Here is a 61,706-nt window from a genome sequence, read left to right on the forward strand (position 1 = left end):
CAGTATTGTTCAAAAGTTTAGTCACTTAGAAATGTCCTTGTTTTTGAAAGAAAAGCAAATTCTTGGTCTTAAAATAACATCAAATTAATCAGAAATACAGTGTAGACATTGTTAATGTTGTAAATGACTATTGTAGCTGTAAACGGCTGATTTGTTGTTGATTTTTTTCTAAAAATGGAATATCTACATAGGTGTACAGAGGCCCGTCATCAGCAACCACCACTCCTGTGTTCCAATGGCATGTTGTTAGCTAATCCAAGTTGATCATTTTAAAATGCTAATTGATCATTATAAACCATTTTGCAATTATGTTAGCATGGCTGAAAACTGTTACGCTAATTTGATGAAGCATTTAAACTGGCCGCCTTTGGACTAGTTGAGTATCTGGAGCATCAGTATTTGTGGGTTCGATTACAGGCTCAAAATGGTCAGAAACAAAGTTCTTTCTTCTGAAACTCGACAGTCTATTCTTCTTCTGAGAAATGAAGGCTATTCCATTCCAGAAATTGCCAAGAAATTGAAGATCTTGTAAGTTGAAAAATGTAGCCATACAATGGAAAAAAATATTGTATTAAAGCTAGAATCCTTAATTTTTGTAGGCACACGGGTGTTGGAAAATTAACATGTCAGGTCACACAGCTAAATATTTAGGCGCATATGCAAGAAGAATGGTTGCACTGTAGAGCCCTGTACATCTGGCTATAGCCCCAATCCTATAACAGCATCAGTCTATAGCCTAAACACTAGTAGTATTTTCTGCTTGGTTGGAATATGAGCTCCTCCTGGCAGGAAAAGACTCCTGAACCTAGGTCCCGCTGTGAAGGCCAGGACAACCAGAATTCTCTCTGTGCTCCTCCACTTACATGATGGGTATCTATTGTAGAGGTCGACCGATTATGCTTTTTCAATGCCGATACCTATTATTGGAGGACCAAAAAAAATGCGGATACCGATTAATCGGCCGATTAAAAAAATAAATAATAATATATATATATTTGTAATAATAATATATATATATATATATATATATGTAATAATGACAATAACAATACTGAATGAAAACGTATTTTAACTTAATATAATACATCAATAAAATCAATTTAGCAGCAAATAAATAGTGATACATGTTCAATTTGGTTTAAACAATGCAAGAACAAAGTGATGGAGAAGAAAGTAAAAGTGCAATATGTGCCATGTAAAAAAGCTAATGTTAAAGTTCCTTGCTCAGAACATGAGAACATATGAAAGCTGGTGGTTCCTTTTAACATGAGTCTTCAATATTCCCAGGTAAGAAGTTTTAGTTTGTAGTTGTTATAGGAATTATAGGACTATTTCTCTCTGTACGATTTGTATGTCACGTACCTTTGACTATTGGATGTTCTTATAGGCCCTTTAGTATTTCCAGTGTAACAGTATAGCTTCCGTCCCTCTCCTCGCCCCTCACTGGGCGTGAACCAGGAACACATCGACAACAGCCACCCTCAAAGCAGCTTTACCCACGCAGAGCAAGGGGAACAACCAACCACTCCAAGTCTCAGAGCGAGTGACGTTTGAAATGCTATTAGCGCGCACCCCACTAACTAGCTAGCCATTTCACATCGGTTACACCAGCCTAATTCGGGATTTGATAGGCTTGAAGTCATAAACAGCTCAATGCTTGAAGCACAGCGATGAGCTGCTGGCAAAATGAACGAAAGTGCTGTTTGAAAGAATGCTTACGAGCATGCTGGTGCCTATCACCGCTCAGTCAGACTGCTCTATCAAATCAGACTTAATTATAACATAATAACACACAGAAATACGAGCCTTAGGTCAAATTGTAGAATCCGGAAGCTATCATCTCGAAAACAAGACGTTTATTCTTTCAAGTGAAATACGGAACCGTTCCGTATTTTATCTAACGGGTGGCATCCCTAAGTCTAAATATTCCTGTTACATTGCACAACATTCAATGTTATGTCATAATTATGTAAAATTCTGGCAAATTGGGCAGCCCAAACTGTTGCATATACACTGACACTGTGTGCAATGAACGCAAGAGAAGTGACACAATTTCATCTGGTTAATATTTAGCTTGCTAACCTGGGTTTCTTTTAGCTAAATATGCAGGCTTAAAAAATATATTTCTGTGTATTGATTTTAAGAAATGCATTGATGTTTATGGTTAGGTACAGTCGTGCAACGATTGTGCTTTTTCCGCAAATGCCCTTTTGTTAAATCAGCCCCCGTTTGTCAAAGTTGGATGTCTTTGTTTGGAAGAAATAGTCTTCACAGTTCTCAACGAGTCATGTTAGGCTATATTTTAACAAAATGTGCATGTTTAACCTCTCTGGGATATGAGGGATGCTAGCGTCCCACCTGGCCAAAAGCCAGGGAAAATGCAGAGCGCCAAATTCAAATAAATTACTATAAAAATCTAACTTTCATAAAATCACACATGCAAGACAGCAAATTAAATCTACACTTGTGAATCCAGCCAACATGTCAGATTTCAATAAGGCTTTCCGGTGAAAGTAAACAATGATATTATCTGAGGATAGCACCTCCGTAAACAAAGAGAACATATTTTTTAAATGTAAATAATCGATAAAATTGAAGATGGGATGATCTGTTCAATACTGGAGGAAAACGAACTGAAGCTAGCTTTCTGGTCACGCGCCTCTATCTAACAGTCCACTTCAAGTGACCCTCGTTCAAGATGGCTGCACTTCATTACACAAAGGAATAACCTCAAACAATTTCTAAAGACTTGACATCCAGTGGATTCCCAATAAATCCCATTGAAAAATCTGAATGGTTTGTCCTCTGTTTCGCCTGCAAAATAAGTTCTATTATGCTCACAGACATGATTCAAACAGTTTTAGAAATTTCAGTGTTTTCTATCCAAATATACTAATAATATGCATATCTTATCTTCTGAGGATGAGTAGCAGGCAGTTGAATTTGGGCATGCATTTCATCTGGACTTGAAAATACTGCCCCCTGTCACCAAGAAGTTAAAAATATATACTTGTGTATTCTATATACTTGTGTATTTACTCAGGTGTCAATTGACACTTTGCTAAGTCCCACCCCCCTTGGTTACCTCAGACAACATTTTCCCTGGAAGCCTCATTCCCCATTCAACTACTGGCAAAATTCCCCTCACAATGATCTCAAACTGTTGTTAATACACAATATAATTAAACGGACTACCTGTTGCTAATCAGGAGACTCTTGGGTATGTTGTGGTGGACTGTCATTACAATTGCTTTAAGGGAACATGGTTAAATCCTTGTAGTGTAGCTAGCACCTGAATGTCTAATAACTGTCGGCATGCAGCCGACAAACACTTTTGGAGCTAACTAGTGTTCTCATTGTATCCTGATTTCAACAGCAGATGAGTGTTATTCATAACATGGCTAACTTAGTTAGCTTACATTTTGGGGGGGAAAGTTAGGTGGTCAATAAGGGAAAGGGGGATACCTAGTCAGTTATGCATTCAACTGAAATGTCTTCCACATTTAACCCCCCTCTGAACCCCTCTTTGTCTTATCGACGTGGATGTCGATTACCGTAATTTCCGGACTATAAGCCGCTACTTTATTCCCACACTTTGAACCTTGTGGTTTATACAATGACGCGGCTAATTTATGGATTTTTCCTGCTTTCACAAGATTCATGCCACCAAAAAACTGAGCACTGTCACATAATGTGATGTAAATTGAGCATGCTCAAACTTCCCATCATTCTGATTACGGTAGTAATTTTGTCACCCTCATCATGGCAAAGACACGGAGAAATGCATATGATGCAGCTTTCAAGTTGAAGGCGATCGATCTGGCTGTTGGAAAAGGAAATAGAGCTGCTGCATGGGAGCTTGGCCTTAATGAGTCGATAAGACGTTGGAAACAGCAGCGTGAGGAACTGACTCAGTGCAGAAAGACAACAAAAGTTTTCAGAGGGAAGAAAAGCAGATGGCCCAAAGTATTTGCAGCCACTCGACATCAGTGTAAATCGTGCATTTAAGGTGGCGCTCCTTGTTCAGTGGGAGGCTTGGATGACAAGTGGGGAGAAATCCCTCACTAAAACGGGCCGCAGGCGAAGAGCATCTTATGGTCATGTCTGCCAGTGGGTCCTGACAGCGTGGAGCATTGTCAAAAAATCCACTATCATCAACGGGTTTTGAAAGGCTGGACTGCTGCTTGTTGAAGGGGCAGCATGAGCTCAGCAGGTTATTTGCCTCCGGATGAAAGTGACGAGAGCGACAATGAAAACGATCCAACATCGGATGAAGCAATTCTGAGGCTATTCAACTCCGACACCGCAGGAGATGACTTCAGTGGTTTCAGTGCACAGGAGGAGGAAGATAGTGACCAATGACTTTCTTGGTAGGCTACTGTTTTAATTTGTGTTACAAGCCGTGTTTCGTTTAAAGGTTGTGTAAAGTTCATTTGTTTCAATGTACCGGTAGGCACCTGCGGCTTATTGACACGTGCAGCTTATTTATGTACAAAATACATATTTGTTTAATAATTCAGTGGGTGCGGTTTATATTCAGGTGCGCTTAATAGTCCAGCAATTACGGTATCTATAATTGTGTGTTCTTTTAGTTAGGCTGTTCTGTACGATTCAAATTTGCATGTTTTTATTTGTCTCTTTATTTCCGTGGAACACTAAGCTAATTTGTTTAAACGGTTTATTTCATGTTTATGATGAGATCCTTTGTCTAACAGGCTGTCTAAGCTAATCCTCAAATCGCCTATTTGCTTAAGGTCGCAGTTGTTCTCAACTGGCCTACCTGTTTAAATAAAGGTGATTTAAAAAAAAGGTTTTTTTAATAAGGGCGGGTTAACCCAATTGTGCAGGTTAAATCAGTGTTTGGTTTTGGTCCTGGGTTTTTGCCACATATTTGTTTGTCACTATTGATTCTCTGGGTGTTATTTTTGTGTTGCTTTCAGATGTGTGGTGCCCCCTGCAACCCGGTCAATGGTGTGACCTTCAGGGCTCTTATATTTTCTTGAGTTTTCTCATGACATTCCTGGATTACTCATTATAGTAATAGTCCGACTTTAATCAACAAATATGATACAGTTAACGGTACACGACGGCGTCCATATCTGTCTGTGTTGGCAGAATCACTACACATCCCATGGACAGGCCCAGGCAATCAGAATTCGTTTTTCCCCATAAAAGGGCAATATTAGAGACTGAGATACTCCTCAGCAACACCCCTCCCCTTCCCCAGACGATCCCGCAGGTGAAGCCGGATGTTTAATTCCTGGGCTGGCGTGGTTACACGTTCTGTGGTTGAGGCCGGTTGGACGTACTGCCAAATTCTCTAAAAATTAAGTTGCAGGCAGTTTATGGAAGATAAATTAATTACATTTTATGGCAACTACTCTGGTGGACATTATTGCAGTCAGCATGCCAATTACACACTCCCTCAACATCTGTGGCATTGTGTTTTGTGACACAACTGCACATTTTAAAGTGGCCTGTTATTGTCTCCAGCACAAGGTGCACCTATGTAATGACTGCTGTTTTATCAGCTTCTTGATATGCCACCTGTGGATTGATTATCTTGGTAAATGAAAAAATTGCTCATTGACAGGGATGTAAACACATTTGTGCACAACATTTTTAGAGAATTAAGCTTTGTGTGTGGAAAATGTCTGCGTTTTATTTCAGTTTCATGAGCTTTGCATGTTGCATTTGTAGTTTTAACATAACAAAGCGACCCTAGAATAATTAGCCTAAACAATAAATAGTGTTCCATGTCAGCAATTGCATTAACAAATGCATTCAACTGGTTTTAGTCTTTGCTGTAATAAAGGCTTTACAAAAAACAATGTTATAACACTGGTATGCTTATCATTTATTTGGTTTTTGCATTCATTGTTTACATTCTTTGATCGCCAGTAGGTTCCACAACTAATCACATTTTTTACACAATTTATTCCCCTTTCTGTCCTGAGCAACCAGTAAACATTCCCCTGTTTCAAGTTTATTTGTCACGTCCTCTGCATCTAATATGCTGTTAGTGTTCTGAGTTTGTCATAAACAATTTGATGTGATAGACTAAGTCAGGCCCCATTGGTCACGTGCATGGATTGTGATGCATACACATGCCGCGTAAAGAGAGCAAGTTTTGAGGGAATAGGGAATGTTTTTCTCCTGAACAAATTAGGGATTTCGATAACAGAACTTTTCAGTCAGAAATGGCTGTAATTATGTTACAGCTTCAGCAACACGGACAGAGCGATGAACACTTGATGTTCTGTGGTGGCCACTGCAGCAGGGAGGAAAGCCCTAGTTAAATAGCAATGACATCCTTTGCCACTTATCTTACAACATATCTCAAACCAGTCAAACTATTCAACCAAACAATAAATTAATACATTAAGTTTCTTACCAGCAAATTTCTAAGTTACACATTTATTGTAAAACCAGTAAAGGAGTTTTGAAGCTGAGGGTTCAGTATTTATGAAGTTTGGTAATTAATACGAAAACTAGCATAGTTCAGCTAGTTTAGCCAGGGAAAAAGAGTTTGGGCCTGGTGCACATGTGCAACAGCTGGGCGCACGTATGCGCACTAGGCTAATTCAGGAGACTGAAGGGGAAACATTTGATTTAAACAATTCAGAAACAAATGGATGACTTATATTAAGGAGAGCAACTTCACAAACAACCCTGAAATCAGATGTAATTTTCAACAGTAAAACTAAGCTTAAAATTGTATTTGTGTGAACCTGAAGCCAGAAAATTGTGAATTCCCCTCTGGACACGGTGGACTCCTCACCGCTTTAAGTGCCTGAATTGAGTCGGCTGGGAGAAGCAGCTGTGCCACAGAGCTGGAAGCCAGCCAGCACCGGTCACTGCAGAACCAGCCACGGAAACAGCAGAACAGGGCTGTCCCTGCCTGATCCTCGCTGCCAGGCGATTGGCTGTACCGAGTGGTCATGTGACCGGGTGCTGGCTGGATGTGCTTTCAGCATCGGACACAGTTGAGAAGGAGATGGGATGGACACTGTCACTGCTATCGAAATGGGGTAAGGTTTTGCTTTTTCAATTATTGAATATACCCCCACTTCTCCTTTCTACAACGGACAAAAATTGAGACGTTTTTAAAAATTCTGTCAATGGGGATTAGGGGCAGGCAGGGAGCTCCTGGGGGAATAATGGTGTGTTTGTGTGAATAGCGAGGCGTAGCCGCTAAGCCTTTTGGAGGGAGAGACTTCTGCTTAGCCTAGCTACCGGTTATGCTCCAACAAAGCAGACGTGTCATTGTGACTGTGCGATGCTGTCTTTCTTTGGACGCTGTAGGGTTGCTATGGGGTCAGTCTGACAGTGGCTGTGTCGTCTTTGTCTGTGTTGACGTCGTCATTGGTTAATCCCTGGTTGTATTGTGCTGTGAAGGGCTGGGTTAGTTGGGTTGTGTGTGTGAGCTCACACCACTGTCTGCCTACTTTTTCTTTGTGGTGTCAAGGGAAGGGCATTTGTCGCTCAGCAGCTGACTGCTGGGGTTTTTCTGGTTTAGCTATCTGCTGAGGGGGGGGGGGGGGTCTCCATCCATAGTGTGTTTCTCTCTCTCACAGACACACACCCTTTCACAGATTCACAAAAATCCTCATCCATCCAGTGCAGTGCTACGTTCACTGCCAGTGTTAGACGAAAGGTAAATGTGAGCGCCTGCCTGGTTGTTTTATCGTGTCACGATGGAATCCTCATTTTCGATAGAGGAAGATGTTAATTTAGAGAATTGGACACGAGGAGGATTTGTCATTTTCATTATACATTTTAATGCACCAGGAAGCATCAACCTGCAAAATGGATACCCAGAATTAGCCAATTTAAGGGGAGGATGTATTTTGAGAACATTGATGCAATATTCATGAGGTAGAAAGAGGATGCAGTCCCCTTCTTTCTCAGCCCCTGCTCTGTTCTTTTCAATCATTTGTTCATTCCCCCCTTCGTGTTTCTTCTCGCTCGCGCCCCCTTCAAACCCTTTTGTAGGCAAAATTTGACAGGTTTAGCATATATGGTGCCAGTAGCGGTTTGCTTTGTTCAATGTTGTGTTGCTTTGTTTTCTCTATCTAGAGATATTACTGACTGATTTTTAGTGGGCTGAGTTCTGTGGGTGTATAGCTACATGATGCAGAGGGAGAGGACATGGTAAGATTCTAGATTATTTTAATTTTTTTAAACTTGCAAGCTTTGTGTGTATTGTACTGTTACAGCATACACATTGTATCCGTTGAATTTAATTGTACTAAAAAAAATGTTTTGATTTCATCCATGACCTAGCCTACGTTTACTGCACACTAGCGAATGACCGAGGAAGAGTGATCAATGTTGTCTACTAGCCTAATTAAAATAACAGCGCATTAGTCTAATATCTGGAGGAAATACATTTTGTGAAATATAGGTTAAAACTGTACAGTAAGGGGCAGGAGAAGTAGCCTAATACGGAAATGGTGTGGTGATGACAGGGAGCTCATGCAGATGGGTCTAACTGATATGATTCTGAACTGATGTGGATGTTGACGCAATTGATAATGCAATTATGAAACTGATATAAGCCTATGGAGTTGTGTAATTTTTAATACAATTTGTGTAATTGTAGCCTACCTTCCTGCCAGATATCTATAACAGCCATATTCACTATAATACTAGAGTATTTGTTGATAGTACACTATGGCACAGTACAATGATCATTGTAGCATTGCAACCTCATTCTGTATCCCATCCTTCCTCATAGTCAGCAGTTGTAGACGCTGGCTGTTAAATGATGGTGATGATAAGCTCTCTTTTATGGCGTAGGCTAGAATTGAATCTCCAAAATGGCTGCCAATTGAACTACTTCAGTCTGCATCTGCCAACAGGGGCTTGTCTTTTGGCTCACCTTCTGCAGTTCTCCACTGTATTGTAAATGCATGAAGTGGCAGGGTATCCATACAAACTTTTTTTTTTAAATACACATCCCCGAACCAATTTCGGTTACCCCTTTGCATCAATAGATATAGAACCCTGATATGTGTTCATTAGCCAGTGCATTGACAGAACTCACAGGGTGATTCTGGAACGCTGTCTTGTGTTTTTCTCTACCCGTCCTGTGTATAGGATACAGCCTAGTGAGGGCATTATTGACATTTTGGGACAGACTCGCTGCCCAATCAACCCAGCCTAGTTGACTCACTGAATTCGATTGGCGCCTCATTGAATCTTTGGCAAACAAATGTTGCTCTAGTCTAGGGAACCAGGACATTGTGTCAAACAAACCAATATCATGGTTCTGAATTACTAATATTGCACTGTGAAGTTGATTGTTTAGTCAATGTCGACCAGGGGATATAAGCCACTGTTAAGGTTAGTTAGTTAGGGCTGAATGCTTCTGCCGGAGTCTGTTCTAGTGGTAGCATTGCTAAAGAGTTCCAAAGAGTAAGCGTTCATGCCAAGGCCTTTGCTGATATTTAACATGTCACTCACTGATCATTTGGTATCCAAAGCATTTTTTATACATTTTCCACCTCAATGATCCAGTTACTACTCATCCCCCGCTTGCTTGCCTCCTACCCTCTACATGATGGATGATCTAAAAATAAAAACTTTTCCTCAGCAAGACAAACGAGTCTCCCCCCTCTGTCATGTAGAGTTGTCTTCATAGGGCTGTAGGGGGCTCTGTGGGGCGTGAGTAATGGTGTTCCCTTAGCTGGCCGACTACATCTTCGGTCCTCTAGATCCTCTCTTCTCAGCTGCTCTCAGAGAAACCCAAGTTAACACATTAGTAAACCACAGCCTGCCCTACTCATAGTAGATGCAATGCACAGTCTCTGTGGTATGGTCCTTGCAAACGTTGTTGGTTGCAGTAGATGGCAGAGATTTTTAGTTGCATTAACAAGGAGTATAGTGTAAACCGTGCTCATTTTGGCCTAGGCTTAAATTGTACAGATGTGGTCAGTGAACATGTGTGATATGGATTATCAGTGTTGGAGGATGAGGTTAATATTGAAAATATAATTCTAATCTATTGGACTTTGTGGTGTTTAGACAATGCCATGTGCATTGAGATTTCAGTGGATGGATATCAGTGGTAGTTGGCCATGAACCATTTGACAGGTGGTATGGCAAGAGATGGTATGGCACTGTTGTTCTCTGGCTGTAGCTTCACAGTGGTGGACTGGATGTCTGTCAGCTGGAGACTTGGAAAAATTGGACCTTGCATTTAATCCTCTTTTTTTGTCTTTGTTCTTGCATCTAAACAAAATGAATGTTTCTCAATATTTTTTGCTAAAATGTAGGCTAATAACTACGCTATTATTGAACGGTTATCGTAATTATGATGATCACTTCTTCCATCAACCGTTTGTCTGATAAAAATCCTTGTTAAAAAATTAAATGCAGTTAAGCTAGTCCAACCACTGACACGGCTTGTAAAATCTGCCCAGGCATGAATTAACAAGCCTAATGTTTTTAAAACCTTTTTGAATTGCTCTTAACCCAAAGCCATGTAAGGCATTTGCAACTCTTATTCTCCAGATCTTATTCTCAACTGTTTTTCATAAAATCTTGTGTACTGCTTTTTGTTTTAATGTGACTTGCTTTGGCCCTCGCAACTGGCCTCGTCTTAAGTCCTGCCGCTCTGATTGAAAAAGGTTTTAATTCTTAGAACCTTTGCTGAACTGTAATTTTCCAATGTAATGGTCGAGAATATGATGCTATAAATGTATCAAGGCTTTTTAATGCCCATTTTAGTCAAAGGGTATGTATACCTTCCGAATGCACTGTATTACAGACTCTTTCTATGAAGAGCTGGATATTAACTGACCATAATGTAGCCTAGCTTAATTATATCCATCAATCAAATGTAGGCTTCCAGATTAATTGTGATTGAGGCGGTATGTCTGTTTTTATGGGCAATTTTCCAGTGCAAGTAGGAGTTGATTCAACCTTATTAACCATTGTTAATGTGTTGTTTTCCTTAGGTCAAGAGGTAGTCCAAGATGGCTGCAGCGTCTTATGATCAGCTGCTGAAGCAAGTGGAGGCACTGAAGATGGAGAACTCCAACCTTCGACAAGAGCTTGAGGACAACTCCAACCACTTGAACAAACTGGAGACTGAAGCCTCAAATATGAAGGTAATCAGACCTCTTCTATGGTACACTAAGAACCCTGTGTCGAAGGTCGTGTTCAATATGTCGCATTTGGTCGAAGGTCGTTAATTATGGCACATGTAGCAAAACATTTAGCTATGTAAACTGACTTTTCTTATTTGAGAGGTACAGACAAAGCATTTCTGATTCATGTCTACTGAACACAAGCCAGCTTTTCCTCTTCACTCAAATGCTTGTACCAACTCAGTGACCTTAGTGTCCACTATAGGTCGACTGATTATGATTTTTCAACGCCGATACGGATACCAATTATTGGAGGACCAAAAAAGCCGATGCCGATAATTTTTTTTAAAGAAGGGGGGAAAAGTATTTGTAATAATTACAATTACAACAATACTGAATGAACACTTATTTTAACTTAATATAATACCTCAATTAAATAAATTTAGCCTCAAATAAATGATACATGTTCAATTTGGTTTAAATAATGCAAGAACAAAGTGATGGAGAAGAAAGTAAAAGTGCAATATGTGCAATGTAAAAAAGCTAATGTTTAAGTTCCTTGCTCAGAACATGAGAACATATGAAAGTTGGTGGTTCCTTTTAACATGAGTCTTCAATTTTCCCAGGTAAGAAGTTTTAGTTTGTAGTTATAGGAATTATAGGACTATTTCTCTCTCTGTACGATTTGTAATTCACATACCTTTGACTATTGGATGTTCTTATAGGCACTTTAGTATTGCTAGTGTAACAGTATAGCTTCCGTCCCTCTCCTCACCCCTACCTGGGCTCGAACCAGGAACACATCGACAACAGCCACCCTCAAAGCAGCGTCACCCATGCAGAGCAAGGGGAACAACCACTCCAAGTCTCAGAGCGAGTGACGTTTGAAACGCTATTAGCGCGCACCCCGCTAACTAGCTAGCCATTTCACATCGGTTACACCAGCCTAATCTTGGGATTTGATAGGCTTGAAGTCATAAACAGCTCAATGCTTGAAGCACAGCGAAGAGCTGCTGGCAAAATGCACGAAGTGCTGTTTGAAAGAATGCTTACGAGCCTGCTGGTACTTCCCACCGCTCAAGTCAGACTGCTCTATCAAATCAGAGACTTAATTATAACATAGTAACACACAGAAATACGAGCCTTAGTTTCCGGATTCTACCATATTAATGACCTATCATCTCAAAAACAAGACGTTTATTCTTTCAGTGAAATACGGAACCGTTCCGTATTTTATCTAACGGGTGGCATCCCTAAGTCTAAATATTCCTCTTACATTGCACAACTTTCAATGTTTTGTCATAATTACGTAAAATTCTGGCAAATTGGGCAGCCCAAACTGTTGCATATATACTGACTCTGCGTGCAATGGGGCGGCAGGGTAGCCTAGTGGTTAGTGTTGGACTAGTAACCGAAAGGTTGCAAGTTCAAATCCCCGAGCTGACAAGGTACAAATCTGTCGTTCTGCCCCTGAACAGGCAGTTAACCCACTGTTCCTAGGCCGTCATTGAAAATAAGAATTTGTTCTTAACTGACTTGCCTAGTAAAATAAAGGTAAAATTAAAGTGACACAATTTTGCTTGGTTAATATTGCCTGCTAACCTGGATTTCTTTTAGCTAAATATGCAAGTTTAAAAATATATAATTCTGTGTATTGATTTTAAGAAATGCATTGATGTTTATGGTTAGGTACACATTGGAGCAACGACAGTCCTGTTTCCCCAATACCCACCGCATCGATTATATGCAACGCAGGACACACTAGATAACTACACATGGTTGATGATATTACTAGTTTAACTAGTGATTATGATTGATTGTTTTTTATAAGAAGTTTAATGCTAGCTAGCAACTTACCGTGACTTCTTACTGCATTTATGTTTACAATTTGTGTAACAGGCAGTCTCCTCGCGGAGAGCAATGTAATCAGGTGGTTAGAGTATTGGACTAGTTAACTGTAAGGTTGAGAGATTGAATCGCCGAGCTGACAAGGTACAAATCTGTCATTCTGCCCCTGAACAAGGCAGTTAACCCACTGTTCCTAGGCCGTCATTGAAAATAAGAATGTTATCTTAACTGACTTGCCTAGTTAAATAAAGGCATAAAAAAAATTGCCAAATCGGTGTCCAAAAATACTGATTGTTATGACAACTTAATCGGCCCTAATTAATCAGTCAACCTCTAGTGTCCACCCTGAGATTGGAAGGGTGTGATTTCAATCCCTGGCTGAGTCCTACCAAATACTATAAAAATGGGCATTCCACATTAAGGAGAGAGATCTGGGGTAAGGCGTCCTGTCCATGGGGTGTACTTGTACATTAAGCTTTCTTCACGCAACAGTCGTTACTGTGTTTGTCCCAGTTATTGCTTCACTCAGTAGGCTACATCAATCACAACAGTGGGATATTTCCCTAGGCAAAATCTTAGAACATAGTCTGTCTTCCAGCTTTGAACAACCAATGTGCCTGAAGTAAGGTGTTAGGGTTGAGTGCTCCGCTGAATTTTAGGAAGTCATTTAGACTCTCTAATCCGCTCACTCTCAATATAGGCCTAGCTATCGAGGAAGACACCATGATGTATCATGTATAGAAATGTTAGCTAGTATCCAAGACAGAAATAAATGTATCCTCCTCATCCTGTCAACATTCTCTCAAAACCCCTTCACAGGCCTCTCGCTCTCCCGACACATTCCCCTGTATTGCCACTCAAATTAGCCCTTCTGCTTCAACCTCCCTATCTGCATCCCAGAGTCGGTCTGTCTCTGAAAACGTTATTTGGCTGTCATCCTCTTTCCCTCAATTCCTCTCTAAGCCTATTGGAAAATGGGGGGGTTGAGGGAGGCCCCTTGGATCCTCTCCGCCAATACATTTTCATCGGAATTGAGGAAACGAGGACTGAGGAAGGAGTGATTTGGCGGTTAGTAACATTTTCAGACACCAGGACTCTGTTCACGAGAAGAGCTGTCATCCTGGGCTAGGCTGCTGAATCTCCCTTTCTCACACACACACACACACACACACACACACACACACACACACACACACACACACACACACACACACACACACACACACACACACACACACACACACACACACACACACACACACTCTCGTTGAATGTACCAGCCTGCTAGGTGCCGTTGCTTTAATTGGATGATGTGACCTGGCAGGCTGAGGCTTCAGGAGGTGATTTAAACTCCTCAGGCTTTTCTATTCTCACAGGAACATTTGGGTTCTCAACTATCTCTGTCAATGTCTTCTACCCCGCAATGCACCCTTGTGTAGTGAGTGGTGCCACCTCACATTAGGGAGCACTACTTTCTTAAATGTACGAGTGGCAGTGAATGTAGTGGACTACTCATTAGACCACAAACTAAGGACAAGAGACTGCAAATCCTTCCCTCAATCACAATTCAACCCTAGGGGTTGATACTCTGATCTTTTAAAATACCTAGGGTGTATGGGCTAGGGGTTAATACACTGATCTATTAAAAGGCCTAGTTGCTTTTGTAGAGTGTTTCCTGGTAATGAGGGAATGAGTGTCACCGTGGAAGGACTCACAGCGTGTTGGGACTGGGTGAGGTATATGTTTGGTGCAGGCTTAGTCAGTATTAGTTATTAGTAATTTCTGGGAAGCATCTTAATGTGAGCAACACTGACACATACTTTATGTGAGACTGTACTGACTTTCCAGTAGCATTGGAGCTGGTTGAGGTTTCTCTCCCACTTTTGGGCATTTCAAATGAGGGGTTCTGCTCTGCCCTTGTCTGAGGAGAGTCCTACTCTGTGAATAGCCTAACACTGATTATGCATCCTTTATCTCAGTATGTTTGGAGCTGGGTTTGAGGTTAGCCTGATTCTCACTTTTGGGGGCGTCTGACTGCTCTACTCTTAGACTGGCACATTCAGCACTGCTGCTAAGCTATCTATTAACAATGCACCCCATCAGCTCCGCTCTGCCTCTGCATCCGCTCTGGCTCAAATTGAAAACCTGCCAACTCATTCAGTTTAGTAAGCCACGGGCTAGGCTACCTGCTACTCTGCAGTCTGATATTTCATGTTGGAGGGAGGTGGCTGTTGCACACCCCTTTGTGCTGCTGCAGATACAGAACCAGCCTGGGTTTAGCTTAGGGATTTATCTGGCACTAGCTTAAGGAGAGCAACGGGGTGAGAATGATTTTAAAAAATAGATATATAAAAAAAAATGAATATCATTTCTGCCTTTGCAGCAACGACGCCATCCATTGTGTTGACCTGTATTGTTGAGAAATCCTTCCTGGACTGTGAACTATAGTGTTGGAAGTTAGGTTCCTGCATCCTGCAATGCTTACTTAATAGAGTTTAGCTTAATGCTTATTGTAAGTGGGCTGTTTTGTTGGTTAATGGTAGCCTAAGTAAGAATAAACTCTAAAGTACTGTAATGCAATGTTTCTATATAGTCTAAATAGGGGGAAGGGCTATCATTTGCAACCAAGTGAGAATTATTAGGCCTATCTTGTGGGAAAATGGTCTGTTAGTATTCCTTACAGGGGAGAACCCCTGTTGAGATCATAAAAGATTAATCATAAATAATGAGATTATTTAGGGGGTAAATAATGATATTTATGACTAATGGATGAAATTTAAAGACAGTCTGCCTTTTCCCTTTGTGCTAATCATTTTCATATTCATCAGAAACCCTATCTCCCTCTGGCACTTTGAGATCGATGTCGGCTGCTTGCTCCCTCTCGCTCCCTCTCGCTCCCTCTCGCTCCCTCTCGCTCCCTCTCGCTCCCTCTCGCTCCCTCTCGCTCCCTCTCGCTCCCTCTCGCTCCCTCTCGCTCGCTCTCGCTCCTCTCGCTCGCTCTCGCTCCCTCTCGCTCGCTCTCGCTCGCTCTGCTCTCAGACGCTCCATTCCCTCTGCACTTTGGGGAAAGCTGTCTTTTTTTAGCGTCTCTCTCCCTTCCTCTCCCTTCCTCTCATTGTATCTGATGAATGCGCCTCTCTCAGTTCCGACATCCAGACATTTCCTCTCTCCTCGGGGCTCAGGGTCTGTGTCCCAAATTGCACAATGTTTCCCTTTTATAGTGCACTACTTTTGACTATGACCCATAGGGTGCACTATATAGGGAATGGGGTGCCATTTGGGACACAAACAGGCTGTCACAGGCTCACAGCTGCAGGGAGACCAGAGGAGAGCATGAACAACGGCCTCTCCATCAATGAGCACTGAGCATGCTTCCTCTCTCCTACACACCAAGCCAATTACACACAGCACAACAAGAGCTCAATTTCAGTTCAATAATTATGTTTACGAGCACGCGCACTCACACACGCACAGACACATCGAATTGTACTTGCATCTTATGTAACCCAGTTCTAACATAAACCATACAGCTTTAGATGAGCACTAAACCTCTATAAATCCTCAGTCATTCCATCCTGTATGTGGAAAGGGATGCTATAAAGTGACATTTTGCATTTGATATCTCATGTTTCTGGCAGAAAGTTTCTTCATAAGTTACTAGTGAAATTGAAATGTCCTTTTGTGGGATCAATACTAGTGGCTCATTCCACAACATAATAGTGTAATAGTGCCACTGGGTTAGTTGAAACATTCTTAGTTCTCAGAACAGACAGGTTATGATTTAAGCTTTCTACTTTACGCACATCTTGGTACTTTTATTGTGAAAAGTTCAGACCTGGCTACTTGCATAAGTGTAAAATATTTGGGGCCCTGAATCTCCTAGGTTTTTTAGGAATCCACTTTGTTTAGCAGAAAAGTTTAATCAAGGAGTTTCAGACATGGAAATTAGGGTTTCCAATCAATGAATAGCTTTTGAACAAAACAAAACACCCCCCTTTCCTATATTTTTTACCATGCTTTTTTTCTATTTTGAGAAGTCTTTCTGGTGGATTATCATCCTAAAACTACCCAACAGGAATCTGTGGTGGTCTGGGTCTCTCGTTAAGTACAGCCTAGTTAGTAAGGTTACTTCACACATTAGTGTTCTAATTTAAACCCTCCAGGCCTGCCTTCCCTTGACATCAATGCTTGTTTTTTCCTTATTACACACCACATGCTTAACAACAACAATATTGCATTCTCAAGGACAGTCTACCTTTTTCCAGTAAGAGTGCAATACAAAAGCCGGACATAGCATGGTTCAGGGCCTCATGGGAGCCCAGCTCAGATGAAACCAGAGCCTAATGAGAATGAGAGACTGGCTGGGTGGGTTTTGGCTCTGCAGATGGGTACTTTTACAGCATTGATTTGAGTTACTAGGACTATTGGATGACTATTTTAAAGCCTGTGTGTGTGTGTAAGGTATGCAGGACACTCAAACACTGCAGGGTTGCACAGGTTTTCTAGCCCGTCTCTCTGTTGGATTTGTTTATTAGGGAAGAGTGTGTCCATTTTCCCATTTCAGATTGGGCAAACGCATCCAGAATTCTGAGACTTGGACAGCAGTTGACTAAAAATATAATTTAACGAGAGTTGACAACTTGACTTGGTATGGATGTGGCAGCTTCAAAGTTTCCTTTTTTATTTGGTTATCCAACTAATTGAAGTAAGTTCAGACTTGATTGCATGTCCTCAATTTAATTTACTCTCAATGGCCCCATGGTTATTTGTTTTTTATAGGTCTTTTTATAGGCCAGATCAATCTATATGGATTCTCCTCTTGGTCTTGAATTTACGGTCAGCTAGTAGTCTACGTTATAAATGAGCTGTATTCTATTCACATTAGCATCAACATGTCCGTCACCCCCAATGGTTGAATAGAGGAGTGGTTCTGCTAGGAACTTCTGTGAATAGAATGAGGGGCTCTTTATCATATGATCCCAGCCTGATAATGCAGCCGTTGTGTGGTGTGTCTAGACGTCACACATGCTTTACAGAGCAAGGGAGAGAGGGAGCGCATCGCACAGTCAGGGCTGTGTGTTTTTGTTTCCTGCCGTCCAGCCCTTCCGTCTGACCCCCTTTCAGCCTGCTCATCGATGCATGGGCCAGGGTCAGAGGTCACAGGGTAGAGGTTGGCGGACACTGTGACCGTCCGGGTCATGCGTTGGTTACGTTGTGAGTTACCCTTCAATCTAAGGGGAAGCAGCTGTATGGACATAGCCTCTTGATGGCCCCTGGTCTCTGACTGACTGAGACGGGACAGGCAGGGTGGAAGGAAAACCCTGTTCTGTTTTCTGAGCTGGAGCCGTGTTGTCGCCGGACATCGCTTTGATGCTTTGCTCTCCTCTCGGACTCACTGGAGGACAGGAGAATACTCTTTCTATTCCACTTGAAAAATAAAATAAGTTAACGAACTGTTCAACCTGGAAATACTTTTTATCTAACTTTTGATTTAATGACCCACAGTTAATATAAAGTCCAGATTGGTTGAAGGATTCTGCCTGCTGTGGAGACTACCACTGCTGCTACAGCTGTAGTACTGTACTCTAGGATTCCTGAGCTATATGGACATGATCGTATCCAGCCTATCGTTCGCTATGCTGTATCCTTCTGATTATAGGCCTAGTTTTAACGCTGGATTTATTATTCTCCTCTGGAAGTATGCCTTTCCACCATTCACTCTGTCACCGTTGTAGGTTCATTATGGTAAGTATTAGTCCTCCTGCAGCAAGCCAGTTTCAATAGGCTAATCAAGTTCATGATCTTTTTCCAGTCATGTTTTGTAGAGCTGAGCGGTTAACTGATTATGGACGGGACACGTAGTTAAACAAACCCTTAGAGGGATCAAGATCTAAGTTCTTCATAATGTGTTGTATATTATTTCAAGTAGGTTCAGAGTTCTATTTGGAGATAGGACATTACACCATTAAAGTGACCAGACTTTTTGCATTTGTGGATGTAGGCCTACAGCTAACAATGTATTGCTACTGTATGTCTTTGGGTTGGTTGTCTGTGAAAAGGCTACAGATTAAGATGCATATACGACTATGCAGAGACCTTCACTGAAAGGATGGGATAAGATGTCCATAGGAGGAGAAAAAGTGCTCAAGGATAGCAATGTCATTGGTTGACTGAAGAGTAGAGTTCACTGAGAACAATATCAAGTCTAAAGAAAAGGGTCTCTCCCTTCAAGGTAAAGTCACTGATGCCCTCAAGGGGCCAGTTCTTAGAAAGCCATTAGTGGCATGCTCATTAGGAACAGAGAAACTTAGGGTCCAACCTACAATACAGTACTGGATTTAATTTCTCCCCAATTTCGTGGTATCCATTTGGTCGTTAGTTTGTCCCATTGCGGCAACTCCCGTACAGACTCGGGAGAGGTGAAGGCCGAGAGCCGTGCGTCCTCCGAAACACGACTCAGCCAAGCTGCACTGCTTCTTGACACAATGCCCGCTTAATCCGGAAGCCAGCCTCACCAATGTGTCAGAAAACATTGTACACCTGGCAACCGTGTCACCATACATGCGCCCGGCCCGCCACAAGGAGTCGCGAGAGCGCGATGGGACAAGTACATCCCGGCCAGCCAAACCCTTCCCTAACCCGGACGACGCAGGGCCAATTGTGCTCCACCCCATGGGTCTCCCGGTCGCGGCCGGCTGCGAGAGAGCCTGGATTCGAACCGGGATTTCTAGTGGCTCAGCTAGCACTGTGATGTGCCTTAGACTACTGCGCCACTCGGAGGCCTATAGCTCCATTCTTGTGTATTTTATTCCTCTTGCGTTACCATTTTTTATTATGGTTTATAAACCGCATCATTGTGAAAGGCTCATAAGCAAGCATTTCACGGTAAAGTCTGAACCAGTTGTATTCGGCTCATGTGACAAATTAAATTTGATCGTTTTTTGATGTTACATCAAAGCCAGTGGTTGGATGTTTTTCCTCTCACTGTTCTACCCTGTCCATCAGGCAGCATGACCAACCACCGGTTCCTTGTCTCTGGGATGGGATAGTGGTGGGGGGGTTGGGGCAAACGTTCTATTTTGCACTGCAGTGGGCCAGTAGGTTTGGCTAGACTTTTTTTACAGGTGTGAATGGACTTTAACTTTGTTTTTGTGGCTTAAATGTTTTTGTTTTTAAACTAAAAGAACATTGCTGTTCTTTCCTTTGGAAGTGTGTGTGTGCACCTAGATATTGTTCAGTGCTCTTATTTGCGGTTGTGTGTTTACAAACAATATATTATAACCGATTGTTTTTCCTGTATTTCAGGAGGTGCTGAAACACATACAGGGAAGCATTGAAGAAGACTCTACCGATTCATCCGGACAAATCGATCTCCTAGAAAGACTGAAAGGTACGCATCACACATGGGGTGACAGAATTAGCTGGTTGAAATGTGTTCTATTAAATAACCTAAATTCTGATATTCCTTCCTCCGGTAGAAATTAGCCTGGATCCTAACACTTACCCAGGGGTGAAGCTGAGATCTCAGCCGTCTTCCATGCAGGGTTCAGGCTCTGGGCGTTCAGGGGACAGCAGCCCCAGCCCCATGGGTTCCTTGGGCTCCCTCCCCAAGAGAGGGCTGTCCAATGGGGGCAGAGACAGCGCTGGCTACCTGGAGGAGCTGGAGAAGGAGAAGTGAGCTCCTGCTTGCATTACTTTGTATTTTCACATTAGTTTGTCTTTGAGTAATGCAGGTTATACTTAGTCTCCATCCCAAAGGACACCCTATTCACTACATAGTGCAGTACCAGAGCCCTTTTCAGGCTATATAGCAAATAGGGTACCATGTGGGGGGCATTCACTGTGATTTACTGCTGCAATATTAATTGATGAGTGGTTTGCCTCTCTCCCGGCCAAATCACATTGAGTGCAATGGTGCAGTGTGAGGGCTTCAATCACACAGTACATCATGCTAACATTGTTAGGTTGCAAAGTGTATTCCTGGCATTAGTCACAGACAGGATGCATTAGGCGCTCATATTCAGGACACCTACCCTGTTTTATTCTGGTATGCTGTATATGTGTTTTTGTCTAGGGTCTTTGATCAGTTTACTTGGTCTGACTTCGGTCAGTTTTGAATTATATAAAAAAAAAACCTTTGTCTCTGATTGGTGCGGTTGTGTCTGTCTTGTCAGGTCCTTATTGATGGCGGAGCTGGAGAAAGAGGAGAAGAAGAAGGATCAGTATTACGCACAGCTGCAGAACCTCACCAAGAGGATCGACAGCCTACCACTGACTGAGAATGTAAGTGTTTATTTGTCGTTCAGCATTATGCAGGGCGTTGGGATGGAGTATAGTGACTTATAGATACTCCCAAAATATCATAACTGACTATGCAGATATCCTCTCTGCATTATTAAACATTTCGCCATGCCTGATGTCTGTTGATCCTGTTTGCGGTTGCAGCAGTTCTCCCTGCAGACGGATATGACCCGTAGGCAACTGGAGTACGAGGCGAGGCAGATCAGAGCTGCCATGGAGAAACAGCTGGGAACCTGCCAGGATATGGAGAAGAGGGCACAGGTCAGGGATGAGAGGAATTTGGGGCGGCAAGTAGCCTAGTGGTTAGAGTGTTGGGCCAGTAACAGAAAGGTTGCTGTATCGAATCCCTGAGCCGACAAGGTAAAAATATGTCGTTCTGCCCCTGTATAATAAGGCAGTTAGCCCAGTGTTCCCCGGTAGGCCGTCATTGTAAATAATATATTTTTCTTAACTGACTTGCCTAGTTAAATAAAGGTTAAAATGATGAATGCATACAGTGAAATGAAAGGGAGAGCAGGTAGAGAATTACATGTATAGGATGAGTCATTGATTAGGAAACATGCATACAGTAAGAACAGAATGGCCAGTAAGGATATTAAAGTAGGATGGATATGTAGGCAGTTGAGGTAGAACATTTAGTAAATTGACTTAGTTGTTAGAATTTTGTAATTCTAACTGGCGACCCTACACATTGACTCTACCGGTGCCCCCTGTATATAGTCTCGCTATTGTTGTTTTACTGCTGTTATTTAACTACTTGTTACTTTCATCTCTTGTCCGTATTTTTTAAAACTGCGTTGTTGGTTGGGGGCTCGTAAGTAGGAATTTCACTGTAAGGTCTACCTACACCTGTTGTATTCGGCACATGTGACTAATAAAATTTGATTTGGTAATTGTAATATCCGGTTATCATCCTCTGAGTGATTGCTTCCTGTAAATGTCCTGCTGTGTTTCAGGTGAGGGTGACTCGTATTCAGCAGATAGAGAAGGACATACTGAAGATCCAACAGCATGTCCAGTCTTCACCTGCAGAACCAGAGGTATGTGATACTCACCCCAGCCTCAGGTGTAATACACTAGAATGTACCTCTAGGCCTTGTTCTAGCTAGAATACAAAGAAAGTATTGCCGGAAACAATAGTGGTACCGAATTTCGCACTGTAAATATATTTAGGGCTGGTTTCCCGGACACATTATTCCTATTTAAAATGACTAATGTCCTTTGATTTGTCTGGGACTAAGCATAATCTGTATCTGGGAAACCAGCCCTAAATGTATTTACAGTGAATTCTGGCAATACTTTTTCTGTATTCTGGCTAATGCCTGGCCTGTGTGGACATCTCCATTTCAACAGGCATTCTGTGGGAACAGTCTGTTGGCTTTGAGTCATGTAAAGAACCAAAAGCTGCTTACATCGGAGTGTCGTGCCATGTCAGTCAGCCATCCCATTTGCTGATATCCATTGAATTCTCGTTGTACTGGGTGCGCATTTCTATGCAATGGGGATTGATGCTTAGCCTCCATCCCTGCGTTACAGAGATGTCACATGGACAAGTGTACAATAATGCTTTGTTACTGATCCGATATGGTGATTTATCTGAACTGAACACACTGTCCTCTCTCATCCAATCATTTTGCAGTGTTCTGCTCCTCTAAACAAGAGCGTCATTTATTTACAGCGGCTCCTAAGAACACTACAATGCTGGAAGCAACTCTTGTTCCTTCCAGGTTTATAACTTCTGACCCTGATTCTGGGGGGTGAAATCAACCATAGGCGTTCTCCTGTCCTCTCTCCTTGTGTTAAATATGAAAAAGAGAGCTATTGAATGAATGACAAATTACTTTTTTTTTTTGTAAAATCGCCAGTTGGAAACCCATCCTGTATGGGATTAATTGACACACATTACAATAGTTCACTGATAATTTAGTGATAATTCTTCTTCCGGTGTTCTCTGCAGTGCTTTGCATAAAGAGGGGGGGGGGAATATATCAATACATAATAGTAAATAATATAATCAAAACTAATTATATCCCTGGAGCAGTAAACATATACATGCATACATACAGTCGTGGCCAAGTTTTTAGAATGACACAAATATTAATTTTCACAAAGTCTGCTGCCTCAGTTTGTATGATGGCAATTTGTATATACTCCAGAATGTTAGGAAGAGTGATCAGATGAATTGCAACGTCCCTCTTTGCCATGCAAATGAACTGAATCCCCCAAAAACATCCACTGCATTTCAGCCCTGCCACAAAAGGACCAGCTGAAATCATGTCAGTGATTCTCTCTTAAACCTCTGGCCTAGGGGGCGGTATTTTGACGTCTGGATGAAAAGCTTGCCTAAAGTAAACTGCCTGCTACTCAGGCCCAGAAGCTAGGATATGCATGTAATTGGTAGATTTGGATAGAAAACACTAAATGTCTAAAACGGTTAAAATAATGTCTGTGAATATAACAGAACTGAAATGGCAGGTGAAACCCTGAGGACAACCCCCCCCAAAAAACACAATTTCAGCATATCAAATCAAATCAAATTTTATTTGTCACATACACATGGTTAGCAGATGTTAATGCGAGTGTAGCGAAATGCTTGTGCTTCTAGTTCCGACAATGCAGTGATAACCAACAAGTAATCTAACTAACAATTCCAAAACTACTGTCTTATACACAGTGTAAGGGGATAAGGAACATGTACATAAGGATATATGAATGAGTGATGGTACAGAGCAGCATACAGTAGATGGTATCGAGTACAGTATATACATATGAGATGAGTGTGTAGACAAAGTAAACAAAGTGGCATAGTTAAAGTGGCTAGTGATACATGTGTTACATAAGGATGCAGTCGATGATGTAGAGTACAGTATATACATATGCATATGGGATGAATAATGTAGGGTAAGTAACATTATATAAGGTAGCATTGTTTAAAGTGGCTAGTGATATATTTACATTTCCCATCAATTCCCATTATTAAAATGGCTGGAGTTGGGTCAGTGTCAATGACAGTGTGTTGGCAGCAGCCACTCAGTGTTAGTGGTGGCTGTTTAACAGTCTGATGGCCTTGAGATAGAAGCTGTTTTTCAGTCTCTCGGTCCCAGCTTTGATGCACCTGTACTGACCTCGCCTTCTGGATGATAGCGGGGTGAACAGGCAGTGGTTCGGGTGGTTGATGTCCTTTATGATCTTTATGGCCTTCCTGTAACAACGGGTGGTGTAGGTGTCCTGGAGGGCAGGTAGTTTGCCCCCGGTGATGCGTTGTGCAGTCCTCACTACCCTCTGGAGAGCCTTACGGTTGAGGGCGGAGCAGTTGCCGTACCAGGCGGTGATACAGCCCGCCGGGATGCTCTCGATTGTGCATCTGTAGAAGTTTGTGAGTGCTTTTGGTGACAAGCCAAATTTCTTCACTGATTTCAATGGCTGGCACTTTTATTATAGGGCGAAATCCTCCCCGATTGCAGTTCCTAGGGCTTCCACAAGATGTCAACAGTCTTTAGAAAGAGTTTCATGCTGGTTTTTGGGAAAATGAGAGAAGTTGTAATTTTTCTAGGCGGCTCCCATTTTAGCTGTAGTTTTTCCTAGCGTGTGGAGAAAAGCTTCTTTGTTATTTATCTCCGGTAAAGACAATAACGATTCTCAGTCTTAAATTTTATACTTTATTTCCTGTATTAGGGTACCTAAGGTTTGATTATAAACGTTGATTGACTTGTTTGGATAAGTTTGTTGGTAATGTTTGGGATTCATTTTGTATGCATTTTGAAGGAGGGAAGCTGGGTGGATTATTGACTGAAGTGCGCCAGCTAATTTATCTATTTTTACCAGGTAAGTTGATTGAGAACACTTCTTATTTGCAGCTATGACCTGGGGAATAGTTACAGGGGAGAGGGGAATGAATGAGCCAACTGTAAACTGGGGATTATTAGGTGACCGTGATGGTTCGAGGGCCAGTTTGGGAATTTAGCCAGGACACCGGGGTTAAACACCCCTACTCTTACAATAAATGCCATAGGCTCTTTAACCTCTTGCTCCTACACGACACGCAGGCGTCCCATCTAGACATCTGGAAATGCAAATGCGCTACGCTAAATGCTAATAGCTCTCGTTAAAACTCAAACGTTCATTAAAATACACATGCAGGGTACTGAATTAAAGCTACACTCGTTGTGAATCCAGGCAACAAGTCAGATTTTTAAAATGTTTTTCGGCGAAAGCATGAGAAGCTATTATCAGATAGCATGTAACACCCCAAAAGACCCGCAGGGGACGTAAACAAAATAATTAGCATAGTCATCGCTACACAAACCGCACAAATAAAATATAAAACATTCATTACCTTTGACCATCTTCTTTGTTGGCACTCTTAGATGTCCCATAAACATCACTATTGGGTCTTTTTTTCCGATTAAATCGGTCCATATATAGCCTAGATATCGATCTATGAAGACTGTGATCAAGGAAAAAAATAGCGTTTTATAACGTAACGTCATTTTTTTAAATAAAAAAAAGTTGACGATAAACTTTCATAAAACACTTCGAAATACTTTTGTAATGCAACTTTAGGTATTAGTAAACGTTAATAAGTGATCAAATTGATCACGAGGCGATGTATATTCTATAGCTGTACGTCTGGAAATAATGTCCAGGTAAATCTCAACCAAAATATCCGGTCGGAGACCGGAAGAACTGCGCTGCCTTGTGTCTGTTTGACCAAGAAACAAATCGTAGGCAAATGACAAGACTGTTGACATCGTGTGGAAGCTGTAGGTATTGCAACCTCGGCCCCATTTAATGTGGTTCACGTTTAACAATGGGTTGAAGTGGCGCATGGATATATTTTCCCATTTTCAGTGATCAGATTTTCCTGCACTTTTCGATGAAACACACGTTCTGTTATAGTCACAGCCGTGATTTAACCAGTTTTATAAACATCTGTTTTTCTATCCACACATACGAATCATATGCATATACTATATTCCTGGCATGAGTAGCAGGGCGCTGAAATGTTGCGCGATTTTTAACAGAATGTTCGAAAAAGTAGGGGGTAGGACTAACAGGTTAATGACCTCAGAGTCAGGACACCTGTTTAACGTCCCATCCGAAAGATGGCACCCTACACAGGGCAGTGTCCCCAATCACTGCCCTGGGACATTGGGATATTTATTTTTTTAGACCAGAGGAAAGAGTGCCTCCTACTGGCCCTCCAACACCACTTCCAGCAGAATCTGGTCTCCCATCCAGGGACTGACCAGGACCAACCCTGCTTAGCTTCAGAAGCAAACCAGCAGTGGTATGCAGGGTGAAAGGAAATTATCGTCAAAAGACCTTTTGGAGTGTCAACAGAAGATCTTCAAAGGTAAGGCATATATATCACTATTTCTGACTTTCGTGTTTCAACTGACTGGTTGAAATATGATTTGTCATGCATTTGAATGCGGGGCGCTGTCCTCAGATAATCGCATGGTTTGCTTTTGCTGTAGAGCCTTTTTGAAATCTGACACATTGGCTGGATTAACAAGAAGTTGAGCTTTATTTTGATGTATAACACATATTTTGAAGAATGTTAAATATTTGAATTTCGGAATCTTTTATTTGGCGCTCTGCAATTTCACCGGATGTTGGCCATTTGGGACGCTACCGTCCAACGTATCCGTGAGAGGTTAACACGGGTGTGAGTGTTGACGGCAAGGCTGGAGATCACTCTGTCATGCTGCTTGAGTTTGAATAACAGACTGGAAGCTTCAAAAGGAGGCTGGTGCTTGGAATCATTGTTCTTCCTCTCTCAACGATGGTTACCTGCAAGGAAACGCTTGCCATCATTGCTTTGCACAAATAGGGCTTCACAGGCAAGGATAAGGATATTGCTGCACCTAAATCAACCATTTATCGGATCATCAAGAACTTCAAGGAGCGTGGTTTAATTGTTGTGAAGGCTTTAGGGTGCCCAAGAAAGTCCAGCAAGCGCCAGGACTGTCTCCTAAAGTTGATTCAGCAGCAGGATCGGGGCACCCCCAGTACAGAGCTTGTTCGGGATTTTCAGCAGGCAGTTGTGAGTGCATCTGCACGCACAGTGAGGCGAAGACTTTTGGAGAATGTCCTGGTGTCAAGAAGGGCAGTAAAGAAACCACTTCAGGAAAAACATCAGGAACAGACTGATATTATTAAAAGGTACAGGGATTGGACTGCTGAGGACTGGGGTAAAGTCATTTTCTTTGAATCCCCTTTCCGATTGTTTGGGGCCTTCGGAAAAAAGCTTGTCCGGAGAAGACTAGGTGAGCGCTACCATCAGTCCTGTGTCATGCCAACAGTAAAGCATCCTGAGACCATTCATGTGTGTGGTTGCTTCTCAGCCAAGGGAGTGGGCTCACTCACAATTTTGCCCAAGAACACAGCCATGAATAAAGAATGGTACTAACACATCCTCCTAGAGCAACTTCTCCCAACCATCCAGGAACAGTTTGGTGATGAACAATGCCTTTTCCACCTTGCCATAAGGCCAAAGTGATAACTAAGTTGCTCGGGGAACAAAACATTGATATTTTGGGTCCATGGCCAGGAAACTCCCCAGACCTTAATCCCATTGAGAACTTGTGGTCAATCCTCAAGAGGCGGGTGGACGAAAACCCTACAAATTCGGACAAACTCCAAGCATTGATTATGCAATAATGGGCTGCCATCAGTCAGGAAGTGGCCCAGAAGTTAATTGACAGCATGTCAGGGCGGATTGCAGAGGTCTTGAAAAAGGGTCAACACTGCAACTCTTTGCATCAATCAACTAACTTCATGTAATTGTCAAAATAAGCCTTTGACACTTATGAAATGCTTGTAATTATACTTAAGTATTCCATAGTAACATCTGACAAAAATATCTAAAGACACTGAAGCAGCAAACTTCATTTCCACTAACATTTGTCATTCTCAAAACTTTTGACCAGAGCCTGTAATTGAACCCACAAATACTGATGCTCCAGATACTCAACTGGTCTAAAGAATTCATTTTTTTTATTGCTTCTTAAATCAGAATAACAGTTTTCAGCTCTGCTAACATAATTGCAAAATAGTTTTCTAATGATCAATTAGCCTTTTTAAAATGATTAACTTGGATTAGCTAACACACAACATGCTATTGGAACACAGGAGTAATGGTTGCTGATAATGGGCCTCTGTACGCCTATGTAGATATAACATTTTTCCAGCTACAATAGTCATTTACAACATTGACAATGTCTACACGGATCAATTTGATATTTTAATGGACAGAAAATGTGATTTTCTTTTAAACAAGTAAAATGTCTGTGACCCCAAACTTTTGAACGATAGTGTGTGCATGTATACATGGTGGCTTGTGAAAGTATTCACCCCCCCTTGGCATCTTTCCTATTTTGTTGCCTTACAAACGGGAATTCAAATTAATATTCTGGGGGTTTGTATCCTTAGAATTACACACTATGCCTACCACTGAAGCTTCATCCAAGCTACTCAATACTGCCCCCAGTCCCAAAGAAGTTAACTTCTTGCGTCGAGCCGATCCGGGATCATGACTACAGCTTCAAGCCCATTAACATAAGGCAACGGTAACTTCATGAAAATCGCAAATTAAATGAAATCAATATGCTAGCTCTCAAGCTTAGCCTTTTGTTAACAACACTGTCATCTCAGATTTTCAAAAATATGCTTCTCAACCATAGCAAACTAGCATTTAGCATTAGCAGGCAACATTTTCACAAAAACCAGCAAAAACATTCAATAAATCATTTACCTTTGAAGAACTTCAGATGTTTTCAATGAGGAGAATCTCAGTTAGATAGCAAATGTTCAGTTTTCCTGAAAGATTATTTGTGCAGGAGAAATCAGTCCGTTTTCTGCGTCATGTTTGGCTACCAAAAAAAAAAAAAACGAAAATTCATTCATCCAAACGCCAAACTTTCTTCCACATTAACTCCATAATATCGACTGAAACATGGTAAACGTTGTTTAGAATCAATCCTCAAGGTGTTTTTCACATATCTCTTCATGATATATCATTCCTGGAAGTCTCCTCTGTCTCAATAACATGGATGAATGCGAGCAGCTTGGAGATTACGCAGCAATTTCAACAAAGGACTCCGGGCGGACCCCTGGTAAATGTAGTCTCTTATGGCCAATCTTCCAATGATATGCCTACAAATACTTCACAATGCTGCAGACAACTTGGAGAAACGATAGAAAGGGCAGGCTAATTCGTGGCGCTTTCACAGCCATATAAGGAGACAATTTTTTTGTATTTATTTTTTTAAATTTAATTTTACCTTTATTTAACCAGGCAGGTCAGTTAAGAACACATTCTTATTTTCAATGACGGCCTGGGAACAGTGGGTTAACTGCCTGTTCAGGGGCAGAACGACAGATTTGTACCTTGTCAGCTCGGGGGTTTGTACTCGCAACCTTCCGGTTACTAGTCCAACGCTCTAACCATTAGGCTACGCTGCCTAGTGCTCATTTCCTGTTTGAAGTTTCATCTTGGTTTCGCCTGTTGCATCAGTTCTGGGGCACTCACTGATAATATCTTTTCAGTTTTGGAAACGTCAGTTTTCTTTCCAAAGCTGCCAATTATATGCATAGTCAAGCATCTTTTCGTGACAAAATATTGCGCTTAAAACGGGCACGTTTTTTAAAAATCCAATAATGACATAACCTCTTCAACCTATAGGGGCGCTAACTTCTTATGGATGGGGGGCAGTATTGAGTAGCTTGGATGAATAAGTAGTAAACTGCCTGCTACTCAGGCCCAGAAGCGAAGATATTCATATTATCCAAGTTAAGTAGATTTGGATAGAAAAACTTCAACGTTTCTAAAACTGTTAGACATCATTCAGTGAGTATAACAGAACTCATATGGCAGGCAAAAACCTGAGAAAAAATCCAACCAGGAAGTGGGAAATCTGAGGTTTGTATGTTTTCAAGTCTGCCTATACAATATACAGTGGAAATGTGGTCTGATTGCACTTCCTAAGGCTTCCACTAGATGTCAAGTCTTTAGGACCTTGTTTCAGGCTTCTACTGTGAAGGGGGAGAGAATAAGAGCTGTTTGAGTCAGGTGTCTGGCAGAATGCCATGAGCTCTGGTTGGAATATTATTGAAGGTTTATGTTAACATCCTAAAGATTGATTCTATACAACTCATGAATTTGGATTTGTGAACTGAACGTGCGAACAAAAAGGAGGTATTTGGACATAAATTATGGACTTTATCGAACAAAACAAACATTTATTGTGGAACTGTGATTTCTGAGGGTGCATTCTGATGATCATCAAAAGTAAGTGAATATTTGTAATGCAGTTCTGACTTCTGTTGACTCCACAACATGGCGGGTATTAGAGGTCGATTAATTATGATTTTTCAATGCCGATGCTGATTATTGAAGGACCAAAAAAGCCGTTACCGATAAATCTTAATCCGATGAGTTTTAATTGTATTTATTTATTTATTTATATGTATATACAGTGGGGCAAAAAGTATTTAGTCAGCCACCAATTGTGCAAGTTCTCACACTTAACAAGATGAGAGGCCTGTAATTTTCATCATAGGTACACTTCAACTATGACAGACAAAATGAGGGGAAAAGAAATCCAGAAAATCACATTGTAGGATTTTTAATGAATTTATTTGCAAATTATGGTGGAAAATAAGTATTTGGTCACCTTCAAACAAGGAAGATTTCTGGCTCTCACAGACCTGTAACTTCTTCTTTAAGAGGCTCCTCTGTCCTCCAGCCGTTACCTGTATTAATGGTACTGGTTTGAACTTGTTATCAGTATAAAAGACACCTGTCCACAACCTCAAACAGTCACACTCCAAACTCCACTATGGCGAAGACCAAAGAGTTGTCAAAGGACACCAGAAACAAAATTGTAGACCTGCACCAGGCTGGGAAGACTGAATCTGCAAATCCGGCATAAAAAAGCCAGTCTACGGTTTGCAACTGAACACGGGGACAAAGATCGTACTTTTTGGAGAAATGTTGTTTTGGTCTGATGAAACACAAATAGAACTGTTTGGCCATAATGACCATTGTCATGTTTGGAGGAACACGACAATGGGAATGTGATGAAAGAAATCCTTCTCTCTACTATTATTCTGACATTTCACTTTCTTAAAATAAAGTTGTGAAACTAACTGACCTAAAACGGGTACTTTTTACTAGGATTAAATGCCATGAATTGTTCAACTTTGAGTTAATGTTTTTGGCTTAGGTGTATGTGAACTTCTGACTTCAACTGTATACTGAGATCATGTGAAACTTAGATTGCACACAGGTGGACTTTGTGACTTTTGAAGGTAATTGGTTGCCCCAGATCTTATTTAGGGGCTCCATAGCAAAGTGGGTGAATACATAGGCACGCACCACTTTTCTGTTTTTTGAAGCAAGTACTTTTTCATTTCACTTCACCAATTTGAACTATTTTGTCCATTTTATATGAAATCCAAATAAAAATATTTAAATTACAGGTTGTAACGCAACAAATTAGGCAAAATGCCAAGGGGGATTAATACTTTTGAATGGCACTGTGCATTCATACATACATGTACAGAAGGCATTTGAACACAGTCTGGCACAAAGAGAAGAGAGTGTGTGACAGACCTGCACACAATCTATATACTAGTCTTATTTTCCATCCAATTTTAATTGAATGAAGGGGGACCTGTTCGACTGCAGCACACACATTAGCTGACCTGATGACTGAGCATGTGTGCAGTCAGTCAACCAGTGACCTACCTTCTGCTCCTGTTGGATGCACAGCCGAGAAGCCATAAGGCCTTGGTATGTGTGTTCATGCGTCAGTGTGCATGAATACTGTATTCAAGCCAGTGCACTCATGCCTGCATCATGTGAGATGTTTGTTTGGTGGCCCATACAGTATTCGTGCTCGTGTGTTTTTGTCTGTTGGTAATTGTGTGTACACTACTTGTCTCGTGCCCTGCATGTGTGCTGGCTTACATGCTTTTCCCCCTCTACATGAGTGGATAAATCATTGGACACATTTAATTCCCCCCTCTTCGACTGTCCTGCAAGCTGAGCTACAGCTTATGTAGGTCAGGGATGAGGAAGCCTGATGCTCCTGCAGCTGCCCTAGCTAGCCTAGTGACTGAATGCTCTATCCATCAGGGTTTCACATTTTGGGGAATATTCAGAGGTGGAAACTTTCTGTGGGAATTAACAGAAATATATGCAAATTAATATTAATTCCATTTAAATGTAAATGTTTTTTTGCATTGGATATATTACCATATCATATGGAGACAAACAAAAACCTTTAGCCTTATCATAAGTAGACATGGTTGCAAATGATTAAATCCTAATAGAAATAACAAAAAACAATTTAGTTATGAATAGAACTTTAATTAAATTAGTTGACTCTTCACATGGGATGATTTCGATGAACAAACGGAATATGGAATGATCGCATCTCCCCAAAAGTGTGTGTATGTATATATGTATGTATCACTTTCCAACCTGGTTGAGGATGGCTAGTTGTCAGGCTCAAAAAGCCTCATTTGCCCAGATGGCCACCAATTTTTTTAACCCTTATATTGGTCAGCCTCGTGTGTGTGTGTGTTCCCAGACAAGGACCAGTTTTTTTTCACCTTTATTTAAGGCTAGTTGAGAACAAGTTCTCATTTATAACTGCAACCTGGCCAAGATGAAGCATAGCGGTGTGAACAGACAGCAACACAGTTACACATGGAGTAAACAATAAACAAGTTAATAACCAGTATAAAAAAGTCAATATACATTGTGTGCAAAAGGCATGAGGAGGTAGGGGAATAATTACAATTTAGCAGTGATAAATGATCAGATGGTAATGTGCAGTTAGAGATACTGGTGTGCAAAATAAATAAATAAAAACCGTATGGGGAGGTAGGTAGGGGTGGGGGGGTAATTTGGGTGGGCTATTTACCGATGGTCTATGTACAGCTGCAGCGATCGGTTAGCTGCTCACATAGCAGATGTTTAATGTTGGTGAGGGAGATAAGTCTCCAACAACAAACGATTTTTGCAATTCGTTCCAGTCATAGGCAGTTGAGAACTGGAAGGAAAGGCGGCCAAATGAGGTGTTAGCTTTGGGGATGATCAGTGAGATACTGATTGTTGGTGGGTTTTCAAGGTAACAGGGGAAACCGCCTCAGATCCACAAAGTCCCTTCTACCAGGTGGCTGATGCGATGTTAGCACGACTGCCATATTGCATCTCCATCTCAAAGCCATTGCTTGGGACTGCCTAGAACCTTGCCCTCATCCAGGCCAAGGTGGCGAGACACTGTAGTGATGCAGCCAGCAAATGAGTAGATATAGCATATCTGGTGGGAGGGGTGTATGCTGGGTGAAGAACATTCAGAAATCTCTTCCAATACACATTGCCTGTGAGTATCAAAGGTGAAGCAGCTGCATACAGAGCTTGAGCAAGATGTTCATCAGCAGTTCTCTACGTTCCTCCATTGAGTCAAAAAAAACCTGATTCCAGGAGGACCATGAGCTTTGTCTGATTCATCACTTTCACCACAAATGGAAGTAGGGGGATTTTTGTCAGAGGTCGCTTGTTGTGAGTGCTGAGGGAACTTTATCCACTTGGCCAGAAGATTCTGCATCTTTGTTGGATTCTTCGCGTATGATTTTGTACAGTATTAGCAAATGTACACAGTTTTTCCTTCTACATTCGCTGCAGTGAAATGTCTCCCCACATCAGATAGTGCCCGTGGCATTTTCCTGTAAAGATGAGAAAAAAAATCTCAATTACATATCGTGTACAGATAAATAGTTAAGCAGTTAGATTAAACAATCCTTTGTAAGATACATGTTTTAAAATGAAACATGTATGGAAACAGGTGAATTAACACTCTTAACAGGCTCATGCAATAGAAACATGGTAGCAGAAATGGTTAACAAATTAAACACTTTGCTGTAGGCTATTTACTAGTTTACATTTTTTGTTTGTGTCATATAAAATCTATTCAACCCCACCCAGTATTGTAATAAAAACGTATCATAAAATTTACCAGAAAGCTTCCGACCCTTTGCAACCGTAGTCACCATTGCTTGGTTTCTTTGAGTTTCACGCCCACTCTCGATCTCTCTATTGCCATCACTCCCCTGTCTCCCTCGCCCACTCTCTCGTCCTCATTCTGTCTTGCATTCTCTCACTCCCTTTCCTTCCTTCCAGTCTCGCATCCTGCTGTTTTCTCTTTCCTCTTTTTGAACGGATTCTGCTTCTTCTCTTTCAGGTGACTGGTTCTGCGTTCTGACTCGTTACTCTCATTTAGCCTGCTACATGAATGCTTTGCTCCTTTTGGAGGTCTGACCCTTCTTTACCTCTTTCTTTCCCTCATGCAGAGCAAGCATGACCCAGCTGCCCAGGATGAGGGAGGCCAGGCTTCAGGGGACAGTGGTGGGCCTAGCGCTGGGTGTTCTCAGGTACGACTCGCCTTCCATACCTGATCCAAGACAATCGGCATGTTTGAAGGGATCATTATTATATCATTGAGTCGGATATTGGAATGCAATGTGATTTAGCATAGTTTGACTGCAATGTAGTCCATCTCAAACGAACACAATGCTTGCACCCCCAGAGATTTGACGGATTCATTTCCTTCCTTTGGTCCTATAATGCTCTAGAAAATATTTTCCGCCATTGGACTGACTGGAAATGTTGGTTAGGAGAGTTTAGCTGAGCTGCCTTTTTTGCCGTGCTTAGTGCCTTGACTTTCCATTTAATGCTAATGATTCATGTCTTACTCCATTGTAGGTTTTATCCCTGAGACTTGCGATTAAACTGTTGGATTCATATTTTAATGACTTTTAAAATGTAATGTAGTCGGAATTCCCTTGATTCTTAGCAGAATGAATGTGTTTGCTGGGATTGTTCTATGGAAGAAAACTGTCACACTGTGACACACTAATGGCTTTTATGAAAAAGGCGAAGATGTTATACTGTAGGAAATTGCTAGCAAGCAATATGAATACATTTTCATTTTAAAAAAGCTTTTAAAAAGTTGAACAAAATAAATGTTTCTCATCTAGGGTTCCAGCTCTCGCCTGGATCAGGACTCTGCCAGTGAAATGAGTTTGGGTGGGGGTAGTTACTCTGTGCCCCGCAGACTGACCAGTCACTTGGGCACCAAGGTATCCAGAGATTCTACTACCACTCAGGTTGATGTAGTATGGCTGTTCTCATCAAACAACCCCCCCCCCTAATAATAAACCACATGAGCTCTGTCTGTATGCCCAAACAAAAAATGTGAAGTGTTATCTAGTTTAAAAATGTAATAGAGATTTGCTTTTTTAAACCGAGGGTAGCTCACAAAATAGATTGCATCCTAAGTGGGACAGTTTAATACATTTCGATATGAATAATTGACCTATGTATCATCAGGGCGTGTCTTCAAAGTAGTTGTTCTCACGGTCGGCCCTCTAACCCTATAGGTGGAGATGGTTTACTCCCTCCTTTCCATGCTGGGGACCCATGATAAAGATGACATGTCTCGCACTCTGCTGGCCATGTCCAGCTCCCAGGACAGCTGCATCGCCATGCGCCAGTCAGGCTGTCTTCCCTTACTCATCCAACTCCTCCATGGCAACGACAAGGTTTGTAATGTTTTTGTTAACTTTGTCTTATTCTTTGTCATTGAGCTAGGTATTTATTTAGTCGAGAACCACTTTGGAAAGGAGTGTTTTAATTAATACTTTCAAGTGATCAACTTTTGGGTTATTTGTAACTTAGTTTTTACATAATGTTTCTGCCACTATCTTACTGCAAAAAAAGAGCTTCTGGATATCAGGACAGCGATCACTCCCCTCGAATTAGACAAAGATTTTTTTCTTCAACAAGCAGGATGCACAGGATGTACTTCGAACACCTGACAAGGGCCAACATCCCCATCATTGGCAAGAGAAAGATACGCAGGTACAGAGGACACAGCGCGGGGTGCCTCGTAAGGATCCATAGACGGCGAGTGGGAAAGCTGCAGTTACGTCAAAATTACTTGCCAATGTGCAATCATTGGACAATAAATTAGGCGAGGTACGATCACGAATATCCTTCCAATGGGACATCAAAAACTGTAACAGCTTATGTTTCCCGGAATCGTGGCTGAATGATGACATGGATATTTAGCTAGCGGGATATACGCTACACCGGCAAGATAGAACAGCACACTCCTCGATAAGACGAGGGGGTCTGCATATTTGTAAACAAAAGCTTGTGCACGAAATATAAGGAAGTCTCTAGATTTTGCTAGTCTGAAGTAGAGTATCTAATGATAAACTGTGGAACTCACTATTTGCTTTTCATGGCTGTTTCTTGGCTGTTTAGTTATCACCACAGACAGATGCTGGCCCTAAGACTGCACTCGGTCAGCTGTATTAGGAAGTAAGCAAACAGGAAACTGCTCACCCAGAGGCTGCGCTCCTAGTGGCTGGGGATTTTAATGCAGGGAAACAAATCAGTTTTACATCATTTCTATCAACATGTTAAATGTGCAACCAGGGGGAAAAAATTCTAGATCACCTGTACTCCACACAGAGACACATACAAAGCTCGCCCCCCATTTGTTAAATCTGACTACAATTCTATCCTCCTGATTCCTGCTTACAAGCAAAGATTAAAGCAGGAAGCAACAGTGACTCTGTCTATAAAAAAAGTGGTCAGAAGAAGCAGATGCTAAACTACAGGACTGTTTTGCTAGCACAGACTGGAACATGTACCGGGATCCTTCCAATGGCATTGAGGAGTACAGCACATCTGTTACTGGCTTCATCAATAAGTGCTTCTAGGACATCGTCCCAACATTGACTGTACGTACATACTAGAGGTCGATCGATTATGATTTTTCAACGCCGATACGATTATTGGAGGACCAAAAAAAGCCGATACCGAATAATCGTCCGTTTTTAATGTATTTTTATACATTTTATTTTAAAAATTTTATTTTTTAAATATTCATATTTTTTGTAAAAATTACAATTACAACAATACTGAATGGACAATGAACACTTTATTTGAACTTAATACATAAATTAAATCTATTTAGTATCAAATAAATAATGAAATCTGTTCAATTTGGTTTAAGTAATGCAAAAACAGTGTTGGAGAAGAAAGTAAAAGTGCAATATGTGTCATGTAAAAATGTGAACGTTTATGTTCCTTATTCTGAACATAAGAACATATGAAAGCTGGTGGTTCAATATTCCCAGTTAAGAAGTTTTCAGTTGTAGTTATTATAGGAATTTTCACACGTCGACTATTTCTCTCTTTACCGTTTGTATTTCATATACCTTTGACTATTGGATGTTCTAATAGGCACTTTAGTATTGCCAGCCTAATCTCAGGAGTTGATAGGCTTGAAGTCATAAACAGTGCTGTGAAGCAAGCATTGCTAAGAGCTGCTGGCAAATGCAGTAACGTTTTTATGAATGCTTACGAGCCTGCTGCCGCCTACCACCACACAGTCAGACTGCTCTATCAAATCATAGACTTAATTATAATAAACACAGAAATTTGAGCCATTGGCCATTAATATGGTCAAATCCGGAAACTGTCATTTAGAAAACGAAACGTTCATTCTTTCAGTGAAATACGGAACCATTCCATATTTTATCGAACGGGCGGAAACCCTGAGTCTAAATTTTCCTGTTACATTGTATACTCTTCAATGTTGTTGTAATTATGTAAAATTCTGGCAAATTAAACTAGCCAGGCGCCCAAACTATTGCATATACCCTGACTCTGTGTGCAATGAACGCAAGAGAAGTGACACAATTTCCCTAGTTAATATTGCCTGCAAACATGAATTTCTTAACTAAACATACAGGTTTAAAAAAATATACTTCGGTGTATTGATTTTAACTTGACGCTACCCATCCCTTTAGCGGGATAATTGTCATCAACAACTGCTGAATTGCATAGCGCCACATAAGTGCAATATAGAAAAACACAGTTTGGCCTTCTGTTAATCCACCTGTTGTGTCAGATTTTGAAAATATGTTTTACAGCGAAAGCAATCCAAGCGTTTAAGTTTATCGATCGCTCGACAAAACATTATGTACATCTAGCATCAAGTAGCTTGGTCACGAAAATCAGAAAAGCAATCAAATTAATTGTTCACCTTTGCTCTTCGGATGTTTCACTCACGAGACTGTTACACAAATGTTCCTTTTGTTCCATAAAGATAATTTTTATATCCAAAATACCTCAGTTTGTTTGGGGCGTTATGTTCAGAAATCCACAGGAAAGAGCGGTCACGACAATGCAGACAAATTCCAATAGTATCCGTAATGTCTAGAGAAACATGTCAAATGTTTCTTAGAATCAATCCTCAGGTTGTTTTTAAAATATATAATTGATAATATATCAACCGCAACTGTCTTTATGAGTAGGAGAGGGAAAGGCAATGGCTGCCCAAACTCTGTTGCGTCAAGCAAAACGCTGCTGGCACCCAGCCATACAATGACGCGATGACGTCTTTCTCGCTCATTTTTCAAAATAAAAGCCTGAAACGATGTCTAAAGACTGACACCTTGAGGAAGCGATAGGAAAAGGAATCTGGTTGATATCCCTTTAAATGGAGCAAAGGCAGGCTATGGAACATGGAGTTTTCAAAATAGAAGCCACTTCCTGGTTTGATTTTCCTCAGGGTTTCGCTTGCAATATCAGTTCTGTTATACACGCAGACAATATTTTCACAGTTTTGGAAACTTTAGTGTTTTCTAATCTGTCAATTATATGCATATTCTAGCATCTGGTCCTGAGAAATAGGCCGTTTACTTTGGTAATGTTATTTTTACAAACATAAAAATAGTGCTTCAAGAGGTTAAGAAAGGCGTTGATGTTTATTGTTAGGTACATTCGTGCAACGATTGTGATTTTTTTTTTCCGGGAATGCGCTTTTGTTAAAACCCACATTTGGCAAAGTAGGCTGTGATTCGATGACACATTAACAGGCAATGCATTTGATTATTGATTAATGCTCTCCGTAGCCGATGTGAGTAAGACAATTTAATCAGGTCAACATTCACTAGGCCGCGGGGCGAGACTGATTACTGGGGCGAGACTGATTACCAGGACGTGTGCTCCGGGCATGTGCTGACCAACTGGCAGGTGTCTTCAATGACATTTGTCTGAGTCTGTAATACAAACATGTTTCAAGCAGACCACCATAGTCCCTGTACCCAAGAGCACTAAGGTAACCTGCCTAAATGACTACAGACCCGTAGCACTCACGTCCGTAGCCATGAAGTGCTTTGAAAGGCTGGTAATGGCTCACATTAACACCATTATCCCAGAAACCCTAGACCCACTCCAATTTAATACCTCCCAAACAGATCCACAGATGATGCCATCTCTATTGCACTCCACACTGCCCTTTCCCACCTGGACAAAAGGAACACCTACACGAGAATGCTTTTCATTGACTACAGCTCAGCGTTCAACACCGTAGTACCCTCAAAGCTCATTACTAAGGATCCTGGGACTAAACACCTCCCTCTGCAATTGGATCCTGGTCTTCCTGATGGGCCGTCCACAGGTGGTGAGGTTAGGTAGCAACACATCTGCCTCGCTGATCCTCAACACTGGAGCCCCTCAGGGGTGTGTGCTCAGTCCCCTCCTGTACTCCCTGTTCACCCATGACTGCGTGGCCAGGCACGACTCCAACACCGTTAAGTTTGCAGTCGACACAACAGTGCCTGATCACCGACAACAACGAGACCACCTATAGGGAGGAGGTCAGAGACCTGGCCGGGTGGTGCCAGAGTAACAACCTATCCCTCAACATAATCAAGACAAAGGAGATGATTGTGGACTACAGGAAAAGGAGGACCGAGCACAACCCCATTCTCATTGTTTCCCACCACCTGCCAAACCCCTCTTTTACGCTACTGCTACTCTGTTTATCATATGCGTTGTCACTTTAACCATACCTTGTGCATACTACCTAAATTAGCCTGACTAACCTGTGCCTGTATATAGCCTCGCTACTGTTATTTTTCACTCTTTATACGGTTTGATTTATTTATTTATTGTTCACCTAATACCATTATTTTTTTACTTAATCGTACTGTTGGTTAGGGCCCGTGAGTAAGCATTTCACTGTAAGGTCTACACTTGCTGTATTCGGAGTACGTGACAAACTTTGATTTGATCATTAGGCTAGGTGTTATTTATTCTGTCAAGGACCACTTTGGAAAGGTGTGTTTTTATGACTACTTTCAAGTGAAACAGTTTAAAAAAATTATATTCCATACAAGGACTCAGTGCTGCTGGGGAACTCCCGAGGCAGCAAGGAGGCCCGGGCGAGAGCCAGCGCCGCCCTCCATAACATTATCCACTCCCAGCCTGACGATAAGAGAGGGCGCAGAGAGATCAGAGTGCTGCACCTCCTGGAACAGATCAGGGTTTACTGCGAGACCTGCTGGGAGTGGCAGGAGAACCATGAGAGGGGAGTGGACCAGGATAAAAACCCCAGTAAGGCCTGCTCAGATGTATTGCATGCTTTGGTTAGGGTATGGTTATTTGGATGAGTAATGTAGGACAAAAACCCAGTAAGGACTAAAGCGACAGTTGTAATGAATTGTGTTGGTTTTGTTTTTCATTGTGTATTTGGAGGGGAAAACCACCAGTACCTCCTGCTCAGATCACTTGTACTTGATTTATAATAATAATAATATATGCCATTTAGCAGACGCTTTTATCCAAAGCGACTTACAGTCATGTGTGCATACATTCTACGTATGGGTGGTCCCGGGGATCGAACCCACTACCCTGGCGTTACAAGCGCCATGCTCTACCAACTGAGCTACAGATGTTTTAAATGGATAATTGGTAGGGTAATACAGGCCTACTTATTTCAGGTGGATGAACTGTTTTAGTTAGGGTATGGATATTTGGATGGGTCATCTGTTTTTATTAGAATGGATTGTGTTTGTCCCAGTGCCCTCTCCCGTGGAGCATCAGATCTGCCCAGCGGTGTGTGTTCTAATGAAGCTGTCCTTTGATGAAGAGCACAGGCACGCTATGAATGAGCTCGGTAAGCATCCACTTCAAAACTGTTGTTCTGACCAAATGCAATTTTTTATTTAGGCTATTTAACCAGTATAGTCCACCTGGTGACACTTGCCACTGCTTTTCAGGCAGTTATCTTAAAAAAAGAGAAATTATGAAACAATCTTTATTTGATTGGTTTAATGTTTCATTACCCAAGAAACCAAAACAGAAAAGAGGTAGGTTAATGTATGTGTTCATCCCTGTAAAGATGTAGGCTCTCATGCAATGTCTTTCATAGGACATCATATAGTAGAACATTCATGGGGCAGACTCATTCAATGATTGATTGACATTTCTCCTGCTGTGCTGTGTGTTCCCAGGGGGGCTGCAGGCTATAGGGGAGCTCCTCCAAGTGGACTGTGAAATATACGGCCTCACCAGCGACCACTACAGCGTCACTCTGAGGAGATACGCTGGCATGGCCCTTACCAACCTCACCTTCGGGGACGTGGCCAATAAGGTGAGCTTCTGGTTCCGGATGATTTAACCGTAGTTGTGTGTGCAATTCTGACCTAATATCTTGCAAATGTTCTGCCTTAGGGTTGGTTTCCCAGACTCAAATTAAGCCTATTCCTGTGTTTAAAAGCTCTTTCAATCTCAATTAAGCACGCTTTGTAGTCCAGGAGAAGGCTGGATCTGGGAAACCAGCCAATATGTGTAAACGCACTTGAAAGTAAAGGCAATAGTGTCTTCGAGGACAATCAATCTCTGTGCTTGTTCATAAAGTATGGCTTCAAATTAATAGTAAGCATCTTTCTGTATCTTCCATCCTCAGGCCACTCTATGTTCCATGAAGGGATGCATGAGGGCCATGGTGGCTCAGCTGAAGTCTGAGAGTGAGGATCTACAGCAGGTGATTGCCAGTGTGTTGAGGAACCTGTCCTGGCGTGCGGATGTGAACAGTAAGAAGACCCTCCGTGAGGTGGGCAGTGTCAGGGCTCTGATGGAATGTGCCTTGGAGGTACAGAAGGTGAGACATCCACCACTCTCACTTTGATACAAATACATAAGGAGTACATCATGTATAAATATGTGAATGAAATGTACAATAGGAATTCGATAAATTCGATAAAGATTTGCCTAAATATGTATTCACTGGCTGATCCTCTTTTCACAGGAGTCTACTCTGAAGAGTGTCCTCAGTGCCCTGTGGAACCTGTCAGCTCACTGCACTGAAAACAAAGCTGATATCTGTGCTGTAGAGGGGGCTTTGGCCTTCCTGGTTAGCACTTTGATGTACCGAAGCCAAACTAACACTCTCGCCATCATTGAAAGTGGAGGAGGCATCTTGCGCAATGTGTCTAGTCTCATCGCTACAAATGAAGATCACAGGTATGTCTATTCAATTTCTTTTAAATCATTCATTATTAGGGATGCACGATATATCTGTAAATATGTCGGAATCGGCCGATATTAGCTAAAAATGCCAACTATCGGCCCGATGGCTAGTTTAACGCCAATGTTAAAAACCGATGTCAAAGCTGCTGTGCATACCTATATAATGTAGGTACAGGACGTAATGACGACGCATAAAATGTTGCGCTACACGTGCAACACAGCATTCCTGACCTAGCCCACAATGTCTGCTGTGTGGATCTAGCAGTCAACAAGTCGAGTAGGCATTTGAAAGAGTAAGAACATTTCAGAGAGACAACTCAAAGGCGAAATCCATTAAAGCCAAGATAATGGAATTCATGGATTCTTACCATAGTAATCCTGGTTGAGAATGAAATAATTGAACAGCACAGCAAGTTAGTCAAAGAAATAGGTTTTGGATTGTTTTACTGGTATAATGGGGACATACGTAAATGCCAACAAAATAACTTTTTAGTCTGTGTATGACCTTTATTTAACTAGGCAAGTCAGTTAAGAACAAATTCTAACTTACAATGACGGCCCGGACGCTGCTGGGCTAATTGTGCGCCGCCCTATGGGACTCCCAATCACGGCCGGATGTGATACAGCCTGGATTCGAACCAGGGACTGTAATGATGCCTCTTGCACTGAGATGCAGTGCCTTAGACCGCTATGTCCATGTGTGTGTTAAGCATTCTAGTACAGTTAAATAGTTAACAGGCCTCTAAAATTAAATATTGCTATCCGTATCGGGGGTTTTTTGGCAAGGAAAATATTGGCCAAAAATGACATCGGCGCATCACTATTCATTATAGTGTTGTGCTGTTAAATATTTGATATTATTATACGGACTCCTCTGTAATAATGTTTAATGTTCTTACACTTGAAAGCTTACAAGACCCTGTGTTGCTTTTTTCTCTCTCTCTGTAGACAAATCCTGAGAGAGAACAGCTGTCTTCAGACACTCCTGCAGCACCTGAAGTCTCACAGCTTGACTATTGTGAGCAACGCTTGCGGCACGCTGTGGAACCTCTCGGCCCGCAATGCAAAGGACCAGGAGGCCTTGTGGGAAATGGGTGCTGTGAGCATGCTGAAGAACCTTATCCACTCCAAGCACAAGATGATCGCTATGGGCAGTGCCGCAGCACTGAGGAACCTCATGGCCAACAGGCCCGCCAAATACAAAGATGCCAACATCATGTCACCTGGATCGAGCCTGCCCTCTCTTCATGTCAGGAAACAGAAAGCCCTGATCGAGGAACTGGACTCTCAGCACCTCTCGGAGACGTTCGACAATATTGACAATTTAAGCCCCAAGGCGTCCCACAGGGGTAAACCAAGCAGGCACAAGCAGAATGTCTACAGTGATTACGATGGTGTCTCTAGATCAGACGGGTTTAGCCCCAACAGTGTGCCTGTGCGCCCCCCTTATGTGAACACACCAGTTCTGTCGAGCCCATCACCCAGAGACAACCCAAGGGGGAACATAGACAGTGTTAGGGCCGAGAGGGATCGGGGCCAGGACAGAGACAGACAGAGGGGTGCACCCAGTGGTTTCCACCCAGATCATGACTCTAAGAGAATGCAAATGCCCGCCACAACAGCTGCTCAGATTGCCATGGTGATGGAGGAAGTGAACAGCATTCACTTACTGACTGGCCTGGATGACCGGTCACCAGAGACTCCAAATCAAGACCCTCACTGTACAACTGCAGTACATGGTCATTCAAATGTATATCCCTACACTAAACCCGATCACTCGGGCAGACCATGTCCAATGCCCAAGTTGGAATACAAGGCATCCAACGACAGTCTCAACAGCGTAAACAGCACTGACGGCTATGGCAAAAGAGGACAGATGAAGCCATCTGTGGACTCATACTCTGAGGATGATGAGGGGAAGTGTTGCGTCTATAGAAAATATCCTGCAGACCTTGCTCATAAGATCCACAATGCCAACCACATGGAAGATGATGACGGAGAAGTTGACACACCTATCAACTACAGCCTAAAGTATTCTGACGAGCAGCTGAACTCTGGTCGGCAAAGTCCAAGCCAAAATGAGAGATGGGCGAGGCCTAAGCACATGGAGGAGATGAAACAGACAGATCAGAGGTCTGTGCGATCTCAAAGCCCAGGTTACCCCATGTACACGGAGGGCAACAGTGAAGGGGAGGAGAAATTGAAGTACAAGCCCAGGTTTGTGCAAACAGAAATGCAACAAGGATTCAGATCAAGGAACACCAACCAACACCAACAAGATCAAAGCAATACTGGTCCCACTCAAGGAATGAACAAAAAGATGAACAACCAGACTATGTGCCAGTCTGTGGATGATTACGATGATGACAAACCAACCAATTACAGTGAGCGATACTCAGAGGAAGAACAACAGGATGACCAGCCGACCAATTACAGTATGAAATACAACAAGGGGCCTCATACGGAACAACCAATTGATTACAGTCTGAAGTACTCCGACACCTCCTCCCAAAAATCCATTTTTAGTCATTCAAAGTCATCCTCCACTCAGAGCTCAGTGAAAGACCATCTAAGCCAAGATGGTTCAACATCATCCATGACATCCAAAAAGAATGTAGGGAGACAAATGCAGCTACATCCATCCTCTGCTCAAACGAGGTCAGGGCCAACTCGACCAGGCCAGAAGAACACAACATGCAAACCTCCTACCGTCAATCAAGAGACCCTACAGACGTACTGTGTTGAGGACACACCCATCTGTTTCTCAAGGGGTAGCTCTCTGTCATCCTTGTCCTCAGATGAGGATGAAATGGAAGGCTGCAAGAGGAATGTGAATGCTGCTAGCAACTACCCAACTCTTCCCATCTCTGAGAAAGAGTCCACTGGCAGTCACGCCCAAGAACAAGGCACAACCGAGGGCCAGTCTGTGCAGTATGTCCGAATAAAGCCTCCAAGGACTAGTCAAGTTCATGGAGACGGATCCAGACATCACAAAGCCGTTGAGTTTTCATCAGGAGCTAAATCACCATCTAAAAGTGGTGCCCAGACTCCCAAAAGCCCCCCAGAACACTATGTGCAGGAGACGCCCCTCATGTTCAGCAGATGCACATCTGTAAGCTCTCTGGACAGTTTTGAGAGCAATTCCATTGCTAGCTCTATACAGAGTGAATTGTGCAGTGGGATGCCCAGTGGAATCATCAGCCCAAGTGATCTGCCCGACAGCCCTGGTCAGACCATGCCTCCGAGCCGAAGCAAAACGCCACCACCCCCTCAACATCCACCACCAATGAAACACAAAAAGGTGCCGCCGCCGCCGCCGCCAAGGGCGGATTTGGCTCCAAGGCATGCTGCTGTACACTCTGCTGTCCAGAGAGTCCAGGTGCTTCCGGATAACGACACCCTCCTACACTTTGCGACAGAGAGTACCCCAGATGGATTCTCTTGTGCATCCAGCCTCAGTGCTTTAAGCTTAGATGAACCTTACATTCAAAAAGATAATGAGCTCAAGATCATGTCTCCTGTTCACGAAGACAACCAGGGAAATGAGGCTGAGCATGAGCATGATGACACTACAGAATCCCCAAGCCAAGAGAAGCATTCACCTGGTGAGGTGGAAAAAGACATTTTGGATGATTCAGATGATGACGATATAGAAATACTGGAGGCTTGCATAAACTCAGCCATGCCAACAAAGTCATCGAGAAAACCCAAAAAGCAATCGCCTTCCAACACTACTTCTAGAATACCACCACCTACTGCCCATAAACCAAGCCAACTTCCTGTGTACAAGTTACTCCCTTCACAAACCCGAGGACAACAGAAGACTGTTGGCTTCACCCATGGAGAGGACATGCCTAGGATTTACTGCATAGAGGGAACCCCTATAAATTTTTCAACAGCCACATCTCTCAGCGACCTCACCATTGATTCACCCCCAAATGAGCTGGCCAACACTGAACGCTGTGCTCCTCCTTGTGCAGAAGTATTCTCCAGTCAAATAAGGGATACTATTCCAGAAGGGGAAAGTACAGATGAAAAAGATGGAGGTGTTACTTTATCCTTCACACAAGCTGCCGCTGTAGAAAATGAAGGGGATGACATCTTAGCAGAGTGTATCAGTTCAGCCATGCCAAAAGGTAAAATCCATAAGCCCTTTAGAGTACAGAAAATGAATGATCAACTACAGCACCCTTCATCAGCTTCTCCTGTTAGTCTAGTCAAACAAGAGGTTGAAAAGAAGAAGCCCACATCCCCTGTTAAACCAATGCCACAGAGTAGTGAGTACAGAGCTAGGATGATTAAAAAACCCCAGCCACCTTTCAACTTTGTTTCATACCCTGATAAAAACAAAGAAACCAAAATGCTTGAGCCAAAAATGGCCTCCAGAAATTTCCCAGATAAACCACCAAATGCAGATGAGAGGCCACGGCCAGGATTTGCTTTTGACTCGCCACAGAATTACACACCAATAGAGGGTACACCCTATTGCTTTTCACGCAATGACTCCCTGAGTTCCTTGGATTTCGAGGATGATGAACCTGATCTCTCAAAGGAAAAGGCACAACTTAGAAAAGACAAAGACCAGAGAAAAGTGTCAACGAAAAACCGTGGAGAGCCATCCGCAAGAACAAACAGGGCAAATGCACCACTGACTGCTCCAACAACACCTCTGCAGCAGAAGCAGGCAGTCTTTCCACAACCATCCAAAGAAAACGTGGGGCCAGTGCCAGATGAGAAGCAGAAGTTTTCCATTGAAGACACACCAATGTGTTTCTCTAGAAACTCATCTCTCAGCTCGTTAAGTGACATTGACCAAGAGAACAACAACAAAGACCTCCAGCCAAAAGAAGTGGAGGATGTAACTCAGGTAGAAGCTACTTCTAAACCCCAAGCCTCTGGTTACGCACCAAAAGCCTTTCATGTAGAAGACACCCCTGTGTGTTTCTCAAGAAACAGTTCACTCAGCTCACTAAGCATTGATTCAGAAGATGACCTTCTACAAGAGTGCATCAGTTCAGCCATGCCAAAGAAACAGACAGCCAGAAATAAGGGGGGGAATGACCAAGGAGATGCCACTGAGGAGAAAAGTATGGATAGAATTTTAGCTGAGGAGCCTGATATCACATTGGATCTCACTGATACACATAGTCCAGTTTCTGAACAAGCCTTATCTCCAGACTCTGAATCTTTTGATTGGAAGGCTATCCAAGAGGGTGCCAATTCCATCGTCAGCAGTTTGCACCAGGCAGCTGCTAGCCTCTCTAGACAAGGCTCATCTGACTCTGACTCAATCCTCTCCCTCAAATCTGGGAATATCCCTTGGCTCCCCTTTTCACTTGCCCTTAAATTCAGAGGATAATAAATCTGCATCCGACAAAGGACGCCCACGGATATTAAAGCCTGGTGAAAAGAGCACTTTAGAAGCTCAAAAAAAAGAAAAGGAAGAGGAGGCAGCAAAAGCTCTTAAAGGGGGCAAGAAAGTCTACAAAAGTCTTATAACAGGAAAACCACGTGCCAGCGCTGAGACCCCAGCCTCATTACAGCAGAGGCCGACTGCCCCTAGTGTTCCCATGATTTCTCGTGGGAGGACAATGATCCAGGTCCCTGGCGTTAGAAGCAGTTCTCCAAGCACAAGCCCAGTCCAAAAGAAGCCTCCACCCCGTGGTCCAGCCTCTGTCTCAAAAACTCCTCCCACTCAAGGGCAGAATTCCAGTAACTCACCCAGAAGCATTAAACTACCTGCTAAATCTGATCCTAGTCCAGCCAAGGATCAGCCTGGATCTCAATCGGGATCAAGTAAAGCTTCATCACGATCTGGATCCAGAGACTCCACACCATCCAGACCAGCTCAGCAGTCCTTGACCACCAGACCCATGCAATCACCCGGTCGCTCCTCTGTGTCACCTGGAAGAAATGGTCTCGGCCCTTCAAACAAATTATCCCAAGTGCCTCGCACTGCTTCTCCAAGCACATTGTCAACTAAGTCTTCTGGTTCTGTCAGGATGGCCTACACCTCCCCTGGGAGACCTATGGGTCAGCAAACTCCACCCAAGCAGACTGGCTTGACGAGAAGCACTAGCGGAATCCCTAGGAGTGAATCTGCCTCAAAGACTCTGAACCAGTGTGGAGTTGCTGGCCCTTCTAAGAAGCAGGATTTGTCCAGGATGTCGTCCACAAAGTCTAGTGGAAGTGAGTCAGACCGGTCGGAGAAACCTACCCTAGTTCGCCAGTCAACGTTCATCAAAGAGGCCCCTAGTCCAACACTGAAGAGGAAATTGGAAGAGTCTGCTTCTTTTGAGTCTCTGTCCCCCTCCTCTACCAGCCAGTCTCAAACGCCTGTGTCGAGTCCGTCTTTGCCAGATATGTCGTTAACTTTGCCCTGTCAAGGAAGCAACTGGAAAAAGTCTCCTCAGAATCCAAATTCCTCTGAAAATGGGGATGAGAAGCCTCAAAGAGGAGGGAAGCATGACATCTCCAGGTCTCATTCAGAAAGCCCCTCTAGGCTCCCTAATCTTAACAGGAAAGGTACATGGAAGAGGGAGAACAGCAAACACTCCTCCTCTCTCCCAAGGGTTGGCACCTGGAAGAGAACCGGCAGCTCATCTTCCATCCTCTCTGCCTCCTCTGAGTCAAGTGAAAAGGGCAAGAGTGAGGATGAACGACAGCCACTGAGTCCAGCCCAAAGGTCCCCACACGGCAAAGATGGAAACCCTTTAAAAGGAACATGGAGGAAGATGAAGGATAGTGAAATGTCTCAGTCAGAAGGCCGTGATTCTTCCTCCATAGAGTCCATGGACACCATGGCCATGGGGCACCAAATGAGCCCTGCAGTTTCCAAGACTGAGGATGTGTGGGTGAGGATTGAGGACTGTCCCATTAACAACCCGAGGTCTGGAAAATCCCCAACTGCAAACATCCCTCCTGTAATTGACAGTGTTATACTCAAAATGCCCTCTGTTGATCTCTTGACAAGTGAAACCCATCCAAAACATTCCTCAAATGAAAGTGTAAATGCTCTTAGGCTTGGTTCAGAGACTAATTTAAACTTGTTTAGGAGCAGTGAGAGTATTGATAAGAAAGGGCCAGACCTCAAGCCTGCTCAGAGTAACCCAAGCATTGTCCCAGAGGCCCATGAACTGTCTCTTGCTGAACGCACCCCTTTTAGCTCCTCCAACTCTAGCAAACACAGCTCACCGAGTGGGGCTGTGGCGGCCAGGGTCAGCCCTTTCAACTACACCCCTAGTTCCAGGAAGAGCAGTGCTGACAGTGCCACACTACCACGACCCTCACAGATACCCACGCCTGTCAGTGTAACCAACAGTGCAAAAAAGAGAGAGACTAAAGGAGAAAGTGCTGGTGAAAGTGGGTCCTACATTGTAACCTCAGTTTAAGTCACTTGAGGCTAGACTACACACAGATGATCTAGGGGAAATGTCTTGAACATACCTAGTGATCTCTGTTGTAAATAATTACTTACAACAAATCCAATCAAAGCAAAGAAAAGATTCATCACAATTTTTGGTGTAAAAATAAACATGTAAATAGTGAGTCACTAGACTGTTATTGTAGTTGATACCTAATTGATGGACCCTGTTTTTTTGCTGGTAGGAATGTGGCTGGGACACTGGTTATCAGAGGGAGAGAGGGAGACCTCTGAAGGATAATGTATGTGAATTTGTACTGTACAGATTTTAATTATGTATTTAATTTAAACCCCTGTCAAGATCCTGAATCTTGTCCGACTTGACAAAGATAATCACTTAAAGTTGCATATTTGGGATGTTAAAACACTTAAAGATCGACTTTAATACTACTCCGTTCGATTGGGAAAAAATGATATGCCTGTGTTTAGGTCAGAAAGAAAAGTAATTCTAATTTTTACTAATGCAAATGTATTATAAGCTACCCATCCTTGCATGTAAACTGCCCAGATGGTAAAGATGAACATTTGTGGTCACATGACATGTTGGTAGCTGTAGTGTAAAGTTTTACACTATTTCATGTGTGCTCTGAAAGTAAAGGAATTAACCGCAAGTTAACCTGAGAAATATTTCCATTGGAAAATAGATTATATGAGAGTAGACCGATACATGGCTCTGCTGTTTGTTGTTTTAATTGTTATCAGGTTAGTTGGTTGCTTTTTAACTAAGAGACTCTGAAGGACTGAATGAACACAAATATTACTATAGGGTTTTGGTGTTGGTTTATCTTTATTTTTTTTAAAGGTAGTTTTAGTTTCCCTGTAATCACTGTAATGCTAAAGCACATGATCAGAGGAGTTTATGTACTATTTTGTTCTACCCAAAAATTACACTGTCTGAAATACTTTTTTTCTCTCTTTTTTTCTCATGCAATACATTTGTGGTCGGTTATTCAAAGGAAAAAAGTCACATTCCAAATTGTAAATCAGCATAATAAATCATGTTAAAATTTTGGGGTGAAAAACTGGTGTCCAGTGTTACTGAACAGTGGAAGTGTTTATCATCTGTCTTGAAGATATTTTGGTAGTGAATGGAACTTAAGATCTGCTTAAAGTGAATGATGAACTCGTGTCCTTAGTGCAGCTATGTTTTGATATACAAACCAAGGAGATATAGCTATAGGCATGAATTCATTACACAACTACATACACATTTCTTCTGTTGTACGAGTGCAATAACAAGGGCAATCCGCATTTGAAATTATGAAGTGGTCTCCTCACCACTGTTTTGGTAGAAAGCTGGGGAATGGGGCTGGAGAAATGTAACCACTTAAATTAATAGAACTATGGATGCACGGTCTGACCATCCATGATATGAAAATGTATAGTTTTGACCATGTTTTGAGGCTGTACAGTTTATTTACATGTACGTTTACAAAAATTGAAGAAAAAGCTTGTTTTGGGATTTGATGGTGTACGACAGTTGAACTAAACTGGTGAGGCATTTACAAGTTCTATTCATCAAGAATCAATGGGATATCATGAATAAAATGTAGAAACTGGCGAATCCCCAGTAAATCAACTCGCATCCATCATAGCACTTTCCATCGGTGTTAATTCTTTTTACATGTTCTCCAGGCATTACATATTACGTTTTAGGTAGCTAGGTGGGACAACTACATATCTCAGTCATAAGTAGCAGTTTCCTAAAAAATTGCTATCAGCAAAGTCTGAGCTAGTAAGGAGGAAAAGTCAAGTGCGTGTTCACCAAACACATTTGAGGGGAGCTTTGACTAGGCTGAGGGTGGCCAAGAGACCAGAGGTGGCTGAACGGAAGGCTCATTTTAGGGTGTAGGCTTTGAACATAGCCGGAAGGTAGGGAGGGGCAGTTCCCCTTGCTTTTCTGTAGGCTACCATGCTCTTGTAGTAGATGTGCGCTTCGACTGAAAGCCAGTGGAGTGTACGGAGGAGCAGGGTGACATGGGAGAACTTGGGAAGTGTCTCCCTGCAAAAATGACAGACATTATGAATTGATGTGGTTTGTGATGAAGGACACTGCATCACCCACAAAAGGTGTCACCTAGAAGGAAGCACCTTTTTGAGACCTCGGTTATGTTTAGCAGGATTATCATACAAAACCTGTTATTAGAAAGAGCATTACTAGTTTGATCATTTTTGTACATTGCAATCTTTGGCCACTACCAGATCTGAAATACATCATTGTCTCTTTAAACATTGTCCAATTACAGCAAGAATAAACTAACTTCTGGTGGGCTGACCAATCACAGAACTACAGATCAGCAAATTAAATCGCATGGTAAACAGGTAGTTGTCTCCAGGTGCATTTTCAGAAGACGTCTCCGTTAAGTGATAATCCATCAGAGAAAGGTAGGTAATATATGTGACTAACAATTTAAACTTTGGTCAAACGTTTTGGGTAGCCTTCCACAAGCTTCCCACAATAAGATGTGAATTTTGGCCCATTCCTCTTGACAGAGCTGGTGTAACTGAGTCAGGTTTGTAGGCCTTGCTCACACATACTTTTTCAGTTCTGCCCACATATTTTCTATAGGATTGAGGTCAGGGCTTTGTAATGGCCACTCTAATACCATGATGTTGTCCTTAAGCCATTTTGCCACAGCTTTGGAAGTATGGTCAATGTCCATTTGAAAGACCCATTTGCGACCAAGCATTAACTTCCTGACTAATGTCTTGAGATGTTGCTTCAATATATCCACATAATTTTCCTTCTTCAGGATGTCATCTATTTTGTGAAGTGCACCAGTCCCTCCTGCAGCAAAGCACCCCCACAACATGATGCTGCCACCCCTGTGCTTCATGGTTGTGGTGGTGTTCTTTGGCTTGCAAGACCTCACCCTTTTTCCTCAACATGACAATGGTCATTGTAGTGTCTTAACACTTAGTACTTATTTATGTAATAAGAAAGACTCTGAATACAAGCAATTGAACTGGAGCTTCACATTTACTCAAACTAGTTAGTGCCAGAATAACATAGAACAACAATACGCATGACCAAGGGTGCTCCATCCTTAAAGGGGACATCAGTAATTAACAGAACAGAACAGTCATTATGGCCAAACAGTTCTATTTTTGTTTTCCATCAGACCAGAGGACATTTCTCCAAAAAGTACAATATTTGTCCCCATGTGCAGTTGCAAACCGTAGTCTTTTTTTATGGCGGTTTTTGAGCAGTGGCTTCTTCCTTGCTGAGCGGCCTTTCAGGTTATGTCGATATAGGGCTCGTTTTACTGTGGATGTAGTTACTTTTGTACAGGTTTCCTCTAGCATCTTCACAAGGTCCTTTGCTGTTGTTTTTTTTGTGTATATTTCACATTTATTTAACCAGATAGGCTAGTTGAGAACAAGTTCTCATTTGCAACTGCGACCTGGCCAAGATAAAGCATAGCAATTTGACACACATAACACAGTTACACATGGAATAAACAAAACAGTCAATAATACAGTAGAACAAAAAAAACAAAGTATACAGTGAGTGCAAATGAGTTAAGATAAGGGAGTTAAGGCAATAAATAGGCCATGGTGGCGAAGTAACTTCAAAATAGCAATTTAACACTGGAATGGTAGATGTGCAGAAGATGAATGTGCAAGTAGAGATACTGGGGTGCAAAGGAGCAAGATAAATAAATACAGCATGGGGATGAGATAGATGGGCTATATACAGGTGCAGTGATCTGTGAGCTGCTCTGACAGCTGGTGCTTAGCTTGTGAGGGAGATAGATATGAGTCTCCAGCTTCAGAGATTTTTGCAGTTCTTTCCATTCATTGGCAGCAGAGAACTGGAAGGAAAGATGACCAAAGGAGGAATTGGCTTTGGGGGTGACCAATGAGATATACCTGCTGGAGTGCGTGCTATTCGTGGGTGCTGCTATGGTGATCAGTGAGCTGAGATGAGGCAGGGTTTTACCTAGCATAATGTGGGGCTTTACCTTTTTAGATAACCTGTAGCCAGTGGGTTTGGTGAAGAGTATGGCCAACCAACGAGAGCGTACAGGTCGCAATGGTGGGTAGTGTATGGGGCTTTGGTGACAAAACGGATGGCACTCTGATCGACTGCATCCAGTTTGTTGAGTAGAGAGTTGGAGGCTGTTTTATAGATGACATCACCAAAGTCGAGGATCGGTAGGATGGTCATTTTTACAAGGGTATGTTTGGCAGCATAAGTGAAGGATGCTTTGTTGTGATATAGGAAGCCAATTCTAGATTTAATTTTGGATTGGAGATGCTTAATGTGAGTCTGGAAGGAGAGTTTACAGTCTAGCCAGACACCCAGGTATTTGTAGTTGTCCACGCATTCTTTGTCAGAGCCGTCCAGAGTAGAGGTCGACCAATTTATGATTTTTCAACGCTGATACCGATACCGATTAATGAAGGACAAAAAAAAGCAGATACCGATTTTTATTTTTTATAAATATATATATATATATGCGCACACACACACATTTTTGTAATTATGACAATTGCAACAATACTGAATGAACAATGAACACTTATTTTAACTTTATATAATACATATTATGGGCTTTTGGATGGGTGTTCTTAAGGTGATTACACAGGTTGCTGGTATTTTTTTTATTGAGCCTTTGTTGAACCCATGATTACATCTTTATCACAAATAAGAGACCTTGCTTTCCCTGGTGCCAATTCCATGTAATAGTCCCACACTGGTGCTCTGCTTTTCTCTGCCATCTGTAAAACACACAAACACACACACAGCTCTGAAGTGTCAATGATACTGAAGAGTCTGCTTAGGAGACATACTCTCAACTGTTTGAATAAAAATAGAGTTTAAATGAACTATGATGAATGTTGAAAACAAACTGTAATTTCTATATGCAGGAAATCCTATTTTAATAATGGGCATGGTAAGAATTGACTACCAAAGTACAAGTCATAATGCCCATGACGCCTTCTAGCAAATTCTGAAAAGCTGTTCCTTCATTTATTCCATAGGATATTTTTAGATTCACTTAAAATAAAGTCTGTGTTTCGTGTAGGCTTACACGACCTTGCCAATTTTATAACTGTGTAGATATCCATAGGACAAGGTAACTCTGATCAATATTGGCTAAATATAAGCAAACATTTGGATTTAGGAAAATATGTTGACAAACGTTACCTTATCCTAGTGAGATTTACCCAGGTATCAAAACGGGAATGTGCTGATTGACAGAGTCGAAAGCCTTGGCCAAGTAGATGAAGACAACTGCACAGTAATGTCTCTTATCCATTGCGGATATGATGTCGTTTAGGACCTTGAGTGTGGCTGAGGTACACCCATGACCAGCTCTGAAACCAGATTGCATAGTGGAGAAGGGATGGTGGGATTCGAAATGGTTGGTAATCTGTTTGTTAACTTGGCTTTCGAAGACTTTAGAAAGACAGGGTAGAATAGATAGTCTGTTGCAGTTTGGGTCTGGAGTGTCACCCCCTTTGAAGAGGGGGATTACCGTGGCAGCTTTCCAATCTTTGAGAATCTCAGACGATAGGAAAGAGAGGTTGAACAGGCTATTAATAGGGGTTGCAACAATTTGGGCAGATCATTTTAGAAAGAGAGAGTCCAGATTGTCGAGCCAGGTTGATTTGTAGGGGTCCAGATTTTGCAGCTCTTTCAGAACATCAGCTATCTGGATTTGGGTAAAGGAGAAATGGTGGGTGGCTTTGGCGGGTTTCTGTGGAGGGTGCCAGGCAGTTGACCGGAGTACGTGTAGCCAGGTGGAAAGCATGGCCAGCCGTAGAGAAATGCTTGTTGAAATTCTCAATTATCGTGGATTTATCGATGGTGACAGTGTTTCCTAGCCTCAGAGCAGTGGGCAGCTGGGAGAAGGTGCTCTTATTCTCCATGGACTTTAGTGTCCAAGAACCTTTTTGAGTTAGTACTACAGGATGGAAATTTGTATTTGAAAAAGCTAGCCTTAGCTTTCTTAACTGCCTGTGTATATTTTTTCCTAACTTCCCTGAAAAGTTGTATATCACGGGGGCTATTCGATGCTAATGCAGAACGCCACAGGATGTTTTTGTGCTGGTCAAGGGCAGACAGGTCTGGAGTGAACCAAGGACTATATCTATTCCTAGTTCTACATTTTTTGAATGGGGCATGCTTTTTAAGATGGTGAGGAAGGTACTTTTGAAAGAATAGCCAGGCATCATCTACTGACATGATGCGATCAATGTCATTCCATGATACCCCGGCCAGGTCGATTAGAAAGGGCTGCTCGCAGAAGTGTTTTTCGGGAGCGTTTGACAGCGATGAGGGGTGGTCGTTTGGTCACAGACACATTACGGATGCAGGCAATGAGGCAGTGATCGCTGAGATCTTGATTGAAAACAGCAGAGGTGTATTTGGAGGGCGAGTTAGTTAGGATGACATCTATGAGGGTGCCCGTGTTTACGGATTTGGAGTTGTACCTGGTAGGTTCATTGATAATTTGTGTGAGCTTGAAGGTATCAAGCTTGGATTGTAGGCTGGCCGGGGTGTTAAGCATGTCCCAGTTTAGGTCACCTAGTAGCACAAGCTCAGATGACAGATGGGGGGCAATCAATTCACATATGGTATCGAGGGCACAGCTGGGGGCAGAGGGTGGTCTATAGCAAGCGAACAGAACTCTGCAGGCTATCTTTGCAGTAGATTGCAACACCGCCCCCTTTGGCAGTTCTATCTTGGCAGAAAATGTTGTAGTTTGCAATGGAGTTTTCAGGGTTTTTGGTGGTTTTCCTAAGCCAGGATTCAGACACGGCTAAGACATCCGGGTTGGCAGAGTGTGCTAAAGCAGTGAGTAAAGCAAACTTAGGAAGTAGGCTTCTAATGTTAACATGCATGAAACCAAGGCTTTTACGATTACAGAAGTCAACAAATGAGATCACCTGGGGAGTGGGAGTGGAGCTAGGCACTGCAGGTCCTGGATTAACCTCTACATCACCAGAGGAGAAGTAGGATAAGGGTACGGCTAAATGCTATACGAACTGGTCGTCGAGCATGTTCGGAACAGAGTAAAAGCAGCATGTTTCTGGCCACGATAGCATAGATTCAAGGCATAATGTACAAACAAAGGTAAGGTAGGATGAGAGTACATTGGAGGTAAACCTAGGCATTGAGTAATGAGAGAGATATAGTCTCTAGAGACATTTAAACCAGGTGATGTCATCGCATATGTAGGAGGTGAAACAACATGGTTGCTTAAGGCATATTGAGCAGGGCTACCAAAATCCTAATTGAGTTGATGTAAACTTCTGACCCACTGGGAATGTGATGAAATAAATAAAAGCTGAAATAAATCACTCTACTGTTCTGACATTTCACATTCTTAAAATAAAGTAAAGACGGGGAATTTTTTACTAGGATTTAAATATCAGGAATTGTGACACTGAGTGTAAATGTATTTGGCTAAGGTGTATGTAAACTTCCGACTTCAACTGTATTTATCAGTATGGTCAACTCCTACTAAAGCACTAGGTCCACCCTTTACTACTCCTTCCTGTGACTCAATTAATTCAAACACCTGATTAACACCAGTGTCCGGCACAGATTCCATCCCTGTACATTGATCAAGCCTCACCACCTTACCATCCCTGCCTACTCCTTCCTTTAGCTGAATAACACGATCGCCTAGGCCTATATCAGCAGTCTCGTCTTTCTATAGCCACTTAAGCCGATTGGCACTAATCCTTTCTGTGTTTTCTGTAGCAGTTGACCATTGCAGAATTTGGGCTACTTTCTTCAAATGTGTCATCCATCTTTTCCTTGTGCTGCATAATGGAATTAATTGCAATTGAAATAGCAGGGTAGTGCAGAGGTCTCTGTGTCCTCTTTCAGTGTCGGACCATTCCCTTACCCTACCCTGCTGCCTGCCCCCTTCTCCCCCTGACTGTTCCCTGACCCTACCCTGCTGCCTGTCCCTCCACCACCACCAGACCTCTGGAGCACCTCCCTTCCCCGACACATTTCTGGTGTGTAGCCTTCCTCCTCCTGGTCTTCCACTTGGGTGTGGTCTCTCGCAGAGGTTCTCTCTGTACTATGTAGGACTTGGAAGCACAGGAAGTCCACCTCCATGTCTTGCTGACCCTCTGGTATTCTAGAGCTGCAGATGACGCCACCGTTCACTTTACCCTGTAATCGAATGGATATTTTCGCTTTTGCAGTGATTATGATACTTTCTAACACATGCGCTATGCAGAAATCACTCCACCATTTCCTGTTTGCAACAATTCTAATATACTGAACAAAAATATAAATGCAACATGTAAAGTGTAGGTCCCAGGTTTCATGAGCTGAAATAAAAGATCCCAGAAATGTTCTATATGCACAAAAAGCAAATGCACTCAAATTTGTTTATCCCTGTTAGTGAGCATTTCTTCTAAAACAAGATAATCCATCCACCTGAAAGTGTGGCATATCAAGAAGATGATTTAAACAGCATGATCATTACACACATGCACCTTGTGTTGGGGAAAATAAAAGACCACTAGTAAATGTGTGGTTTTGTCACACAACGATGCCACAGTTTTGAGGGAGTGTGCAATTGGCATGCTGACTTCAGGAGTGTCCACCATAGCTGTTGCCAGTTAATTGAATCTTAATTTCTCTACCATAAGCTACCGCCAACGTTGTTTTAGAGAATTTGGCAGTACGTCCAGCCGGCCTCACAACCACAGACTACATGTAACCACACCACCCAGGACCTCCACAGCTGGATTCTTCATCTGCAGGAGCGTCTGGGACCAGCCACCCGTACACTTTTGTGGAGAAAGTCTCCACCAGTGGCTGGGCCTGGCTCGGCCTGTGCCACCCCCCAGGCCCACCCATGGTGGCGCCGCTGCCCAGTCATGTAAAATCCATAGATTAGCGCCTCATTTATTTATTTCAATTGACTGATTTCTTTATATGAACTGTGACTTTGTAAAATCGTCAATTGTTGCATGCTGCGTTTGTTCTTGTTCAGTTCGTGACGAAACAAGCAAGTGTAGAGAATCATTGTACCGTCTAAACCACTGCGAAATATAGCATAGAAATAGCAGACCGAACAGATCTACTCCTTCTTAGACTTGCTATCAATTAGAATGATAGATCGACAACACATTTCTGTGAATTTGGTTGGATCGCCCAAAAATTGACATATTGCAGCTTTTAAAGAAATGTGGATACTATTTCTTCCAAGAACAACAGTAAATAACATGCATACCCTCCAGATAATTTGAAAGTACTTCTTTGCACACCACTGTGGCACAAAAACCATCATGCCTCCACATGGCTAAACTGATGGAGAAGGTGTAGGAGCAGGTGGGTCAGCAGGTGAAGCTGCAGGCAGGGGTTTTGCTGGGGGTCCAATTGAACTGGTGCCCTTAAGTCTTAGCTTAGCTACTGATGGAGAAGCCACAGCTGTTGGGAGTTTATCAGTGGTGGCATTGGTCTAGCCAACCTTGCCTCTGTCCCCATCCTGAAATCATTGTGATGCATTAGACACCTTATTTGTGGACTGAACTTCGCATAAATGCAGAGAAACTAAGTATGAATAAATGACACGATTTAACATTTAAAAAATAAGATATCTCACACTTTGGATCACAGCAGAAGTAGGCCTAGTTGCACCCATGTACCCCTCAGTCCCTCGAACGAAGTGTTTTTGATAAGCATGACCAAAATTGGCTTCCTGTAATTATCACTCCGGCGTACTTTATTGTGGGAGCAGAAGCACTGTTGGGAAAGCATTGGACGAAGCCCTTCTCTAAGTCACACCAAGCTCCCATGCTTGGCTTTTATACTCCAATTCTAGCTGCTCTTGGTATTGCAAACCATTTTTACCATTTATGCCACTTGGGAATTCGAGGACAAAGATCTGGAAATAATTTCCAGTAGCATTGCAGAGTTTTAGTAATTTGCAAAACATTGTCTTGGAAATTGTGAGTTTCACTTATGTTATGTGTTTGTGGAACTAGTAATGGTAATTACTCGAGTCCACTTCAACAGAGCAGCACGGAGTAGTTCTTTAAACTCTATTCCTGCCTGGTCGATGGATGGACGGTCTATAAGGTTGTTACTAGGAGCTAATAGACAATGTCCGGGACAAGGCCTTGTGGTAACACAGTTCACAAACATCTGTCTCCAGGAGTGGACATGAAGCCAAGGAGGGTAGCATGACCTGTGAGACCAGCTCGGTTTTGCATGTGCACAATATCATCCACCACCAGGACAAACTTAAGGAAAGTGTTTTTGTAACACTAATTCATTTTTGTTTTGTTTTGGAAATGATCCATATCCTAAAATGATCATGGTAAATGAAGACAGCCCAGTCTAGGTGTAGGTGTTACTGTAAAACGAATAATAAGGGGAAATAAAAACTAAACTTGTAAACCAGAGAAGATGCAATACAGAAGAGAGCGTCCTTATTTCAGTATGTGTTATTTTTAGTGTTTATACAGTTATGCAAATTACCCACTCCTCACCTCTTTACCCGAGATCTGTCTCAGCCAGCGGGTTTTGTGGCGCTTGGGGCCAGTCGATAGTAATGTAACGGGAACCATACACGTACAGAAAGTCTGGCATGACTGAAAGATGAAATGTCATTAATATGATTTGATAGGTGACTAGTGAGGGGGATTCCTTACTAAACTCAGCAAGAAAAGGAACGTCCTCTGTGTCAACTGTGTTTATTTTCAGCAAACTTAACGTGTCAATATTTGTATGACAATAAGATTCAACTACTGAGACAAACTGAACAAGTTCCACAGACATGTGACGAATAGAAATTGGATGTGTCCCTGAACAAATTGGGGGTCAAAATCAAAAGTAACAGTCAGTATCTGGTGTGGCCACCAGCTGCATTAAGTACTGCAGTGCATCTTCTCCTCATGGACTGTACCAGATTTGCCAGTTCTTGCTGTGAGATGTTAGCCCACTCTTCCACAAAGGCACCTGCAAGTTCCCGGACATTTCTGGAGGGAATGGTCCTAACCCTCATCCTCCGATCCAACAGGTCCCAGTTGTGCTCAATGGGATTGCGATCCGGGCTCTTCGCTGGCCAAGGCAGAACACTGACATTCCTGTCTTGCAGGAAATCACGCACAGAACGAGCAGTCTGGATGGTGGCATTGTCATGCTGGAGAGTCATGTCAGGATGAGCCTGCCGGAAGGGTACCACATGAGGGAGGAGGATGTCTTCCCTGTAACGCACAGTGTTGAGATGGCCTGCAATGACAACAAGCTCAGTCCGATGATGCTGTGAGACCCTGCCCCAGACCATGACAGACCTTCCACCTCCAAATCTATCCCGCTCCAGAGTACAGGCCTCGGTCTAATGCTCATTCCTCTGACGATAAACACAAATCCAACCATCACCCTTGGTGAGACAAAACCACGACTCATCAGTGAAGTGCACATTTTGCCAGTCCTGTCTGGTTCAGCGACGGTGGGTTTGTTGCCGGTGATGTCTGGTGAGGACCTGCCTTACAACAGGCCTACAAGCCCTCAGTCCAGCCTCTCTCATCCTATTGCGGACAGTCTGAGCACTGATGGAGGGATTGTGCGTTCCTGGTGTAACTCGGGCAGTTGTTGTTGCCATCCTGTACCTGTCCTGCAGGTGTGATGTTCGGATGT

The 61,706-nt window shown here is 42.4% G+C and overlaps 1 protein-coding gene across 1 annotated transcript; it reads left to right on the top strand.

Moving 5' to 3' along the window:
- Positions 1–6,933: 6,933 nt before the first annotated feature.
- Positions 6,934–51,102, top strand: LOC123999237 (adenomatous polyposis coli protein-like). The gene is given in 17 exon segments (XM_046304787.1): positions 6,934–7,031; positions 10,965–11,117; positions 20,250–20,334; positions 20,423–20,618; positions 21,119–21,227; positions 21,390–21,506; positions 22,202–22,285; positions 34,614–34,694; positions 35,301–35,402; positions 35,703–35,864; positions 40,524–40,740; positions 41,207–41,302; positions 41,640–41,779; positions 42,095–42,289; positions 42,437–42,651; positions 43,606–47,965; positions 47,967–51,102. Coding segments are annotated over 16 exon segments (8,376 nt in total). The 5' UTR covers positions 6,934–7,031; positions 10,965–10,982; the 3' UTR covers positions 50,049–51,102.
- The last annotated feature ends 10,604 nt before the right edge of the window (positions 51,103–61,706 follow it).

The sequence above is a fragment of the Oncorhynchus gorbuscha genome, linkage group LG16, assembly GCF_021184085.1.
Source record: "Oncorhynchus gorbuscha isolate QuinsamMale2020 ecotype Even-year linkage group LG16, OgorEven_v1.0, whole genome shotgun sequence".
Lineage (NCBI taxonomy): Eukaryota > Metazoa > Chordata > Actinopteri > Salmoniformes > Salmonidae > Oncorhynchus > Oncorhynchus gorbuscha.